This window comes from Letharia lupina (genome assembly GCF_014066315.1).
Source record: "Letharia lupina isolate WasteWater1 chromosome Unknown contig_4, whole genome shotgun sequence".
In the NCBI taxonomy this organism is placed as follows: Eukaryota; Fungi; Ascomycota; class Lecanoromycetes; order Lecanorales; family Parmeliaceae; genus Letharia; species Letharia lupina.
Genome location: NW_023502973.1, coordinates 1,851,299 through 1,912,246, shown reverse-complemented (window position 1 = coordinate 1,912,246; position 60,948 = coordinate 1,851,299). Strand labels below are relative to the sequence as shown.

At 32.8% G+C, this 60,948-nt stretch overlaps 13 protein-coding genes across 13 annotated transcripts; 8 read left to right on the top strand and 5 right to left on the bottom strand.

Moving 5' to 3' along the window:
- Nucleotides 1-603: 603 nt before the first annotated feature.
- On the top strand, nt 604-1,458 carry HO133_008083 (uncharacterized protein; the record flags this gene model as incomplete). The annotated part of the gene is made up of 4 exons (XM_037298951.1): nt 604-669; nt 726-1,193; nt 1,252-1,376; nt 1,425-1,458. The coding sequence occupies 4 exons, from the start codon at nt 604-606 to the stop codon at nt 1,456-1,458; spliced, it is 693 nt and encodes a 230-aa protein (XP_037156287.1).
- A 138-nt stretch (nt 1,459-1,596) lies between these two features.
- HO133_008082 (uncharacterized protein) lies at nt 1,597-2,269 on the bottom strand (the record flags this gene model as incomplete). Its single annotated transcript, XM_037298950.1, has 2 exons — nt 1,597-2,207; nt 2,263-2,269. The coding sequence occupies 2 exons, from the start codon at nt 2,267-2,269 to the stop codon at nt 1,597-1,599; spliced, it is 618 nt and encodes a 205-aa protein (XP_037156286.1).
- A 1,824-nt stretch (nt 2,270-4,093) lies between these two features.
- Nucleotides 4,094-5,309, top strand: HO133_008081 (uncharacterized protein; the record flags this gene model as incomplete). Its single annotated transcript, XM_037298949.1, has 4 exons — nt 4,094-4,440; nt 4,597-4,780; nt 4,873-5,030; nt 5,084-5,309. 4 exons carry the CDS (start codon nt 4,094-4,096, stop codon nt 5,307-5,309), a joined length of 915 nt encoding a protein of 304 aa, XP_037156285.1.
- A 438-nt stretch (nt 5,310-5,747) lies between these two features.
- HO133_008080 (uncharacterized protein) lies at nt 5,748-8,032 on the bottom strand (the record flags this gene model as incomplete). The annotated part of the gene is made up of 3 exons (XM_037298948.1): nt 5,748-6,100; nt 6,155-7,720; nt 7,777-8,032. 3 exons carry the CDS (start codon nt 8,030-8,032, stop codon nt 5,748-5,750), a joined length of 2,175 nt encoding a protein of 724 aa, XP_037156284.1.
- Nucleotides 8,033-9,141: 1,109 nt separating this feature from the next.
- On the bottom strand, nt 9,142-11,568 carry HO133_008079 (uncharacterized protein; the record flags this gene model as incomplete). Its single annotated transcript, XM_037298947.1, has 1 exon — nt 9,142-11,568. One exon carries the CDS (start codon nt 11,566-11,568, stop codon nt 9,142-9,144), a length of 2,427 nt encoding a protein of 808 aa, XP_037156283.1.
- Nucleotides 11,569-11,907: 339 nt separating this feature from the next.
- On the top strand, nt 11,908-13,421 carry HO133_008078 (uncharacterized protein; the record flags this gene model as incomplete). Its single annotated transcript, XM_037298946.1, has 2 exons — nt 11,908-13,032; nt 13,092-13,421. 2 exons carry the CDS (start codon nt 11,908-11,910, stop codon nt 13,419-13,421), a joined length of 1,455 nt encoding a protein of 484 aa, XP_037156282.1.
- A 389-nt stretch (nt 13,422-13,810) lies between these two features.
- Nucleotides 13,811-14,551, bottom strand: HO133_008077 (uncharacterized protein; the record flags this gene model as incomplete). The annotated part of the gene is made up of 1 exon (XM_037298945.1): nt 13,811-14,551. The coding sequence occupies one exon, from the start codon at nt 14,549-14,551 to the stop codon at nt 13,811-13,813; it is 741 nt and encodes a 246-aa protein (XP_037156281.1).
- Nucleotides 14,552-30,798: 16,247 nt separating this feature from the next.
- Nucleotides 30,799-31,711, top strand: HO133_008076 (uncharacterized protein; the record flags this gene model as incomplete). Its single annotated transcript, XM_037298944.1, has 2 exons — nt 30,799-30,897; nt 31,187-31,711. The coding sequence occupies 2 exons, from the start codon at nt 30,799-30,801 to the stop codon at nt 31,709-31,711; spliced, it is 624 nt and encodes a 207-aa protein (XP_037156280.1).
- A 476-nt stretch (nt 31,712-32,187) lies between these two features.
- On the bottom strand, nt 32,188-34,597 carry HO133_008075 (uncharacterized protein; the record flags this gene model as incomplete). Its single annotated transcript, XM_037298943.1, has 5 exons — nt 32,188-32,274; nt 32,322-32,684; nt 32,740-33,204; nt 33,268-33,412; nt 33,468-34,597. 5 exons carry the CDS (start codon nt 34,595-34,597, stop codon nt 32,188-32,190), a joined length of 2,190 nt encoding a protein of 729 aa, XP_037156279.1.
- A 300-nt stretch (nt 34,598-34,897) lies between these two features.
- On the top strand, nt 34,898-36,196 carry HO133_008074 (uncharacterized protein; the record flags this gene model as incomplete). Its single annotated transcript, XM_037298942.1, has 7 exons — nt 34,898-34,919; nt 34,976-35,276; nt 35,328-35,689; nt 35,738-35,870; nt 35,924-36,011; nt 36,066-36,116; nt 36,167-36,196. The coding sequence occupies 7 exons, from the start codon at nt 34,898-34,900 to the stop codon at nt 36,194-36,196; spliced, it is 987 nt and encodes a 328-aa protein (XP_037156278.1).
- A 21-nt stretch (nt 36,197-36,217) lies between these two features.
- Nucleotides 36,218-36,489, top strand: HO133_008073 (uncharacterized protein; the record flags this gene model as incomplete). Its single annotated transcript, XM_037298941.1, has 2 exons — nt 36,218-36,272; nt 36,323-36,489. 2 exons carry the CDS (start codon nt 36,218-36,220, stop codon nt 36,487-36,489), a joined length of 222 nt encoding a protein of 73 aa, XP_037156277.1.
- A 501-nt stretch (nt 36,490-36,990) lies between these two features.
- HO133_008072 (uncharacterized protein) lies at nt 36,991-38,779 on the top strand (the record flags this gene model as incomplete). Its single annotated transcript, XM_037298940.1, has 4 exons — nt 36,991-37,113; nt 37,197-38,565; nt 38,617-38,639; nt 38,690-38,779. The coding sequence occupies 4 exons, from the start codon at nt 36,991-36,993 to the stop codon at nt 38,777-38,779; spliced, it is 1,605 nt and encodes a 534-aa protein (XP_037156276.1).
- Nucleotides 38,780-41,672: 2,893 nt separating this feature from the next.
- HO133_008071 (uncharacterized protein) lies at nt 41,673-43,666 on the top strand (the record flags this gene model as incomplete). Its single annotated transcript, XM_037298939.1, has 3 exons — nt 41,673-41,844; nt 41,917-42,205; nt 42,265-43,666. 3 exons carry the CDS (start codon nt 41,673-41,675, stop codon nt 43,664-43,666), a joined length of 1,863 nt encoding a protein of 620 aa, XP_037156275.1.
- Nucleotides 43,667-60,948: the final 17,282 nt, after the last annotated feature.

Here is a 60,948-nt window from a genome sequence, read left to right as displayed (position 1 = left end):
ATTACATGAAGAGGCGAGTAGATTAGAAGGCCGTGGTAGAGATTCTGGGGCATGAAAGTACCAGCTTCCAAGGTATTAAAAAAGGTCTCAAGAATAGTAGACAAATGGTCCGCGAGTACTTTGCGAATTTGAGGTCGCCTTAAGTGCTGCAATCGGTTCAGGCCGCGAAATCGGTGTACCCCTGAGGTGGTACATGCAGGACATTCGCGCATTCGCATGATTTGCGCCGGTAGTATTGGTCAAAATTTCCAGAAACTTACCTCTATCATTTGTTACTGTCTTTCGCGCCCTCGAAACGTAACACGTTATGGTTCCGATTGCGTGCCATGGAGATGGCGATTGTGTATCATGCTATGTCAATGAGATTCTTGATTGCTACTACGAGCTGTCTCGGTCTCCTGATCTAAAACCCTCACCGAGTATCAACTGTCTATTTGAAAGGCTTGTTGGATTATGTAGTAGGATACCCGATGAGGCTACCACAGCACAGGTCTGTCACACTGGGTACACCGCCAACAACAGTACCTTACATGAATCAAAAACAGATTCTGTCAGACCCCAAAGTCGTTGACATAGCTCCTCATTTGCGAAAGCTTTGCTCGGATGGCGAATATCAACTCGAAGCTCATTGGGCGCGAAAGGTGTGTTGCTGCAAAACACACGAAGAAGGTGGGTATCTTGCCTTTCACATCTTTTCCTTCCGTGCAACGCTAGCTGACCTGAAGGTTGTAGCGAATGAGATGTTGCTCACATTTCCCTATCATGGAAACTACGTCGACCTCGTCCGTATGGAAATGAACGCCATTGCATCCGTGAAGCCGGATTTCGCCACGCGAACTTTTGCTTTCCTTGGCTCAGGTCCACTTCCTTTGACCTCTCTTTGCATCAGTCATCATCTTCAAAGCGAGTGCGTATCCTGCCATAATGTCGATCAAGATGCGACGGCCATTACGACGGCCGTTACATTGTGCCGCGCCTTGGGTCACTCTCCGGAAACTATGTGCTTCCAGTGTGCAAGCGCCGGTAGTCCAGATATCGACTTGGGATGCTTTGATATTGTCTATTTGGCCGCTCTAGTGGGCGGTTGCAGCACGCATAAACACGAGATTATGGCCGACGTCGTCAAGCGGATGAAGCCAGGAGCACTGGTTGTGATGCGCAGCGCGCACTCGTTGAGACGCCTGTTATACCCGGTCTGACGACCTCGCACGCCTCCGATTACCAGGCAAAATCTACTGACACTACTCATAGGTAGTCGAAGTCACGGAGGACATGGCATCAATCGGGCTAAGACCCTTATTGGTCGTACATCCTTACAATCATATTGTCAACTCGTGTGTCATAGCTGTCGTCGAGTCCCCATGTGGCTGCGGTCCGTGAGATCTGCCACTTTTTGAAGCAGATGTTGCAGATTCGTTATGCAGAGATGGCACAGGTGACGAAGGCTCATTTGCTTGACACTCATGCCGTCTGATACGCGGTTCCAAGAGATGATGGCGGGCGAATACTTCTGAATTGGTAGGGCGCTTTAGGAGAGATTGTGCCTAACATTGAAAAAGCAATCCACTGTGCAAGCCACTCGTGTCACAGATAGGTTCATATCGCTCTTGCAGCCACGACCTCCCAGTCCCTCAGCTCTTTCCAGGTCTCGACCAGTGCAATGCGGCCCCCAGTCCATCCACTGTAGTCGCCTTTCCCGTCCTCGAGCAACACGTTTTGTTTCTCTATTCGTATTCCCGCCTCCGCGACCACCTGCAGGATCTCCTGACGTTTCTCGGCGGTGACTTCGATATCGGCGTACATCAAGCTGACATGCGGTGCCCAGGTCTCCTTCACCCAGCTTGTCGCCGCAGTCATACCACCATTCTCCACGGCAGTAGAACGCACGTGTGCCCCGAAAGTCTCTAGGGGTCCCTTGCTCACACTTAATATAAGTTTCTTGAAGTATTGAGCCCCCACATCGAGTGACTCAAGGCAAACGTCGACATTGACTTTCTTCGGCAGCGGTAGATCGTCGAGCCATCTTTGGGCTCGCTTGTTGCCGCTAATGTCCGGAGGAAGCGTTATCTCGGAGGTCAGTGTCATATGTGGCTCGAACACAACATTGTGGAGTTCGGGGAAGAGGGAGGGGATCTTCGTAGTTACGAGGTCAGAGAGTACGAGTTGGATTGGTGAGTCGCTGGGTGGCAGGAGCCATAAAGAGCACCCTAAGGAGTGTATATCAGTGGGCTAACTCGCTTCGACGGTTGCTGAAGTACATACCTGGCATAGTTGCATCCGCAGCGTCTCGCGCTGTACGACTATTATTCGTTTTGGGTCATATGTAATAAACCGTTCTGGACGTGCTTTCAATGGTCTCTGCAGGCTAGGACAGGAAATAGAGTGAAGCAAAAGTCGTGAATTGAGGAAACCATGGGATGAACATCAGACGACCTCAGCCTTGGAAATTCTAAAGTAAATTCGCCGGTCGAACAGAGGGACGAGGATATCCTCGACGTTCTCCCCCGAGGGACTTCGGGTCTCTAAGGATTCCGCCCAGCAAATTTTCCTCCTTTTCACGACTATTGCTACGTCTTTATGCGTGCGTTGCTCAAAGTAACAATGAAACGCGTTAGCGCGCGGCTGTTCCCCGGATCATCGGCCACGATCCTTCGGCTTATGTTTATGAGAGCAGAAGGTACTACTCCTAGGAGAGCCAGTACTTGTTCCGGCACCGAGGGTTGCACAAGGACATGGCGAGGCTATGCGGTTGGAAAGAGTAGCAACCTCTTCGTCTTACTGATCAACTTGATGTTACCACCTTTCTTGGAACCTCTGCTGACTATACAAAATGGAAAGGGGAGTATTACGCGCGTGTTGTTGCTTCTGGTGCCTCTTTGAATACGATACATTGAGTTTGAGGTTCTGTCTTTTACGCTGCTCACGTCTCTCTTACAAACCTCCGTCTTACACCAGAACTCTACTTAGCAGCTCGTATCTGAGCACTCCAGATCAATGCTTCTAGAGAAGTAATCTCCAGGGCGTGAAGAAAGAACTGATATAAGATTCCACTGCTTTTGCACTCATACATGCTAGCCCAGCTCTTGCGTCGGTGTTCCAAGTCATGGCTTTGGTTCTGAGTGTACTCCCGAAAGCTACGTTTGTACTTCTTGGTGTAGCTAGTGGACTACAGCGCATTTCGGAGATCATACCAGAGTCTAGATGAGCATGGAGAGTTAATACCAATTCGATTTCCGTCCGGCGTTGATTGATAGCTCCACTCGTACGTTCACCAAAGACTCATCCGACCTTCCAGGCCGCATTCAAGCTGCACAGCAGACCCGGGACCTTGTGGTCTCATGATGTTTTCCAACAAGTCAGCAGTAACGGTCGCACAAACTATGCACGTAGGGGCTGTGCCTACACCCTTGTTACGGGCACGGAGGCCAGAGCAGATGACCCAAGAATGCTGGCAAGGTGTCACTTCCTTTTCAATGACCGATGGCAACCATGACATGTGACATGGTTTGAAATTCCGTTCACCAGTAGAGAAGAATGTCGCTTTCCATCCTGAAATGAGGCGAATACTTGAATGAAATGCATCAATACTTACGGATGAAGCCATGAGCAGTTGAGGCGGACTCAATGGGAACTCGGCATCTCGGATCTCTCGGTTGTGGCTTTTGGGCTAGGCTTCCCGCAAAGGAAAGTCCCAATGTGGCCTGCGCTAACACTCATCCTGGAAGCGTTCTCGCGTTTATCCTGGTCCAATAAGCGTTTCAGGAAGATGGAAGGAGCTATTGCTACTTTACGCCTAGGCTATTATTATGTTATTAAAGTAGTAAGGTAAGTAAGTTCATATATGTATTGGCAGCTCGTCTTCCATTCAAGATTGTTACTGTTTGGCTTTGCTTTGGCTTTGCTATCTCATCATACTTCTCTTTCCTCCTTTCCTCCTCTCCTCCTTTCTCCATCCCATCTCAGCTGTGCGTCTCTTAAATCTCCCTCCTCCTCCTCTGTCTCGACCTCCAAACTTCTAGTCACCCTTTCCTCTCCTTTTGTACTATCATATCGTCAAATTCGCGTGGATCCTGGCCTCTAGAACGCAGAAACCATGGGACTCGGGCATTTCCTGACTGCACTGACAGTCCTACCTTCTATCGTGTACTGCCAAAGCCCGCTTACATCCTCGAAAAGAGGCCTTGTTTACGTACCAAGTGAGAAATATCCCCAAGACGATGCCAATTGGGACTCCCCAACTTCCGACCTCACTTGGTATTACAACTATGGTTCCAAGCCTTCTCCCGCCTTCGCAAATTTTCCCAAACTTCAATTCGTCCCTATGCTTTGGGGAACGGGCAATTCGTCCACTTTCCTCAGCGACGTACAGTCCCAGATCAAGTCTGGAGCCAACATCACATATGTTCTCGGATTCAACGAACCTGATGGGGATTCCAGCACGTACGTATATCCAGAACGATTTCTTCCTCTTTGGGACCAAACTTCCATCGCAAGACATGTCTCGGGAGCCAAAGGCTTCTTTCAACCCTAGAGACTAGTCTCAAGAGTTGAATCTCTTGCTTGATGAAGGGATGCTGACTCCGAAAACTTATCTAGCGGGGGCAGTGATATTCCAGCAGAGACGGCAGCCCAGATTTGGATGCAGCAGATTGAACCCTTGGCCAAGCAGGGTGTCAAAATTGGAGCCCCCGCATGTACAGGGGCTGAAACTGGCCGTCAATGGACTCAGGAGTTCTTCACAGCTTGCAGTAATTGCACAATAGATTTCATTCCAGTGCATGTAAGTAACTTTCCTAGCCCTTTGTTCCTAACGCATACCCTGATTTGCAATTTTGATCTTGAACATTCAATTGCTGACTGTAGGACTTGCAGTGGTATGGCGATTTCCAAGGCTTAGCAAGCCATATTGGTGAATATGTCGGCACGTTCAACAAAACCATATGGGTGACCGAGTTTGCGGATGCCCATGTTAATCTCCAGGAATCGCAGACGTTCTACAATCAAAGTTCCAGTTACTTGGACCGCACCGAGTAAATGTTTCTTACATCACCAATTCTAGTCAGACCACTAATCACCACTGCAGAAATGTCACCCACTACTCATATTTCGGCGCTTTCCGTTCAGACGTGTCCAACGTTGGTGCGAATTCAGCCATGCTCACGCAGGATGGGAAGCTCACAGACATTGGGAGCTGGTATCTCGGTGGAGGCGAGACGGGCAGCGTGCCCAAAAGCGCTGCGTATCGGAAGACTGCGTTCATTCGTTCTAGCCTCCTCGTGGGCTTGACCACCATGTGGTGCGTACTGTGAGAGAGATGACTATCTTTGAGCCAAATAGAATCGATACTTAGAGGCCTTGTTGGTCAAATAGAAGGATCATGGGAAACGGAGTCGTGGCAGAAAAAGCGTGGGTGGGCTCGAGCCCTTCATTGTCTCGCATGGGCTCCAAGCCGCACAAAATCAGCCAACGTGGACATGAATTGAATGTTCGGAAGTGGAACAATCATTGATGGTGCATGAAGACATCAACGATTGCACACCGGATTATAGTTCTTGAATCTTCATTCGTAATGTGCACGCATAAACCATCCAATAAGGACAGTATGGATGACAGACGTCAAGGAATCAACTATATCTCGTAGGCAATATGTGCAAATCATCTTGACGCCCCTGGCCATGGTCTTACATGCAAAACCGCTGAAACCCAAAAATCCCCATCTAATGCTTCAACCTTGACCTCCATCATGACTAATATGCTTGCCCACGATAACCCATGTGTGGTACGGTCGGTTGCCGCCTTGCAGATGGCGAAGTGGCGCCGTCACTTTCTCGGCTGACTCTCCGGTCATGCCCGTATCCCATATCTGCAGCAGAGCTGACTAAGAATTCCGAGCTCTCATCGGCACCTCGAGGTCGCCGAGGTGGCGGCGTCTCGTCTCGATAGGGTTGGACCGTATCGTAGCTTCCCCGGCTAGAATAAGTACTCAATGGGTAGCTTTTCGCCTGTGGATCCTTGACGTCTTTGTAATCCGTTGGGTCGATGAGAAGGGAATTGCGAGCGTCAAGGGGAGTCAGATCGTCGAGATCGCGGTTGATCCGCTCTGAATAATGGTCAGTGACATAACATAAAGAATTTTGAGGTCTAGCAAACTTACCAGCCTGTTTCCTCTGCTTTCGGTGAGGATTCTCCCTAATGCACACAATTATCGCGTTCACCGCAATCAAAATAGCCAGGACCGCAGTCAGGACGGACTGTACAGCGATCAAAACCACGCCGGTGATTGTCTTGGTGGATTGCGCGATTCCAAGCTGTTCCACGAATACCATAATGCAAACGACGGAGAGCATTCGTACAACCTGGATTACAACGTTGATCCAATTTCCAGCGGTAGTCGCGAAAGGTCTAGTGAATAGTACCAGAGCGAGCATGACAGACTCGATGATCAACTGCCCAGCTGTTTGCACCAATCCGTGGCCATTGCCGGCGGCAATAACGCATCCTTTAGCGAACATGTACAAGATTGCAGGCATGAAGAGCCACCAATAGCCTCGCTTGTAGTTGTCGTAGAACAAGCTGTACTTCCGCCACGTTTCCTTGTCTTCGAAAAGGATCGCAGTGTCGCCCTCCATTTTCTTAAATTTTTGAGCGATCTGCCAGATTCGAATGGTGAAGAAAGCGAGGACCGCAGTGAACAATGCGAGTGTGACACCCGCAAGAACTTTGGCAGCCCAGGAGTCACCGTTAGTGAACTGATAGATGCAATAAAGGGTCCAGACACCGTAAAGAAGGAGGATCAAGTTGGTGATCGTCCTAGCCAATAGGCCCCAATACCGCTTGCGGAAGTTGGTGAGTTTTTTAGGAAATGAGCCAAATAAGGCCCATGTCTCAAGAATGACCTTCAGGAGAAGAATACCGACGGCGATAGCGGCGATGACAATGGCAAATATCAGAAGGACAGTCATGAACGTATTGGCCTGAGGGATGGTGAGCTGCTCAACATAGCCCTGGATACCATGCACGATGTGAGTGACCTTCGAATTGCCAGAGCTTGTGCCATTACCAGCAGCAGCGGCAGCAGTGCCTGACTGAGTGCCATTGATGGTGGTCGATGTATCTCTTGAAAATAGTTGAGGTTCAAAGAGAAAATCGTTTGCGCGTCTCGACACGATTCCTGAGTCTGACGTCGGTCCAGTAGTGTAAACCAAACTGGCATTTTTTAAGTACTGGACATTGTCATCTGTTAGGTTGCCGCCGGTCGCCCGCCTGAAATTGTCAATTGATGTCTGCATCGAGTTCCATGGGATAAGACCCCCAGAAAAGGCAAAGTTTTTGGAGAAGCTTCGATAGATTGGTGGATATTGGGCGCTCAACATTCCGTTCATGGCTATTGATTGAAACCAGCCAACGACGTCTCCAAAATTAGGGCTTGGGGCGTGGCCACCGGCTGTACCTGCACTGCCGATGGCTGAGATGCCGGTGAGTACAAGTGCGGCCCCCGCAACCCCTACCGCGATATAAGAGACTGCAGGAGATTCCACGGTCTTGCCATTGGTCACGTCTGACTCTATGCATGCTAGATCTTGTCCGCCATCAAGCGCCGTCAATTCCAATTTGGCTCCTCCTTCGAGATCAGGGACATTGAAGGCTATCGAGGGTATCTCACTCGCGTAAGACGGAGGAACGTCTTGCACACCCTGAGCTGCGAATGATCCCGCTGGGACTAGAACAGGATATCAGCACCGGAGAAGTCATGATATGCCTGTCTCAGAAGCTCACCAGGACACAGTTGATCAACTTTGTTGCCTTCGTCACATGGATTGAAGGTTTTTTGGTACACCTGCTTGCCATAGGCAGTGACGTACAAGGCAGCAGTGACATTCTCGACTTTTGAACTGGTACCTGCTACGTCGAAAGTTATCTGCTGAGTGGTGCGGTCATATTGGATATTGAGGACTGTGACTGTAATGTCGGAACCGGCCATGCACGTCGTGAAGCCTGTCGTTGTTAGGACATCGTTGGCTGATACAATCATTGTCAGAGCCGCAAGAAGTGCTATTGCAACCAGCCATTGCGAGGAAAGTTGGGGCGACTTCATCCTCAAAAGGAATTGCGAGAAATATGGCCCAAAAAATTTGTTATATGCAGCGCGAGATGCTCAATAGGAGGCCGTAAGGTTATATATGCGGGAGGATATTAAAGGGTGTTGTATATGGCGAGGGTGACCGGGGAAGTTTGGAGGCGAACTGTTGCTATCACCACTGCAGGGTATGGACTCGCTCGATCCAGATGAGAGTACACACAAAGCACGAAATAACACGGAGGCTTTGGATCAACCAGAGCGTCCCGTTAAATGCAGTTACCAGCAGAAGAAAGGGCGTCGGCGTAGATATTCAGGGGCGAACAAAGAACGAAGTATAGGCTGAAAGAACAATGATAGACAAGACCGAGGACATTCAGAAAGAGTGTGAGGAAAGAGTGTGGAATACGGAAGGACAAGCGCAATCTAGAGTAATGAGTGATGGATGGGAAGAGGAGAATGGAGGAGTCGTAAGCAGAAGACTCGAAACTTCAGCCTGTCTCCTGTCCAACTACTCATGGGCACTGACGGGTCGGCAAATGCTGACTGGCAGCCAATCAACTTGTACCACCGGCGGGACCTCGGGGAGATGCGACTTTTGTAGTGGATGAAAAAAAAGGCATCCCGGAAGTTACTCACATGTAAGGGTGAATATTAAATATACGATCATCAACCTAGATTCTATCAGGCTGTGTGTCTACGAGTAGCATATTTAGCAAGTGGTGCCTTGGTCATATCTAACCTATGGCACTCAACAGCTTCCACCGTCTGTAGGACCACCTTTAGCCAATGAGCTTCTTATCGGCTGGCGCATGCAGTCGAAAGATTAGGAGATTCCAGTGTGCAGAGAGGTACAAGTCCTTGGCTTGATGACTGCCTTTTTGCACTGACATGGGTCCTTTTCCCGGGGTTTGGCATGGCCATGGCCTTCGAGTCCTTCAGACTTTGGTACTCATTTATGAACCCAAAAGGCGACTGCGGCGAATGTACCGAGCAGCAATCGTTTTTGGAATTAGGCATCGCTCGCCTTAACGCAGGGAGTCATTTATCGTATTATTCCCATCTCAAAATCTCATCTCTCTCGTCCTGCCTCTTCTCGTTCTCGCATCATATTCCATCCACTGAGCGACTCCCTTTCTGCCATTGAGGGTAAGTGGACCAGGGTTCATGACATGGCAGCCTTCGTATGTGACTGCGAATGGCGGCGCTTCTGGGTCCATTAGCACCAAAGCCGTAGGTAATGGGTACAATTGTAATGCCCCTGCATAATCCCACAGCACAGGACGATCGGAGGGTGGAAATGGTGACAAGTATCCCTGGTCTAGTATGGTTTTCACAATCTTACGTGCTGTTTGTAGGTCCGATGAGACTATTGATTTTGCGGATTCTCTAGCTTTAGAGATCGGGATGTGAGATTCTGCTGTCTCAACCGCAATGTCGACTTCTGTACCCTCGCTCGACTCCTGCCCTTCCTCCATTGTTGTTGCGTCTCCATTCCCCATTTGATCTGGCACAATGTTCGACTCAGGTTGTGTCTTCGCCTGAAGGGGCCGAAATCTCACTGCATTGCGACGAAGTCTGCCAGACATGTCATCACGGAAAAAGACGATCTCTTGCGCGGGTCCAAACAAAGTCAAACGTGTTGGATTTGTAGACCAAACGGCCTCTCCATCCGTCTTCTTGCCTGTCGCTTTTTCTGCCTCACTCCGTGCTGTGGCAAATGCGCGTTTGATCCTGGTAGTGAAAATATCCGGCACACTGTTCCTAGGGAGTGCTGTGGCAGCCCCAGCGGAGAAAGCAGAAGCCCAGGGGTCGTTGTCTCCAGGCACGAATACAAAGGTGGTGTTTTGAAGCATGGTCGGATAGTCTGAAACGGCCGCGGCGAGGGAATCGAAATACTCCTTATATTCGATACTCCCACCACTAGTACCTCCTGTCATAACCGCATTTTGAACGAAGTTGCCCATGAGCACCACGACCATCGGAGTCTGATCGGCTTGCTCCGCGGCGTATGAACCGAGAACTCGTTTCAGCGCCTGCAGTGTTTTTGCACTGTCGAGCACAACCTCGCCGCAGATCACCATTCTTGCCCTGCCCTCCGCTAGATCTTCTGATGAAGCTCTTTTCAGTACGTTTGTTTCCAATCTTCGCATCGCTGAGCCAGCAGCTCTCTCGCTTCCAACACCGAGGAAGTCAACCCAGCCGAAGCCTCCTCCTGCATTCGTATGGCCGTCTTTACCGGCACCGCTGACGCCAACTGTGACCTCACGGCGTTCGCAGGGTGGCCCCCCAACAGAGAAGGCAATGAACTTTCCACCAACAGTACCACCCACTCCACGATTGCCGTCTAACCCAGGTCCAGTGCTTGAACCTTCTTCCTCATACACTCCGTCCACCAACACTATCATTCCGGGAGTAAACCAAGCGCCATCCTCTGGGACTGGCCTGGCATGTTGGATGTCAACGGCGATACTCCCTGTAAGGTCATTTATAGTCAACACGCCGGTAGGAGATATCGTTAACAGTCCGAGCAGGAGGTGACTGCTACCGCTGCGGCCCAGAAGATTGGCAATGGGTGTAATTTTATACGCTTGCTGGGTCGTCGCTATGGTTGACGAAAACCGTTGCAGGGAGCTTGTGCGCGCAGACGCCACTGACGACGATTGAAAAGACTCATTGCGCAGCAACCGCTGATAAATGAGATTGTAACGATGGCGGAAAAGATGGGTCTTGTGTGAGGGATCTGGCAATAACGAAGGCGCAGTCGAGGCTGCTTCGAAGTGCTTTTGGTTGACATTATATGTCAGTCTTGGCTGTTCGAATGCTCCAACGATCTTCAGCCACCGTCTAGGATCTTCGGAGCTGGTGGTACCTCCATCGTCGTCAACGCCCAGAGCAGACATCCCAAGGCGTGCTCCGCTGTCCTCCCTACTCCATGCCCAAGGCCTTGAATTTGAGTCTGTAGTATCTCCGTCAGTTTTTTCGAACGCAAAGCTTCCTTGACGGCTGGGTCCCCCCTGTTGGGAAGGCTCTCCCCCGCTCATAGAGCGCTCCATGTTTCGCAGGATGCTCTTCAACTCGTCTCCCTCGCCTGGTACAATTACACCACCACCATTCTTTTTCCAGCTTTTGGCAGCCTCGTCCAAGACTTTTTCTGCCAGACCCTCCTCCCGCCATCCTGAACCGCAATGCTTGCCTATGAAGGTGGCAAACGCTTGTAGCGCTGACGATGTGAGTGTGAGACTGTGCTTCTTTGTGAATGTGCGGAAAGCCAAAGGTCTTAGAGTAGCTGGTGGTAAAAGTATGGACAATATTGATGGCTTCGAGGGCTCCGGAGGTTTGGAGCTTCGGATAGGATGAACGGGCGTGCTGAAGGCTGGCGATGATGAGGGAATGAGACTTGGGTATGCAGCTTTTTGAGTGGCGCGGAATAGAGATGCTGTGCGAGTCCTTGAAGCATGGGTTCCTCTATCCATAGCTTCTGTATTCATCGTTTGTGTGCTGCCCTCTCATGAAAGAAATCGCTGCAATGCGGGGGGCAATGGAGCCCGACGCGTCTCACACCGGACGCGCCCCCCAAAGTGATCGCGGAACGATCCCGCGAGCGAACCTCTCATTCAGTTCACTTTCGGGCCTGATTGACAACAAGATCAAGCAACTAACGCGCCTTGAAGTTAACACTACATTTTAATTCTTCACTCTTTTCCACAATCATAAGTACTTTTAGGCCTCTACCTCTACGTCAGCTCCAGCCAAGCCCGACTTTCACTGTAACTACGTTTTCCACATCTTATCCGGCTTCAGATCGTGCAACTCTTCACCACGGCACCATGGCAGAAAACTCAGAAGTCCACTCAGATCTTGCAATTGTCGACACTGGTGTCGATATGAATGGCGACGGCAAAAGTCAGCTCCGAAATATCACAGCGCAGGCGACCCTTAAGTATTCAGTCAAAGATTACAATGCTGCTGCAGAGCTCTATTCCCAAGCAACCGAGCTACAAGCTGAGATCAACAGCGAACTATCGTCAGAAAACGCCGACCTACTTTATGCGTACGGGCGATGCCTCTATCATGTCGCGGTAAAAAACAGCGACGTGTTGGGCTCCAAGGTTGGCGGTGAGAGACGCGAAGAGGGCCACAAGACGCCGGGCAGCAAGAAGCAGAAAAGGCAAGAAGCGATCGACGAAGCCGATGGGCAGCAAAAGAGGATCGCCGAAGAGGTCGTGACAAAGGTTGTTGGAAAAAAAGATGCCTCGATTCAGCCAGGCGAAGAAGCAGAGAGAAGCAAACCATACTTCCAGTTCACAGGCGACGAAAACTTTGATATAGCGGATGAGGAGGAGGAAGAAGTTGCAGAAGCAGACGCAGATGACGCCGAAGACGCTGACGAGGAAGATGACTTCGTCAATGCCTATGAGGTACTCGATCTAGCGCGCGTGCTGTTGTTAAAAAAGCTCGAGGAAATTGAGAACAGCAGTGGCAAGGGAAATGAGAAAGGCGAGTTGCAACGAGTCCAGCAGCTCAAGGAACGTCTCGCAGATACCTACGACCTCCAAGCTGAGATATCACTTGAAGGAGAAAGATTCCCCAATGCGGTCGTGGACCTCAAATCTGCGCTGGAACTGAAAAAGGGACTCTTCCCACAAGAATCAAGCCTTGTAGCAGAGGCCCATTTCAAGCTATCTTTGGCTCTAGAATTTTCGTCTGTAACGCAGCAGAAAAACGAAAACGGAGAAGTGGAATCAAACATTGACGCACATGTTGATGAATCAATGAGAGAGGAAGCAGCTCAAGAGATGGAGGAAGCCATTGCCAGTTGTCGGCTGAGGATCGAGAAAGAGGAAGCGATGCTTTTTGATCCACCCGAAGCTGGTGAAGATTTTGGAAATCCTAAAGTCACGAAGGGAGACATCTCTGACGTGAAAGAAATGATCGAGGAGATGGAACAGCGGGTGAGTGACACGGTTAGATTCGATTGTAAAAGATTCCATGCTCACATCGTCTATTTTAGCTCGTCGAACTTCGCCAACCCCCCGTATCTATCAACGATCCAACCGGTATGGGAACGATTGATGGCTCAAATCCCCTCAGCGGCATTCTAGGATCCATCCTCGGCGAGTCTCCAGCAGCTCAGAAGGCGAGGTTAGAGGAGGCGTCGAAAGGTGCAAAAGACTTGACTAACCTTATCAAGCGGAAGAAGCCAGCGGAAAGCGAAGCGTCCAAGGCTTCTGAATCTCGTAGCATTCAGAGCAATGGTAAGAGGAAGGTTGATTTCAGAGACGAACTCGAAGAGGTGAGCATTGGAAAGAAAGCGAAGATCTCCGGCGACGCCGAGGATTGAGGGTCCAAGTCTTTGAACTTCACGAGAGGTTTTCCCCCGTCCAAGGCGGATAGGAGGATAGGCCGTCCGCGATGATCTTGCCTTCACTTGCGAGATACCATTGTCGTGGCTGTACATAGCATAGTCTTCATGGGGTGAGAGTTAAGTGGGGAGACAAGTTACCCACATACCAATGTACAGCATCATTATAGCATTCTTACAAGTCATTTGTTGAAAAGGTATTGAAACTTAGAGGAGGGGTATTGTAATATCGAATCGTCAGCGCCAACTCCTATAGCCCAAATCAAGACTAGCCAGCCGGTCCATCGTCCACTCCATACTCCATACTCCACTGATGGATCTGAATTTCGTAAAGGTCGTCAATCAATCGTTATCTTCCATCTTGAAGGTCAGCGCTGCCTTGAGTCCATCTCGGTTGAGCCCCCAGCCATTAGCTTTCTGAACGACTTCCCCTGCCTTCTCTTCACTGCCAACGACGGACTCCACACGCCCGCAAAAAGATCCTCGCACTCGTCCTCATCTTGACTGTCAAAGTCGACTGCATCCTGGGAGCTAGCATCAATCCCCTCGTGTTGCAAGCTCGTGGGAGGCAGCTCCAGCTCATCGTTCTCCCAATTCGAGGAGGAGCATATCATCTTCGTCTCGAGGATGTATTTCCCGACTTTATACCTCTGCGACTCTTCCTCCGCTCCATCGTACTTCCAACCTAGCATAGAGTTGCAAAAAGCGCACCGCACATCGCTGACCGTGTGCACTCCTGTAACGAGCTGCCGTGATGAAGGGGCGTCGGTCTTTGTGTTTTGCAAGCACAGATCAATCGCAGCTTTGGAGACCTGGCTGGATCCTGACAGCGCCAGGGAGGGAGAAACTAGATAGGCTCTTCCGTGACGGCCGGTGAACCCTTTGCTGATGATTTGGGAGGTCAGGCAGACGTCAGTTGAGCATTTGGCGCAGCGAATGTGAGAGGTATGGCCATTCAGATAGTTTCCGACAAACCCGCTGGCAGGATCTGTCGATTGAGTTGAGTCCGTAGAGCTAGTCGAGTCTGTGCTCTCTTTGCGCCGGCGGAAAGGGATAGAGGGAAGGAGATAGATTGGGAAAAGTGACATTGGAGAGGAACGAGTAAACATCTTGAATTTGAGGCTTCCAGAAACGGCTCGTGAGGTATGAGCTTGCGTCTTTTGAAGGTGATGAGAAGAGATTAGGTCAGGCGCAAAATGAATACTAGCGGTCAAAAAACCTCATGTGTCATCCGCGTGATCAACTTGACAGCCATAGTGATAAAGTTACAGACAGCTCAAGAGATAGAAGGAGCAATGCGAGAAGTGGATGTAGAGTTGGGGTTACAAATCATAGCCATCGATTATCACATGGGACGAGTGGAGCTCTTATTTGGACGCCCCTTTTAGCAACATAAACAGTATAGGAGAAGCGGGACGAGTTTTGCTAACAGTTACGACTAGACCAAAAGATGATTACTAGTGATCCGTCAGTAATTAGTAACTTATACTACCTTAGCGAGTAGCAGCGGCCTTCTTTTACTGTATATGTACGGTAAATATACGATTGTTTTATTGAGACGTGTTAGTAGGCCACCTCCGTCTTTAGACGATAAAGAATGAAAAACGAACTAAATAATTAACGATTATATATCTTAGTACGTATTAGTAAAAAATCGTATCGAGTTAAAATAACTGTAATATTTTTAATACGTTTTATATATTAAAACCGTTGCAATACCGTTACGATATCGTTCTAGAATCGAGAAACTATTATAAGATCTAAAACTATTTTAAAAAGAATAAAAAATTAAGAATTCTATAATAATAGTTAAGGTATACTAAGAAGAGTTAGATATTTATAATAATATTTAATTATATAAAGTAATTTATATAAATCTATTATTATTAAGATATTTATATAAATATTATTATTCTATTAATTTATAAGTTTAAATCTATAAATTAAATTTATAAAAAGTAATTAATCTTTAAATCTAATTTCGAGATTAAATTTAACTCTCGAAGAGTAAAAATATTTTAATTTAAGATTTACTTAGAATTATAAGATTAAATTTTATTATTCTTATATTATTTAAAAGCGTAAATTATATTCTATAATTTAAAAAAAAAATTAAAGATTTTAATAGAAAAAAGAGAAGTTATATTAATAATATTACGGTTTTAATAATCTTACTTATATTATAACCCAATTAGACTTAGCGTACTAAGGCCTTTCGGCCTTTCTATCTTACTATAAAACTTATACTTATAATAATTCTATATAGATAGTATTCTCTTTATACTATAATATAGAGTTATTATATATATTATTAAGTCTCTAATATAATACTATCTATCTTTCTTCTAGAGCGATAGCGATTTACTTACTAGTTATATTAAATATATAATTAAAAAGAGAGTATATTATTAAGAAGTTAGTAGTTATAGCTAAAGAAGCTTACTACTTAAAAGATTATTTAAAAGAAAATCTTTTATTTATATAAAGGCTAATCTAGCTAGATTAAATAAAAACTTAAAAAAAAAATATCTTTAATATACTAAAAGAAATAGATCTTAGATTAAATCTTCTTTATATATCTACTAGTTTAATATTAGCTATATATCCCTTAACTTTAAATTTTAATAATACTTAAAGTTAAATCATTATAAGTAAGTTATAGATATATTATCGTTTAGAAGAATTTGAGAATTTTAATAAGAAGGTTCTAAATATTAGTAAAGCTAAATTATTCACATAATGTAAGAGAAAGCGTTCTATCTTTAGAAGATATATTATTAAATTTAATTTAAGTTATATCGAAGTATAACTTATAAATATTATCGAAGAAGAGTTAATTATAATCTTTATCTCTATTTCTAACTCGCAGAATTTTATAGAAAGCGCTATTAAAACTTTTAATACTTAATATAATAAATTAAAGATATTAATAGAAAGCTTTCGAATTATTAATTATAATATTAAGATACTTTAATAATAAAATAAAGAACTCGATTATAATATCGCTTAAGCTAAGATAAAGATATTAATAATTAACACTTAGCTAAGTAATAGTAATAATTAATTATTTTATAAGCGAGAAATTAATAATAGACTTCGAGGTTTATATAATAGATATCGTATTAATATTATAAAACTTATTAAAGAAAATAAGAAACTTAAGTAAGATTTAAGATGTAAAGAGTAATAGCTGAAGAAGTAATAACCTTATATATTAGCTAATTTAAAAAACTCCGATAAGAAAGATATAGAGATTATATCTCGTTAGTCGAGTATTTTTATTAGTAATATTCTCATTAATAGCATTTATTAAAACTTACGCTATACTTCTACTACGGATTATATAGAGGATATAGAATTAAATAAACGATATTTCGATATTTCGAATTTTTATAATATTAACGATCGAGATAAATAGAATAGCTAGCGTTAATATCTTAAAGCGAAATTTAAATAAAGTATTATAATCTTTCTTATTAAACTTAAGAAAATCGATTATATATAGAATTATTATAAGTTTACTATATATAATATTATTAAAATAAGAGTAAATAAAGATATCTTAGACTTATATTAAATTATCTAAGAAATAATCGACGAATTAGATAATATATTCGAAATATATAATAAGATTACTAAATCGAATACTAAGATATTCGATTTTAAATTTAATATAAGAGTAATAGATAAGAAGAAATCGTTTAAGAATTTCTACGCACGATTCTCTATAGCTATCACTTTCTTAAGATTCACTAATATTTATAAGATATTTAATCTAAAACGATTAATCTCTATACGTCTAAGATATCGAATTTTAAGATAGCCTTTTAATACTTTTCGAGAATTAGTTATTTTTCTATAAGTATTAAATATAAATCTTCGAGCTATTAATAACGCGTTAGACTTAAAAAGTAAGAAAGAGATTAATAAAACTAGTAATAGTTGTAAAAATTCTATTCTCTCGAATAATTAGCGTAATCCTTCCTTTACTAGAAGAAATAATAGTATTATTATCGAGAATTCCCGTATATAAGAATATAAGTATCTTAAGCTATTAATAGATAGAATCTAAAAAGAAGATAGATATTTTAAATACTTAAAAATTAAATATCGTTTTAGCGATAATAGTATTTTATATAAAAACGCAGAGCTATTAACAAAAGAATAGGTCGATATAATTTTAAAAATTATCGACATAGAGAAGAACGTCCTCATCGAATTATTATAAGAATCGAAAAATTAAATGTCTCTAGCTAAATCGCCGCTAGAGATCTAAAAGCTTTATATATAAGAATTAAAGAGTTAGAAATAGAAAGGATACTCGCTTTCGTCTCTCTATCCGCGTATACTATTATTACTAAAGCCTCTTTATAGAATAGATATTAATTAGACTTTTATAGAAAAATTATTATATTAATAAAATAGATTAAGATTAATTATCTCTCGAATATTAAAGCTTTAATATTAAACTTTATAGATATATCTTTTATTAAAGTAAATAAGCTATTTAAAATAGTATTAATATAATCTTATAAATTACGACTAGTCGATAATAAATCTATCTCTATTTTTAATATTATATATATAATCTTAATAAAACTTATTTTAGAAGATTATATAGAAGAACTTTAATACTTAATTATCTTACTAGAATAATTTAATATTATTTTAGAAATATTATAATTAAAATAGTATAACTCTTATATATTCTTTAGATCTAAAACTATTATATTTAATTTAGATTATTATATATTTAACTATTTATTATATAGTAAACCTATTACTATTTAGAGTAATAATAAGTTTTTAAAAAAGAATTTAAATTATATAATAAAGATTATATTTAAAGAAAAGAATATAATAAAGATCTTTATCTATATCTTTACTAAGATAGTTAAAAAATTAGAGAATTAAATTATTACTATATAGTCTAAAGACTTTAAATAATTTTTTAACTTTATTAATAAGAAAGCGAAGTTTATTATTAATATCGCCGCTATTATAATAGAAGATTATAAGAAATTCTTTTATAAGTTAAGAAAAAAATCTTTAATTATAGAATAGCTATAAGAATAAGTTTTTATAATATATTACGAATAACTAGATATTTAGAATTTTATTAAAGTTAATAAACTTTCTCTTTATCGCTCTATTAATTATAAAATATATCTTAAAAAAGAAGCTATTTCACTATCGAAAAGGGCTTATAGACTCTTTAGAGACTAAATATTAGTTATAAAGGAATATATCGATAAGATATTAGAGAAAGACTATATTAGATTAAGCACTTCTCTCTACGCAGTATTTATTCTAATTATAAAAAAATTTAATAAAGGATTTAGATTATGCGTAGACTATAGAGCTCTTAACGTACTTACTATCTCTAATCAAAATACTTTTCTATTAATTAAAAAGACTCTTACTAAACTATACGCGACGAGGATATATAATAAATTCGATATTATAGCCGCTTTTAACGAAATTAGAGTAAAAAAAGATTATAAGAAAAAAATCGTATTTCTTACTCGATATAGCCTATTCGAATATATAATAATACCTTTCGAGTTATATAATACCCTTACCACTTTTTAGATATTTATTAATAACACCTTACGCGAATATCTAAATATATTTTATACTATCTATTTAGATGATATTCTTATTTATAGTAATATTAAAGATAAGTATATTTAGTATATAGAAAAGATATTAAAGAAACTTTAATAAGCTAGTCTCTATCTTAATATTAATAAATACGATTTTTATATTATTAGAGTTAAATATCTAGAATTAATTATTATAACGAAAGAAGTAGAAATAGATATAAAGAAAATTAAGATTATTACTTAATAAAAGAAATTTAGATATATTAAAAATATATAAGTATTTCTAGAATTCGCTAATTTCTATTAAAAGTTTATTATAAGATACTCTAAAATCGTTATATTTCTAATGAATTTTACTTATACTTAATAGAAGAAAGACTTTATCTACTTATAGATTTAAGAATATTTTAAATAACTCGCTTTTAAAATACTTAAGAAAGCTTTTATTATTATCTCTATATTTACTTATTTCGACTCGAATAAAAAGACTTAGCTAGAAATAAACGTATCTAATTTTATAATTATTATTATTTTATCGTAAGAAGATAAAGACGAAGTATTTAGATTTATAATATTTCTCTCTAAAAAGATATCTTTTATAGAGTATAACTACGATATCTATAATAAGAAACTTATAGCTATAATATAAGCCTTCGAGAAATAATATTCTAAACTAGTTAATACCTCTATCGAGGATTTTATTAAAGTTATTTTAGACTATAAGAACTTATAATACTTTATATTCTTTAAATAACTTAACTCTCGTTAAGTAAGATAAGCGAAGTTTCTTTTTAAATTTAACTTTTATATTATCTATCGTTTAAGAAAATAAAGTATTAAATCTAATAGTCTTACTTGACGAGTAGAAGATCTATTTAAAAATAAGAATAACGATTATACTCGTTATTAATATTATATAATTCTTAAAGATAATAATCTTAATAAAGATATTAAAAACGTTATATATCTTACTATTATACTTCTAAATAATATAAAAGAAAATATTATCTCTCTAATTATAATACTATATAAATTTAGTAAATAAGACGATATTAATAATAAGAAGTCTAATAAAGAATTATTATTAAGGGTCTTAATAGAGATTTCTTAAGAGAAGTTTATAGAAGAATCGAGAGAAGTCTCTACTACTAATACTTCTTAATTATTATATTAAATAAAGAACGCTTATAATTATAATAATATCGCTTAAAAAATTATTTAATTAAAGATATTTAGATAGAGAAAACTATTACTTAAAATAATTAAAAATAATCTTAAGCTGAAATTAAGTAATTATTATTTTTATAACGAGTTACTATATATTAATAATAGATTATATATATCAGATATTTCCGAATTATAAATTAAGATCATTAGAGATATTTATGACTTTTTACCTAAAGGCTACGCTAATAGATTATTAACCTACGATAGATTAAGTAAGTACTACTATTAGCTAAGAATAACGAATTTCGTTACCCGCTATATCAAGAGCTATCATATCTATAAGAGATCTAAAACTTATAAAAAGAGCAAATAAGGTCTTCTTAAACCTCTACCCATTCTCGAATAATATTAGTAAAACATTTTTATTAACTTTATTATATTATTACCTATCTATCTTAAATATAAGCGCTTCTATTAATATATTATAATAATTATAAATAAGCTTAATAAAAAGAAGAAATTCGTTTTTTTAGACTTCTTAGAAGTAAAGGTAATAATTTAAACCTTTATCGAATTCATATAGCGAGAGAAAGAATACTTATTTACTATTATCTCGAACCGAGGTACTTAATTTATAATATATTTCTAGAGAAGACTATATAAAAGAATTAAGATTAAACTTAAACTCTCTATTACGTTTTATCTCGAAATTAATAAATAAATAAAGAACGCTAACGCTATTCTAAAGTAATATCTTAAAGCTTATATTAATTATAATTAAGATAACTAAGTAAATTTATTACTAATAGTAGAATTTAAAGCTAACTTCGATAAGAACGCCTTATCAAGCGTATTATTATTTCTTCTTACTAAAGAATATATTCTTCGCTTAAAAATAGAATTTTTTATTTCTTAAAATTAATTCGCTAATTAAAGAGTAAAGAAAGATATTAAATTAGCTAATAGATTTATTAAAAAGATAAATATTATAAGAAATTATCTAAGAAGTTAGCTTAAATAATTATAAGCTTTATAGAAGAAGTAAACTAATTATTATTAGCTTTTAATATTAAAATTTAGAGTTAAAAATATAATTATACTTAATAGAAGAAATATTAAAATTATATACTTTAGTAAATTACTAAATTATAAAAATTTCGAATTATTTAAAATTATTAAAGCTTTAAATAATTTCGCTTACGAGTTAGAACTCTCTACTTCTATAAATAATATTTACTCTATCTTTTATTTATAACTACTATATCTTAATAATAGCGATCTACTATCAGACTAGATTAAACCTTTATTATCTTCTATCAATATTAACAAAGAAGATAAAATTTATAATATTAAAGAAATAGTTTAATTTAAACTAAATAAATAAAAAAATGATTTCTTAACTAGTAAGAGGGGATATCTAATATATAAAATTAGATATAAAAATCCTAAAACCGAGGAAAATCTATTCTGATAATTATTTATAAATATAGCAAGATATTCGAATCTAATAGCAGATTTTCATTATTATTACCCCGAGGCCGTTAGCCCTTATTTATTATTTAAAAGACCTTCGAAATAGTCTTCTTTATTAGCGCTACTAATTCATAATAGCTATATCGACTTATAAGAAAATTCTAAACCCGTTATAAAATACTAAGTTAATATATCTAAGAATATTACTTCGTATATATCTAGATATACTTTCTATAAGATCGATATCTACTATATAGTAATTATCGCCGAAGTTTCAAATTAAAGAAGAAGATAATATTACGATTTTAATAATCTTATTTATATTATAGCCCAATTAGGCTTAGCGTGCTAAGGCCTTTCGGCCTTTCTATCTTACTATAAAATCTATACTTATAATAATTCTATATAGATAGTATTCTCTTCATACTATAATATAGAGTTATTATATATATCATTAAGTCTCTAATAAATAATAAGTTTATAGAGAGTTAATTAACTTTAAATTAATTTAAATTTAATTAATAAGAAGTTATTTTCAATATCTATTATAGTTTATATTTATTATTTTCTTTTATTTTTATTTTTATAATTTATAGAATTTTTATTAATTTTACGATTTTTACGATTTTACGATTTCTATAATTTTACGATTTTTATAGTTTTACGATTTTTTAGCGAGGGAGATTAATAAATTCGAATTAAGAACGAAGTAGAGTAGTTTCGAATTTTATTAAAATTATTACTACTCGACTATCTAAGCTTAGATAAAATAATATTCTTAATAGAATAAATAAGTTTTTAATAAGCGATATTCAAATTCTCTGCCTTTAAATATTCATAAGATTAAATTTAATAATTTATTCTTTTTCTAAAAGCGTATATTACGTTCTATAATTTAAAAAAAGAATTAAAAAAATTTAATAGAAAAAGAATTAAAAATTCTAAAATTAAATAATATATTTCTATTTTTTAATTAGAGCTGTCGAGCGAACTTTAATAAGCGATATTTAAATTCTTTACTTTTAAATATTTATAATATTAAATTTAATAATTTTTTTTGTTTAAAAGTTTATATTACGTTCTATAATTTAAAAAAAGAACTAAAAAATTCTAATAGAAAATAAAAAAGTTATTCTAAAATTAAATAACATATCTCTATTTTTTAATTAGAGCTGTCGAGCGAACTTTAATAAGCGATATTTAAATTCTTTACTCTTAAATATTTATAAGACTAAATTTAAGAATTCTTTTTTTATTTAAAAGTCTAACCTACGTTCTATAATTTAAAAAAAAGATTTTTAAAATTTTAATAGAAAATAAAAAAGTTATTCTAAAATTAAATAATGTATATCTATTTTTTAATTAGAGCTATCGACTATCGAGTAAATTTAATAAGCGAACTTTTAATATACGATATTTAAATTCCTTACCTTTAAATATTTATAAGATTAAACTTTAATATTTTTTCGATAATGAGAAGCGTAAATCGCGCTCTATAAAAAAATCTTAAAAATTTAATAGAAAATAAAAAAGTTATTTTATTTATAAATAACGTATATTTATTTTTTTAATAAGAAAGATATAAAAGGGCTAGCGAGCTAACTTAGTCGATTTAATTAAAGAGCGTAGTAATTCTAAATTTATAATTAATTATATATATAAATTTAAGATTTTATAGCTTAGCTCTATCTTATTCTTTTATATATACTAATTATTAATATAACTTCTCTTTTTTCTATTAAAATCTTTATTTTTTTTTTAAATTATAGAATATAATTTATACTTTTAAATAATATAAGAATTATAAAATTTAATCTTATAGTTCTAAGTAAATCTTAAATTAAAATATTTTCACTCTTCGAAAGTCGAATTTAATCTCGAAATTAGATTTAAAAAATAATTACTTATTATAAATTTAATTTATAAATTTAAACTTATTAGATATAGATTATTAAGAAAGTAATTTAATTAAAAAATCTATTTAATTAGCTTCTTTATCTCGATAATATAAATTTTAAAGCTATTACTATTTTCGATAATAACTAAAGCGTAATCGCTCTTATAAAGAATATTTAGTTTTATACTTATATTAAGTATATTAATATTACTTATTATTTTATATAGAAAAAGAATAATAATATTATTATAGATATATAATATATCTCTATTAATAAATAGATAACTAATAAGCTTATTAAAATTCTTTACTTTAATAAATTTAATACTTTTTATAACGCTCTCGAGATAAAAATTATATTTATTTATTTCTTAAATTATTATTATTTTTATTATTATTTTAATATAGTCTTAATTTAATAATATTTAATAAAGAAGCTATTCTACTATATCTATATCTAAATATAAAAAAGTTATTTATTATTAGAGAAGCTATTTTATTAGTTTTTATATTATAAATAATCTACTCGAGTTACTTATCGAGTCGCTATATTAAACTTAATACTCTATAAACTTACTATTTTATATTAAAACAGCTATTTCTTTAACGCTATTATCGCTATTATTATTAAACTTTTAAAACTCTTTTAAAAAAACTTATATCTATTTATTATTAATATCTTAAGTATTATATCTTTAATTTATTATTATAAACTATTATTACTAAGAATTAAATATTTAAAATAATCTTTATAGAGATTCTATAGTCGACGATATATAGTTAAAAGAATTTCTTTTAATTATTTTATTTAATTACTCTTATATATATTCTTTAATTTTAAATTAATTAATTTTTAATATATATTAAATAATCTAAAAATAAAATTTCGAAAAAATCGTTTTTTAATAAAAAGTAAAACTTAGATTATATTTAATAAGAGCTATAATTTAATATAGTCGTTTTTAGATTTCGACTTTTTACTTTATCTACTCTATTTTAAATATTATAAACTTTAAATCTCGTATTTTTTTAATTTTATTTATATTAAAAAGTAGAAATATAGAGAGTATAAAGAATATATTTTTACGCTAGCTATTCGATATTAACTTATCTTAATTACTTAATATTAATTTTACTTTTACTACTCGATATTAACTTACTTCGATTATTTAACTTAAACTTTACTTTAATTATTTAACGCTAATCTTACTTTAATAACTTAATAAAAATCGATTAAATTATTTTATTCTATTTACTCGATTTTAATACTATTAATATTAAACTTTTATAATTTTTTAATTTTCGCTTATAAGAGAATATATATAAAGAGAAGTATTAAAATTTAAATTATATAACTCTTAGCGATTACGTAACGTAATTACGTAATACGCCTTAGCGTATTTATACTAAGTCGCTCTTTTCTCTATAGTAACTTTATAGTTAATATAATTAAGTATCTTATCTTATATTTTTATAATAACTAGATATTAATAAGTATATAAATCTTATTCGAGAATCGAGATAAAAGTAATATACTTAATATATACTAGTATCTTATCGAGAATAGAGAAAATTAAGTTTAATTTAATAATATTAATTTACGCGAGATAATTTATTTAATAGTATATACTTAATATATATCTTATCTCTATTAAATAATATTAATTTCTAAATCTTTATCTATAATCTTTCGATTTTAATAGTTTTAAAACTTATTAAGTAAAAGATATAAATTAGGATATATACCTAGTATATACGTTACCCCCTCTAAAATATCGATATTATTTTAGACTCGGCCCGAGTTCATCCGGGGTGAAACGGATACATTCAGCATATGCTATGGCCCTATGCTTATCCGAGGTGAAGCGAGCATATACCGAAGCTTCACCCCTGCCGAATTTTTTTTCACCCCTGCCGAGCTGTAACCCGATTATGTCCAGCAGTAATTAGACCAAAAATATGTGCTGGGGCGCGGGCTACCCAGTACTGAAAAGCTAGCCAAGCATTGTGGGAACACTGAGAACATCGCTATAATTGAATATGTTTACGATACTACATTTAATTAATTCTCTAGATCCTCTCTATAACGATATCTAAGAAATAGATTATATCGTCAATTAATCTTAGAATATATAAGATTCTCTATAATTTTATAATTATCGTAATAAATTATAGTAGATATTATCGAGTAAATATATATATTATAATTAAATATTAATTATTCTAAAAAGACTAAGCGAGACTCGCTCTATATTTAAAAGTATATATTCTCGAGAGCGTTAAGTAACTACTTATAACGTATCTTATTATCGTTATTATTCTTATTCTTATTATTCTTATTCTTATTATTCTTATTCTTATCATTTTTATCTTTATTTATAATAATGATATCGATAATATCGTTATATAGCTTTAGAATAATATTATATTTATAGAGAATTCGAGTATCTTTTAACTATTCTATTATATCTCGAAGCTCTTTATCTCACTCTACTTATTAATGTTACGAGCGTACCCTTGACACACCACTCAGCCCTATGGCTAGCGGGCCTTGGCGGAGGCATCTCCTACTATATTATGCCTCCTTCCCACCTATATAGTTCGATAGCCTTATTATTCTATCTACCTCACCTATACTAATATCGCATCTATGCTGGTCCTGACAATTAAATATAAATAGAATTCTTCGAATAATAAATATTATAGTCTTATTAAATAGAAAGATTATAATCTTAATATAAATTCTATATATTAAAGATTAAATATTATATAAAATCTTAATAGTAAAATTTAAGATTATTATATCGATAAAAAAAATTAAAAAGAAATCTAGTAGATAATTTATTAAAGCTTTTAAATATATATTAAAAAGATTTATAAGATATTATAAGTTAAGATTAATAGTATATTATTATATTATAGAGTATAAAATCTCGATATTACTATAAATTTTATTAATTTCTCTAAAATTATAATTAATTTTAAAAATGTAATTATAAAAGAGTATATTTATTTTTCTATTATTAACGCTTTTTTTAATAATAATTTATAATATATATAATAGTAGAAGAAGAGATATTATAATTGAAAAAAATTAATTAAAATATAATTTATAGAGATAGAATTTTTTTAAAGAAGAAATAAAGAGAGACGAAGATAAAGTTAAGATTATTAATAAAATTTAATATTCGTAATTAAGAAATTTAGTTACTTCTCGAATAGATATCTAGCTTTCTTAATTTAGATCTTAGTAATACTTTTTAAAATTTATTAATAGAAAGAAAGCTAGCTTTTCAATTAACCGAGCTTAACTAAGATATATACTTATGCTATAAGGAAGTTCTTTAATAGGGCGGGGACATGGGATCCTTGCAGCTTAGGACGAATATCGGTTAATCTATTGATGTCCTCGCTCTATCAAAGAACTCGGACTTCTGGACAGTCGAAGCGGTGGCTTACAAAGCGGTGGAGGTGAACGAAAGTTCGAGCAAGAGACAAAGGATGGAGGATGGACTTCCGATGGCAAGAGCATGGGAGACACAAGGCAAATGTACAGTGAATCAGGCCAGGCTCAACAGGTGTGAAGAAAATTATAATTCAGTGCATCGAGTTTTTACGTCAGTGCGACCGATGGAAATCTTGATGGAAGAGCATGGGATAATAGCAAATATACAGGATGCTCCAGGCTTAGGCTATGCCAGATTTATTAAATAGTATATTTATTAATATAATTATTAATAATAATAAGTTACTATCTTAATATATATTAAGATATAGATTACTTAATAATAAAAAGCTAGCTAAGTAATATTACTGAAAATACTAAGGATATCGCTATAATTAAATATATTTATGATACTATATTTAATTAATTCTTCAAGATTCCTTCTATAGCGATATCTAAGAAATAGATTATATCGTTAATTAATCTTAGAATATATAAGATTCTCTATAGTTTTATAATTATTATATTAAATTATAGTAAATATCGTTAAGTAAATATATATATTATAATTAAATATTAATCGTTTTAAAAAGACGATTAGGGGAGACTCGCTTTATATTTAAGAGTATATATTCTCGAGAGCGTTAAGTGCCATTGCTCTAATATATATCTTATTATCGTTCTTATTATTCTTATCCTCATCGTTCTTATTCTCATTATCTTTATCTTTATTATTCTTATCTTTACTTATAGTAATGATATTAATAATATCATTATATAGTTTTAGAATAGTATTATATTTATAGAGAATTTAGGTATCTTTTATCTATTCTATTATATCCCTTTTTTCCCCCCCCTTCTTTTTTTCCCCACTTATACTAATATCGCAACTCTATACTAATCCTATACATATTAAATATAAATAGAATTCTTCGAATAATAAATATTATAGTCTTATTAAATAGAAAGATTATAATCTTAATATAAATTCTATATATTAAAGATTAAATATTATATAAAATCTTAATAGTAAAATTTAAGATTATTATATCGATAAAAAAAATTAAAAAGAAATCTAGTAGATAATTTATTAAAGCTTTTAAATATATATTAAAAAGATTTATAAGATATTATAAGTTAAGATTAATAGTATATTATTATATTATAGAGTATAAAATCTCGATATTACTATAAATTTTATTAATTTCTCTAAAATTATAATTAATTTTAAAAATGTAATTATAAAAGAGTATATTTATTTTTCTATTATTAACGCTTTTTTTAATAATAATTTATAATATATATAATAGTAGAAGAAGAGATATTATAATTGAAAAAAATTAATTAAAATATAATTTATAGAGATAGAATTTTTTTAAAGAAGAAATAAAGAGAGACGAAGATAAAGTTAAGATTATTAATAAAATTTAATATTCGTAATTAAGAAATTTAGTTACTTCTCGAATAGATATCTAGCTTTCTTAATTTAGATCTTAGTAATACTTTTTAAAATTTATTAATAGAAAGAAAGCTAGCTTTTCAATTAACCGAGCTTAACTAAGATATATACTTATGCTATTCAGAAGTAAGTTCTTTAATAGAGCGAGGACACTAATAAATCCTTTCACTTAGCCGAATATCGGTTAATCTATTGATGTCCTCGCTCTATCAAAGAACTCACTTCTGGACAGTACTCGTGGGGCTTACAGCTCGGTAGGGGTGAAAAAAAGTTCGGCAGAGGTGAGTAGATGCTAAGTATATGCACCTCGTCCGAGGTAAAAGGAATACACTCAGCATATGTCAGCACCTCATCGGGGGTGAAGAAAATTAAATTCAGTCCAGCGATTTTTACGTATGCGAGATATGGAAATCCTTAGAGTATATATAGAATATACGGTGCTGATGCTTAGTATATGCAGATTTATTAAATAGTATATTTATTAATATAATTATTAATAATAATAAGTTACTTACTTAATATATACTAAGATATAGATTACTTAATAATAAAAAGCTAGCTAAGTAATATTATGAAAATACTAAGAATATCGCTATAATTAAATATATTTATAATACTATATTTAATTAATTCTTCAAATTCTTTCTATAGCGATATCTAAGAAATAGATTATATCGTTAATTAATCTTAAAATATATAAGATTCTCTATAATTTTATAATTATTATATCGAATTATAGTAGATATCGTCGAGTAAATATATATATTATAATTAAATATTAATCGTTCTAAGAAGATTAAGCGAGACTCGCTTTATATTTAAGAGTATATATTCTCGAGAGCGTTAAGTAATTACTCGTAATATATTCTATTATCGTTCTTATTATTCTTATCCTCATTATTCTTATTCTTATTATTCTTATATTTATTATTCTTATCTTTACTTATAGTAATAATATTAATAATATTATTATATAGTTTTAAAATAATATTATATTTATAGAGAATTTAAGTATCTTTTATCTATTCTATTATATTTCGAAACTCTTTATTTTACTCTACTTATTAAATATAAATAGATTTCTTTAAATAATAAATATTATAATCTTATTAAGTAGAAAAATTATAATTTTAATATAAATCTTATATATTAAAGATTAAATATTATATAGAATCTTAATAGCGAAATTAAAAATTATTATATTAAAAAGAAAAATTAAAAAGAAGTTTAATAAACGATTTATTAAAGTCTTTAAATATATATTAAAAAAATCTATAAGATATTATAGATTAAGATTAATAGTATATTATAATATTATAAAGTATAGAATCTTAATATTATTATAGATTTTATTAATTTCTTTAAAATTATAACTAATTTTAAAAGTATAATTAAGAAAGAATATATTTATTTTTCTATTATTAATACTTTTTTTAATAATAATTTATAATATATATAATAGTAGAAAAAGAGATATTATAATTAAAAAGAGTTAATTAAGATATAATTTATAGAGATAAAATTCTTTTAAAGAAGAAATAAAGAGAGACGAAGATAAAGTTAAGATTATTAATAAAATTTAATATTTATAGCTAAGAAATTTAGTTACTTCTCGAATAAATATCTAACTTTCTCGATTTAGATCTTAATAATACTTTTTAAAATTATCGATAGAAAGAAAGCTAGCTTTCTAATTATATTAATTAAATAAATAAAATTATAGCATATACATAGTATATACCTCTATCCCCCTCTAAAGTGACGATATTATTTTCGACCCTGTCAAGGAAATGGATGACTGGGTCATGAATTCATGTGTGGTGTAAAAGATCTTGATTATTCTATGTGCCTGCAGGGCAGATATGTGTGGTGCCAAGCCACGCTAGGCCCAAATGGGTGGTGGCTCTGGAGGAGGCCTTGGCGTACCGTGACAGACCCGGCCCGAGTTGATCGGGGGTGAAACGGATACGTTCAGCATATGCTATGAGTTCATCCGGGGTGAAGCGAGCATATGCCGAAGCTTCACCCCTGCCGAACTTTTTTTCACCCCTACCGAGCTGTAACCCGGAGTAGGTTGACACCAGAAGTTCTGCACTCGCGCTAGTAGCAGACCTAACCCTTGGCGGGTGCAGGACCCCATTCTCCGTACTCTTAGCAGTCATGGCCATTTGTTGAGTTCATGTTTCGTAGAAGGCCAAAAAGTGGCTCCAAATACAGAGATCTATTCCAACCTACATTGACTTGTACCTGCGTCCAAACAAATTGTCAGGCTCGCTGGGCGCTGGGAGGACGTTTGCTGGTCCAACAGGATGGCTTGCCTATCCAACAATACTCTTCCTCAGCCTCCTCCAAACGATGGCAGACACGACAAGTCAAAGACAAATATGCCGTCAATGCAAAAGTACAAGGTCTGAAAAGCCGCGCTGCATTCAAGCTCTTAGAGGTCAGCTCTAGCCCGCCGTCCATTTCATGACCTTCTTGGGCGAGTCCTGTCTGCTGAACATACTGATCAGATCAATGAGAGATACAAGATATTCCGTGGAGGTCAGACAGTTGTGGATTTGGTACACATGCTCTCTAAAATCCAACACCGAGCGCTGACAAGTATAGGGGTACGCTCCTGGATCCTGGTCGCAAGTTGGTCATCACTACGTCTTTACTTTCAGCGCAGCATTTAATGTGTCTTATCCGCTTTAGGTTGCAGTAGACCGTACTTTTCCCAACGGAAGAGTGCTGGGTATTGACATTATCCCCGCTCAACCACCCAAAGGTGTCTCGACCATTCAAGGAAATTTCCTCTCACCAGCTATACAGGAGGAAGTAAAGAGGTTTCTGCGCGAATCTGATCGAGGACGGATCAAACAGGAGCCATCCTTTATCGCAGAGGAGGGAGAAGACCAGATGACGGAGGAAGATCTTGAACAGAGCTCGAGGAGCTACCTCGAGCTTGAGAAGAGAGCCGACGTGGAAACCTCGAGCCATGCTGTTTCAGCCGCGCAAAAAACAAGGGGAGGCAGGTCTGGGACTGGCAAGGTGGACAGCGGAATGGTGGATGTTGTGCTCAGCGATATGTCCGAACCCTGGGAGCAGACAGAAGGCTTTTGGAAGAGGAGTCTGAGTGACCCGTATTATAGGATGATGAATACGAGCGGCGTGAGCTTCAGAGATCATGCCGGTAGTATGGTAAAAGCAATACCGACCTTGTACACTCTAGAAAGCTAATTGGAGGGCATCATAGGATCTATGTGACGCTGCACTACGCTTTACTTTCGACACGTTGCGAACTGGCGGACATTTCGTCTGCAAATTCTATCAAGGTTCAGAGGACAAGGCTCTAGAGCTCCGATTGAAGACCCTTTTTTCAAGGGTCCATAGAGAGAAGCCAGAATCTTCACGCAGCGTGAGAGATCAAAACCTTGTTAATAACGGTGAGGCTGACGTATTGAACAGGAATCAAAGGAAGCTTACTTTGTCGCACTGAGAAGAAGAGCTGGCTCGTAGCATCACTAGAGGAACAGAGGCTTCGAATATAAGTGGTATATATTACCGCAATAGTGATACACGTCTCAGCGCTGAAACCCCAACAACGTGGATCCAAGACATTATTCAAACTCCACTAAATGCCAGCTTCAATGTCAATGCAGGTCAACCAATCACAACACCTTGAGGCCGGAAAATGCAGACTGTGCAACCATTCTTCAGATTATCTCGCCTTCACCTTCCTCGTTCTCTCCTTCGTCGCTCCATTCCATCTCGGCCAGTGCTTTCTCTGCTGATCGCTGGACCTGCGGTGCGTCAGTCTTGTGATGTTGGGTACTGACAATGTTCTCACCTCTGCTAATCCGCTGAGATCCTCGACGAAGCCTTTCTCATTGAGTGCTTTCCTTACAAATTGCCAACCCTCAGATTTGAAAGCCCCAGTGATGTTGTCCGAGCAAGCGCTGCAGCAGTCGTAGCTTTTGCCCTTTATCATGATGTTCTGGAAATTTGATAGATAGCCACGAATCTGATGAGGCACGAGACCTAGAGGATGATCTCCACGGTCCTCCGTTGTATCGGATGACGCTGGAGCGGAGGCTCCTAATGGATGTTGTATTAAGGACACAAGGATCTCGACGAGCATTGCAGAAGCTATCGCTGCAATCCCGGGACGGGTAACTGTGCACTGCTGGTCAAGAGTTCGATCTGTCACCGACTGCGAGAGAAGGTGATCAGCCTCTTGGAATTTATTAGCTCGATGGTCGACCTACATCTGCCGGAGCTACAACATCATTACAGAAGTAACAACCCAACTCTTGCCCCGGGCTGGAGCTGCTCATACCATGCCGCATGACAACGAAGGAGTCGAAACCCAACGCCGCGTTCATGACTATTTTATTTGCTGCTTTGCCCATAACCGTCGGCAGCCATCGACTTTCACGGGTGTCCATGAGCAAAAAGATGGCGTCATGTTCTTCGATGAGCTGCTGTAAGGTCTCAAACTCTGACTTGACAACCGCTTCGTCCATGATAGGGTGGCCCGCCATAGGAACTGACATCACGTAGCCGCTCGAATCGACCCCGGGGTATATCTCCTTCAGCGCTTGTGATGCTCGGACTGCCTTTTTTGCTCCGCCACCAAGACAATCCTCGAAATCAAAGAGCGGTTGGCGAACAGGGTTGGAGAATGACACGGAACCATTATCAACGAAAGTGATCTTTCGAACGCCCCAACCCTAGGATCGGAACAGCCGCTCAGTAACAATAAAGCCAGTAGCTAGCGAAAACCATATACGCACCATAAGATTGCGCGCAACATAGCTGCCCAATGTCCCTGCCCCTAGAAGTAAACATTTCGTGTCTTTGATTTTGTCCAGGTCCAGCCCCGGTGCAATGCGCCATTTGATAAGCTTTAAGTTCAGATCAACAGCTTGATCGGCCAATCTAGGAATAGCAGTCAGATGTTGCTCTCTGGTTCGAACTCCAACTTCGAGAATACCTTTGAGGGTCCATGTATTCCCCTAGATTTGCAATCCGACTCATCACTTTACCTGCGCTGTTACGCTCCCAGCCTGTTACTTTTGGCATCTTGTCTGAAAGTGAAGAGTTCTGAGCGGATGAGGTAGATGCATCACTGGCTTCCAGCACCAATGGAAGTATGATACTTTTTGCTTCGTCCCGGCGCGCTTGGACATCTCTATAACATATGATCTGGACCCTGTCCGTCTTCCATCGCCTGCGTATTAGAATCAGTAGATTTCGTAGCATCCAGCCCGGATACGTTGGGTACGTAGAGGGATCCGTGAAACCGACGAATCGATCCTCTTCGGGTATGTCTTCAAAGAACTCGCGCTCATAATCTATCAGCGACCCGACAGCCCAAGTGAATCCCAGTTTGTCCCCGGGTGTCCCAGGGGTTGTTGGCCTATAACCAGTCTCATCGTCCAGGCCACTACCATCTTCAGTTGCTTCACCTTTACGAGTGTACCCGACGAACGAGCTTGGCCGTCGTTTCTTGGCAAGAAAGAAGCCGTGCTGCCGCGCATCAACTCTATATCGCCAGGTCTGTACGGAGTCCACTAGTGCTGCCGTCTCTTCACCTGTCATGTGAATAATCGCATCGCCTTCTCCATGACTACCTTCATCCAATCCCAGACGCGATCCCACATTGGGTACTAGTCTCCAAGGGGAGTCTGAGTGGAGAGCTGGAAAAGCGAAGAGGTAGGTGAACTTGTATTTCTTGAGGTCTGCAAAGCAGATCGCAGTGAAGGAGGCGAGTAGCGAAGGGCATGAGTATATCGTGCCATCATTAATCGCATCCCAGATGGTGCAAGCTGCCTGCGATAATACCGCTCCCTTGTCTAGACTTCTATAATCTTCGATTGTGTTGAAATTTTTGATCATGCCTTCAGCTCGACAAAAGCCCGCCGGGACAGCATCACTCGTTAGCGCGTTGCCATGAATCTGCAGGCGACATGAAGCCTCTGGCGAATCGCTCGATCTAATCTCATATAGTCCAAGAAGCCTTCTAGCCGAGTCGTCGAGCTTATCATGATTGATCTTATGAGAAGCGAGAGACGTGTAGAAGGGCAGTTCGATGTCTGAGGTGAAGGTCGCGAACTTCAACATTGCGTGTTGCGTAAGAGTCACACTGATGTCGTTCACGTCAAGAGCGGGGCCGATATGTACAAGTACTTCGTCTGTACAGTCAGTAAACAATGCTGCCGACTGAGGCAGGTGCCCCAGGTCCTAGATCCCAGGTCCGGGTCGGGTGACGCACACTACATACAGGTAGGGCTCCCTCGGGTCGGGCCGGGCCTCGACGCCGATCACACGCGTGTACCTGGCTTCGACACTTTCGAGCATGTCGATCGCTTTATGAATCTCTGTCCTTTTAATCGTAGCATTGCCATTTAGTGAAATATCACAATGCTTGTTGGTTTATGTGGAGGCAAGTCATCACTTTACACGTATTCCCTTGCCTGAGAGGCTCATAACATGCTATAGGGATCTGCGCGGGGAAGAACTCAGTTGCCGAATATCTGACAGAAAATGTTGGGTTTGTAAGGCTGCATCTGGCTCTACAACCATCTCCACTACTGGAAGTCGAGCAACACGATGCCAAAGAGAACTCTTTTGCCTGTGTGCAATCTCTATTGGATTTCGTTACAAAACAATGGCAGCAACGCTGGGTAATGACGGATGTGTGGGATGAAAACATATTAGAGAACCTGTTAAGGCGGCCATCTTTCATTCTCGTTAGTGTGGATGCCCCCGTGAGCATGCGGTGGAAACGTCTCAAGAATCGGTAAATTTGGCAAAGACCAATAGCCCCAGACCTAGGAGACTGACAATCAAGATGTGAACAGCAAAACATGGCCTCGCCAACCCTGGAAGAATTCGTATTTCGCAATGATGACCATTTGTACAATTCGAAGATCGGTCTGGCTTGCCTCATTGATCGCGCAGAAGTTCGCCTAGTAAACCAGACGCAGTCCATTGATACTTTACATGAGACCTTACGGGATCTAGACTTGGCGAATGAGCAACGCCTACGACCAAATTGGGATCAGTACTTCATGCAACTAGCGTCCCTTGCTGCGCAAAGGAGTAATTGCATGAAACGGCGAGTAGGATGTGTCCTTGTCCGCGAAAAAAGAGTGATTAGTACAGGCTACAATGGTACGCCTAGAAATCTGAAAAATTGTAACGAAGGCGGCTGTTAGTGTCCCCAAGAAAGCGTGGAAGATGTATCGCTGAACTTGCCAGGTGCACGATGCAATGCTGGACATAAAGCTGGTGTCAGTCTCTCAACGTGCAGGTGCATTCACGCGGAAGAGAATGCGCTACTTGAAGCAGGTCGAGAACGGATCAGAGAAGGCTCTATTCTCTATTGCAATACGTAGGTCCCGCGGCAAGCCTCTTGATCTGTGTGAGCTAACGCTTTGCGTGTAGCTGTCCTTGCTTGACTTGCAGCATCAAAATCACTCAGGTTGGGATATCCGAAGTTGTCTACTCACAAGGTTATGGCATGGACAATGAAGTTAGCACATCCCTTCGCACATCAGGTAACCACAGTCCTAATCAAAATGAGCAGACAGCGGCTGTATTTGTCGAGGGCGGTGTCAAGCTACGCCAATTTTCTCCAGTAAAGCTTGTTCTCGCATTAATCCTTTTGACCTGCTAACTGGATTGCAGCCTCGCAAAGGGTTAGTCCATCTCGCATAGACGTGGCAGAAAATGTGCTGGATGGGCGTGGACTGCGCTGAATTCTGGTCTGGTCTCCGCCTTCGTGACGTCGAGGGTAAGCTACAACAAACGGAGCAAAGAGGAATTCCATCTCACTTTTCTTAGCATCCGTCATATGGCAGATAATTCGACTTATCGTAATAGCTCTGCCACCCCCAGAAAGCGACGCCAAAAGCAATGCAGACCTGGCTCCAATATGTGGTTTCACCACATACACCCTCAAGAGCGCGGCTGCCCAAGATCGGGGTTCGGATGTTACGTCTCCGGGTTGATCTACGCTCTTGATAAGAGGACTATACTCTTACGGCTTTCAGTGCCTGTATCTGCCCAGACTGACTTCTCGAAAACTTAGCCAATCCACGCGTTGAGGTTGCAGACCAGAGTCTCTGTTTTGGGCTACAAACTTCATAAGCCATTAACGAGGCGTAATGGAGTAAGGTCCTGTGGTGGAAAGGGAAATATAAGCGCTCCGTTTAGCGGTAGCTGGACTTTCTGCGTTTCCAGGAGAGCCTTTCCATAGATGACTTCGTCTTTGTGGAGCTTGGGCGTATGAGTATTCCGTGGCATGAACTTCAAATCTGAGTACCTAGACGAATTTGCCGCGCTTCCCGGAAGACTGCCGCCAAACTTAGTATAAAGTATCCACCTTAGTGTACTTGAAGATGTCGAGATTTTCTGAGAAAGTGCAAAGATGACTCATAAGTTCTGTTCTTAATTTCGTTGCGATTAGTCTATACGTTCTTGAATAGGTCATCAAGTGAGCATGATAAATTATGTCTACCGTACATCTCCTAGATTACGTTGCTGGCAATGTGCGCTCTCTAGCGAATGCGATCGAAAAACTGGGTTTTCAGATAGAATGGATCAAAGAACCTAAAGATATTGAAAAGGCCGAGGTTCGTGGACAGCATTCAAACCGATAACGGAAAGAATGCTGAGATAAGGATCAGCAGTGAAGTTGCTGATAACATGAAAATAGTCACTAATATTACCGGGTGTGGGTCATTTTGGACATTGTCTCACTCAATTTTCCCGCAGTGGCTATCTCGAACCCATTCGTAAGCACATCGAGTCGGGAAAAAATTTCATGGGAATATGTGTCGGTCTTCAAGCATTGTTCGATGGATCTGCGGAGAACCCGAACGTTCCAGGTCTTGGCATCGTCCCAGGAAGCCTGACCAAGTTTGATAATGTGGACAAAAGTGTCCCGCACATTGGTTGGAACTCGGCCAGAGTGTCTGAGAACGGTGCCTCGCAGCATGAAAGCTTTTATGGGCTACGAGATAGCAGCAAGTACTACTACGTCCACTCGTACGCAGTTCCGTACCGGCTAGGACTACTTGAGCACAATGGTTGGACCGTTGCAATTGCAAAGTACGGCGAGGAGCAGTTTGTAGGCGCCATCGGCCGAGGTAATGTCTTCGCAACCCAGTTTCATCCGGAAAAGAGTGGGGTTGCTGGCTTGAGGGTCCTCAAAGCCTTCCTTGAAGGCAAAAGGTGGGAGTCTTTAGGAGGAGTATCACAGAACGACACCAGTCAAGGCCTCACCCGCAGAGTCATTGCGTGCCTTGATGTACGCACGAATGACCAAGGTGATCTGGTGGTTACGAAGGGAGATCAGTATGACGTCCGGGAAAAAGGCAGTGCTGTGAGCGGAGGGCAAGTCCGAAATCTGGGTAAACCGGTAGACATGGCCCGAAGATACTACGAGCAAGGCTCTGACGAGATAACCTTTCTCAATATCACGTCTTTCCGCAATTGTCCCTTAGCAGACTTGCCTATGCTCGAAATATTGCGGCGAACGTCAGAGAACGTCTTTGTACCATTGACGATAGGCGGAGGGATCAGGGACACGATTGATATCGACGGTACGAAAGTATCAGCTCTCGAAGTCGCCACGCTGTACTTCAAGTCTGGTGCTGACAAGGTCAGCATTGGATCCGATGCTGTTGTGGCTGCTGAGGAGTACTTTGAGAACGGGAAACGCCTATCTAGGACAACGGCAATTGAGACGATCTCTGCTGCGTATGGAAACCAAGCGGTTGTGGTCAGCGTCGATCCCAAGCGGGTCTACACGAAGTCGCCTAACGAGACGGGTCACCACGCAATCAAAACGCAATATCCTGGCCCTTCAGGTGAGGAATATTGCTGGTACCAGTGCACCATCAAAGGTGGGCGCGAAGGACGAGATATTGACGTCCATCAATTGGTCATAGCAGTTGAGGCTATGGGCGCCGGCGAAATTCTACTCAATTGTATAGACAAGGACGGCAGCAGCAGCGGGTTCGATCTGGAGTTGATTAACGATGTGAAAAGCTCGGTCAAGATTCCGGTCATATCATCGAGTGGTGCCGGCAGTCCCGCACATTTTGAACAAGTCTTTGAGCTAACACCGACAGATGCTGCTTTGGGAGCTGGCATGGTATGTCTTTACACTAATCTGTCATCGCTACTTGCTAAAGCCCTCAATAGTTCCACCGTGCCGAGTATACAGTGAAGGAAGTCAAAGATTACTTGGCGGAGAAGGGCTTCTTGGTGAGACGATTTGAAGACCGAATGTGAACGGTCATTAAATATCCAAGCACGGGAAACATTTATATCGGATTTTTTCAGACAACTAGATAGACTCAAGAAAGCTACAAGTAACATACAGTCTCGCCACCAATTCAGGTTGAGCAACAATGTAAGCCGGAAATCCCGCATTGCAAAGCCTTCATTCTCGAACATCGATCCATCAACACCACCAGGTGTCGACAGATTTCTCCACCCCGAGGTTTACCCGGCTACTGCACGCATTTGAAGAAAACTAAGAATCTACCATATATATTCCTTCTGAATATCACCATAAATCAGATTTAATACGTCTACCACCAATTTCTACTAGTTGACGATATCGCCAAGGCATTTCAGCGATACGGGCCGGGACTTCGTACATAGAAATCCCCTCAAATTCCTCATGAATGACCCGTAGATTCTCGGCTGGATTGACCATTTTTCGAAGAATTTCTGTAGAAATTTTGGGAGTACGTCCAGGGCGATTTTTGCTGGTATATCTTGTGCTAGAAGACCCCTTAATTCTACGCCTTCGTAGTCAATACTTACCCATATCATAAAGGATTTCTTTCTCATTATATATATCTCGAATCGATTGATCGAGGCCCGTAAGTCAATAGCCTCAAAAATTTGGCTTTGCGGCGAGTAGTAGCCTCGTAATTAGCTAGAGGAGGGTTACGCGTAGAAGTATAAGGTGGATCCATAGTGTGGTTATGTAGATATTCAAGAGTATGAATATTGTTTTTGATGGGGGAAGGAAGCCGGCAGTAGCCGGGTAAACCTCGGGGTGGAGAAATCTGTCGACACCTGGTGCACATTAAAAAGCTATAACTAAGACAGCTCAAGCTGTACTCGTGTTGAAAACACCAAAGATTCAAGCACTAACTGGTGCTAGAGGTGTTGAATTGCCCAGTCCCTCAGACGTGCCAAGAATCGCTAAGCCCTTTCAGCTTAGTGGCCCTCACCAAGCCCCTTTAGATTAGCTCTCTAACTTCGCACTTAAAAAATTCACGCTTTCAAAATCTAACTTTAAAAATAATTAGTTTAGATAATTTTCTTATAAGAGTAATTTATCTAAGTAATAGAAATAGATAGTAAAGATTAATTATAACTATAATAGAGCTTATAAATCGAATATATTATTAAGTTTTATTAAATCTAGATTTTACGCTAGTTAAAATATTATAGATAATAAATCGAGATTCGAAAGATATATTAAGAATTTTAATCGTAACTTTTTAAAAATATATTAAAATCTTTATTATCTAAAGGCGAAGATAACGTACTAATACGATTTTTTAAGAAATTATTCTAGAACTATAAATTTACTATTAAATAAAGTTATAGTAAATCGCTAAGATATTCGCTAAGATAAATAGATTATATTATTCGTATATATTTAAAAGTATTTAATATCTAGTAATATTTGATTTAAAATTCGATAAGTTTAACGTAATATTAAAATATCTATCTTTTATTAAAATTCTATAATAACTCGATATAATTATAAAGAATAATATTAAACTTTTATTACTAGTAATATTAATATATCTCAGAATTTAATTTAACGTTTTTTAGATCTTATTAATCTATCGATTTATGAAAAAATCGTCGCTATCTCTTCTTCTATTATATTTTCTTTTACTATCTCTTCTTCTATTATATCTTCTTTAACTATCTTATTATCTCTTTTATCTTTTTTATCTCTTCTATTTCTTTTATCTCTTCTATCTCTTTTATCTCGCTATTATTACTATAATAAAGCCTTTAATAAAGTCTATAATAAAGCTTATATTTAAATTTATCTATTAGCGAAGCTAGTAATTAGCTATAAATAAGTAAACTATTCTTTATAGTATTTTACTATATTATAGAGCCTCGATATAGTATAATATCTTATTCAGATAGTATATATAGTAAAATCAAAGACAATGCCCATATTTTGGTGTTGCGCCGGACTTATCGGATTTGAAATCGGGCATTACCAGGTATCGGGCACTTCCGGGTATATACGAATAACCCGAAGAAACTTAGCTGAGGGACGGAGGCAAAAATTGAAAGGCGGCAAGGCCATGCTGAGTCATGCAAACTTGCCACTTGACATAGCGCCAAGCCATCCACGCCTTGCCGCCTTCCATTCTCTTTCTTCAAGTTTTCCAACTCATTTCTTCCTTTCCTTTCATCCATCAATCCACAATCAATCTTCACCAACAGCAGCGTACATCACGCTGATTTGACACCCATCTCAGACACATCTTGACCTTCGCCTCTTTCTCCACTGTTCAGTCCAGATCGACTCTACGTTGGCGTCGTTCTGCTCACCCGCTCACCCGCTCCCTGCTCGATATCGACTCGCGACTGAGTCATCTAGCACATACTATCATACTCACATCAATCCAAACACAAGAAGGTCAAGGCCTATTAATATCCTGGTCTTGGTTGAGGACATTGGAGGAGGGGAATACTGCTGGCATTGGGTTCGTGCCTGGGGTTTTTGATGCTGTTAGGGACTGCTGTCCACTGTTTAACATTCAAATTCTTTCTTTTTCGGAGTTTCTGCTGTGTATACGAGTCAGAGGGTTCTGTAATCAGGCATACTGCGAACTCTGTGCTTGTGCTCATCCAGCGCTCAAAATCCAAGAAAACGATTTGTGCTAGCAAGAACAGACTGCTTTAGGATATTGCAAGACACAATTAATCTCTTGTTCAGAATACTAATCTTGAATCTTGCCGTTCGACGTCCTAAGATCGTTCTTGAGTGGGTCTACGACCTCACCAACTGCTGTTGAGCCTCCACGACCTAGACCCTTGCAGACGACACCCGGTTTCGCTTTCCTCGGACGCTATTATCGCTCAACAAGCCTCCCTATCTGAACTATCTGTGAATTAGATCCTAAGCATCATGTCCTCTTCCGTGTTCTTCCGCTTCAAATCTCAAAGGGAGCCATCTAGGGTAGCCTTTGATGGGACTGGCATCTCGGTCTTCGAATTGAAACGAGAGATCATAACCATGAATCGACTTGGTGATGGTACAGACTTTGAATTGATCATAACTTCTGAAGACACCAACGAAGGTAAGTTTGCCAACGGCGCAGACTATGCTCCCCGTGGAATTTGTCGTGTCCGAGAATCTAAAATGGCTGCAGAGTACGATGACGATACCTCAATAATACCCCGATCGACTACCGTCATCGCGAAGAGACTTCCTGCTGTGAAAGCAGGACGAGGAGGGGCTGCACGATATGTATCTGGCAAGATACCTCAAAATGCGAAGAATTTTCATCGAATGGAAGCCCCCGCAACTAAACCCTCGTCTTCCAACGCATCCAATGGGGCAACAGCGATGAACGGAGCCCAGAACGAAGAGGAAAGGATCGCGGCAATGTTCAAAATGGGCGCAGATCAGTGGGCGCAGCAACAACAAGAAATGGCCAGGTAAGTTTCGAGTCTCCACGGAATGAAGGAGTTTGACTACTAAAATGAATCAATGAAAGTGCTACACCAGTGCACCGCGCTGGCCCCAATAAAGGCAAACCGGCGAACCTGCCAGATCATCCTCCTCCTCCTGGATATATTTGCTACCGATGTGGCGAAAAGGGCCATTGGATTATGGTGTGTCCCACGAACGACGACCCTGCATACGACGGTCGACCTCGTGTAAAGCGCACAACAGGAATCCCTCGCTCATTCCTAAAAACGATTCAGAAGCCGACGTCGCTCGTCAACGACGGTACCATGGATGACACAAAACAACCGGCGGGAATCATGGTCAATGCTGAGGGAGAATGGGTCATCGCAGAACCTGACAAAGCAGCATGGGCGCAGTTTCAGGCGAAGGCTAAGGTTGCTGCCGTGGCCCAGGAAGCTGCTGCGCGTGGTAGTAAAGAGCTTCATGACAGAGGATTAGAATGCTCGATCGACAAGCATCTGTTTGTAGATCCTACAAAGACACCATGCTGTCAATCAACGTTTTGCCGTGATTGCATCACTAATACATTACTCGAAAACGACTTGCGCTGCCCCGAGTGTTCTACTGAGAACGTTCCGATTGACGATCTAGTGCCTGATGAGCAAATGATGACCAAGGTTCGAAGCTATGAGGAAGAAAAGGCTGCCGATCAGGTTCGAAAAGAGAGCTCGAAGAGCCCGGTCAAAGGTGGGCCACAGAAAGGTGTTGACTCGCCACCTAACAACGACTCAGTCAAGACAACGCCGCCGCAGAAATCTCAGGCCATTAGTGCCACTTCACGGAAACGGCCTGCCGAGTCAGAGCTTGCCAACGAGCGTAAGGCACCTGCTCCCGCTGTTGGAGTTCCAGAGCATAAATCTGTCAACGGTACCAAGTCAGAATTCCACCAGCAGAAGACAGGCGTAGCATCCAACATGCCTGCTAATCAACAACCTTCGCTCTCGAATGGGAATTTCACAATGCCGCAAGCGATGAATTCCATGGCCTTTCCCAACATGAATGGCTTCATGGGCGTGCCGATGAGCATGGCGCCTGTAATGAACATGAATGGTGCGATGCCGAACCCTATGCTGATGGCAAATGGATCATTCACGGGGAACGACTGGAATAACGTGTGGGGAGGCGGCTTTCCACAGCAAATCATGAACATGGCGGGGGGTGGCTTCCAGAACAGTATGATGCCAAATGGTGGCTACAATCAATATAATGCGCCGGGCAATAGCTTCATGAACATGAATGGCATTGGAATGAATGGCCAGAGCATGAATGGCCAAGGAATGGGTTCATTTGCTAATCAACAGCGGACGACTTTCAGCGCTCCGACGACCAACGAGGAAGACAGCGCGTACTTTCGCAAGCCGGTTAATCCACATCGCCATCAAGCCAGACGGAATGTGCAAAGGCCGGCAGACTACCGCGAGATCTAGACCGAGCAGGGATCAATGAACGTATCTGCCCGGACTTGGAAGGTCGGACATATATCAACATCAGTACGCATGGAATATGGGAGTCACGGAAAAGGGTTATTGGCATGGTCAAAGGAGTGAGCATGGCGTCTCTGGATCGATACCCCTAACTTTCAAGTGTTTTCTGCGTTTGGCGTCGGGGAAGAAACATCAACGCGTTGACGAGACATTTTGCGATTGCATGACGTTTGACTGGTTGGGAAGAGAGCTCCCGCACCAGTCTATGTATATGCTACAAAAGAATTATCGATGTACCCTATCAGTTCGTGTGCAAGTATTCGTGTGTGTATCATTGACCTTATAACCTGTTAAGCTTTACGTTTGAGGAAGCCCTTATCTGAATGTTGAAGGCTACTCGAAAGGGATGCATCATGGGATGTATTATTCGGACACCCCTATTCTATACATCGACACACCCCATAGATGTGTGCGCGAAAGTGGTTGTACGCTTTCAAGCCTACAACTAGTATAAGTTACTATTTGGTAACAAACTACTAGTAATAGCCTCTTAATCTAGTCGTAATAATTAACAAAACTTATCTCGCTTCTAGCGATTATAATATAATTACGCTTTTTAAGACTTTAATAATAAAAGATAGAGAGTTCGATTCTTATATAATAAATTTCTATTAATAAATTTTTACTCTTATTTACGAAATTATGATATCTTTTTTTCTAGATTAATATATATATATATAGAAAAGCGATTATACGCTTTTAAGCTTATAACTAATATAAGTTATTAAAATATAAAGATAGAATACTTAGTTATATTTATTATTAAGTTTTATAAAAGAAAAGAGTAACTTAATACGAGCGCGTTAAGACGTATTACGTAATTATATTATATAATTATTAAGACGTTAAGAGTTACGTAATTCGAATTTAATATTTTTCTTCGTATATATTCTTTTATAAGCGAAATTTAATAAATATAAAGTTTAATATTAATAGTATTAAAATTAAGTAAATAGAGTTAAATAACTTAATTAATTTTTATCGAGTTATTAAAGTAAGACTAATACTAGATAATTAAAATAAAATTTAAATTAAATAATTAAAGTAAGTTAGCGTCGAATAATAAGAGTAAATTAATATCGAATAATTAAGATAAGTTAATATTATATTAGTAATTTAAGAAATCTAGCCTTAATAGTATAGAAGAGTCTAGAGTATATAGAGGCGATATATACTAGTTATAGTACTCGTACTATTTATATATATTCGAGTAACTCTAATTACTATTAAGCTCTCGAGATTTAATAAATAACTCTTAAAGTTATCGAGATACGAAATAATATTCTTTAAGACTTCGAAATAATATTCTTCGAGACTTCGAAATATTAAGAATTATTAATATATCGATATTCTTAGTTATTAATAATAATATATATAATATCTCGAGATCGCTATCGATAATATCTCTATAAGAAAATTATCTAAATTACTTAATTTCGAGATTAAATTTAAAATAATATTAAGAAATATATCTTTAAAGTTCTTCTATTATAGCTAAGATCTTAAGCTTTAAAATTTTTTAATAATAAAATATATCTAATATCGAATATAGTATCCGAGTAGTATAGAGTAGCACTCGAAATTAAAAAGTTATAAAATCGATCTAAGATAGTCTCGAATAGTCTCGGGTACAAGTAGCGTACTCGGTAAATTCAAAATCTCGGGCTAGTTTTTCGAATTGTAGATGTAAATAGTTAGTATAAAAATATATTTCTTATATTTCTATTTTCTTATATAAATAAAAATAATATTTAAAATATTTAAAATTTATAATATTTAGAATAGAATAGATAAAGTAAAAAGTCGAAATTTGAAAATAGTTATATTAAATTATAGCCCTTATTTAAAATTTTACTTTTTATTAAAAAACGATTTTTCGAAAATTTTATTTTTAATTTATCTAATATATATTAAAAATCGATTAATTTAAAACTAGAGAATATTTATAAAAATAATAAAAATAATTAAAAGAAATTCTTCTAGCTATATATCGTCGACTATAAGATCTCTATAGAAGTTATTTTAAATAATTAATTCTTAATAATAGTAATTATAATAGCGATAATTTAAAGATATAATACTCGAGATATTAATAATAAATAGATATAGATTCTTTAAAAGACTTTTAGAAGTTTTAGTAATAATAGCGATAATAGCGCTAAAGAATTAGCTATTTTAATATAAAATAATAAGTTTATAAACTATTAAGTTTAATATAGCGACTTAATAAGCGATTTAAATCGACTTTTTATAATATAAAAATTAATAAAATAGCTTCTCTAAAATAGATAACTTTTTTATATTAAGGTTATTAAATTATAATAAAATTATAAGTAATATTCTAGTCTAATAAGTTAATAAAATCTCTTAAACTTATTCTTATAAAGAGTTTTAATAAAATCGTTAATTATTTATTAATTAATAAAAATATAATTTAGAGTAATATCTCTAATAATAATTTATTCTTATATATAGTAATATTAAATATTAATATATTTAATATAAATATAGAATTAAAGATTTTTAGCTATTATTATAATATTTTAATTATTATAAAAGATTATTATTATTTACGCTTATTTATTATTAAAATTAAATTAATTTTATATATTAAATTATTAAATTATTTTCTTAATAGTTTATATTTAATTAATATATTTAATTAATATATTTAATTTATATATTTAATTAATATATTTAATTAATATATTTAATTTTATAAATTAAAAGTATTATAATAAATTATCGCTTTAATAATTAATTAATAATCTTATTATTAATATTAAATATATATCTAGAAGTAAAATAATAAATATCTTAATTATCGATTTAATCGATATTAATATAATTATTTAAAGATTTCAAATCTTTTTTAAAAATAAGTTAATTAGTATATATAAAAGAATAAGATAGAGCTAAGCTTGAAAATCTTGAATTTGTATATACAGCTAATTATAAATTCGAGTTCGCTACGCTCTTTAATTAGATCGACTAACTTACCGCGGATAAATAAAATAGTATCCGCAATTATTAAAAAAATAGATATACGTTATTAACATATAGAATAACTTTTTTGTTTTCTATTAAATTTTTGAGATTTTTTTTTAAATTGTAGAACGAAATATAGGCTTTTTAAAAGAAAGAATTTCTAAATTTAGTCTTATAATTATTAAAGCGCAAGGAATTCAAATATCGCTCATCAAAGTTCGCTTATCAAACTTCGCTCGATAGCCCTAAAAAAAAAATAGGTGCACATTATTTAATTTTAGAATAATTTTTTTGTTTTCTATTAAAAATTTGAGATTTTTCTTTTAAATTATAGAACGTAATGTGGGCTTTCAGATAAAAAAAGAATTTCTAAATTTAGTCTGATAAATATTTAAAGGCAAGGAGTTTAAATATCTCTTATTAAAGATCGCTTATTAAATTTACTCGACAGCCCTAATCTAAAAAAATGGTTATGAATTTAATTCATAGGCCTTTACTCGTAGTTAATAATTTATTTAAGATAGCGAAAGATTTACTTAATCGCTTTTTAATAGATTTTATTAGAGTTTAAGTTATATTAAGATATTATTAAAATCGCGAGTATAATATCTAATCTTATATTAAGTATTATATATATTAATAACTCTATTATTAACTAATACTTAATATAAGAAATTACGAAGATTTAAAAGTTCTCTTTAAATATTTAATATCTTTCGATATTTATAAAAGTAGATATTTTTTTTCTCTTATATATTATATTTAATAAGAAACTTTTTAATATATTTTATTTAATTAAATTAAATAATATAATTAATATAATTTTTAATAATACTTATATTTAGATAGTAGATATATAAGCTTAAATTAATTATTTTAAAATAACTATTAAGCTTATTCTTAATATTCTAAATTTCTATTTTATTAAGATTAATTAAGAGAATATTATTTATAGAAATTATAATAATTATAATATTATTAGTAAAGATTAAGAAATTAGTTATAATAGATTTAAAGTCTAATTTTTTTAAATATATAAAGAGAGTATTATATTAGATTTTTAAGAATTACTTTAAATTATATAGCGTTTTCTTTAATTTATATATTTTATATTTATTATTAATCTTAAAATCTATAGATTATATTATATAGATAATTTTCTTTATATTATTATAAAGAAAAATATTTTTAATATTTATTAATTTTAATTTTTAATCGAGAGCTATTATTAAAGTAAAGATTACTTTATAATTTATTAATTTAATTATAAAGATAAAAGTCTTATTAAAGTCTACGCCTTCGCGCTATTTAAAATTATAAATTACTTATTAGATTTTATATTATATAATCTTCTTTATAAGATCTCGCTTAAATTTATAAATTTATTTATTATTTAGAGTATATATATTTAAGAGTAAATTTATTAAGATTTAAATATTATTAGCTATAAGAGAGTTAACTTCTTTTTATATAATAAGTTTTTATTTTATTTTTTAATAAATTTAAGATTTAAATAGTTTAAAAGTATTAACTTTAATTAAAAGAGTAAGTAAATTTAATAAAAGATTGCGATAGATTCTAAAAACTTTATATCGTTTAAATTACTTTAAGAGAGATTATTAATTAATTATAGATCTAATTACAAATTTTATTAAAACTTATATTAAAGATATTAATACTATTAGAATATATTTTATAAATATATTTTCATTTAAGATTTTAAGTAATTCTAACTTTATTTCTTTTAAATATATTTATAAAGATATTTATAATAATATTTATATTAGGATTTACGAAGATACTTACTATAAAGATATTTATAAAGGTACTTTTCTAATAGAAATTTATATAATAATAATGAATTCTCTTTTAATAGCTCTAGTTAAGATAGTAATTAAGACACTTATTACTTTAATAAATATTTTCTATCTTATTCCTTTTAAGATTTTTTTCTTTAAAATTAATATTAAAGAAGCGATTAATAGCTTATATATAAATTTTTATAGCGTATTTATATAACGCTTATTTCTATTCTTAAATAGATTTTAATTATTAATTTTTTCTCTCTAGCGAGATTAAGCTTAAATAGAATAAGTTTAAAAGAGATATTATTAATTTAAATTATATTTAAATAAATCTAAATTTTATTATTTATTATTAATATATAATAAAATTAATTAACTTTATAATTAATTAAATATCTTTTATAAATATAATTTTTATATTTAATTTAATTAATATTTAGTAGATATATTTAATAGAAACTAGTTTATTTAATAATTTAAAGATATAAAATATTAGATAAATTATTTATAAAGATTTTATAAAAGATAATTTTTTTGATATTAATTATAAATTATATAGATAATTAGAAATCTATATAAATTTTAATTAATCAGTATATATAATAGAATAAGATAGGGCTGAGCTTGAAAACCTTGAATTTGTATGTGCAGCCAATCATAGTTTCGGGTTCGCTACGCTCTTTGGTTAGACCGGCTGACTCATCGCGGGTAAATAAATTAGCGTCCGCAACCATCAAAATCTCGCCCTCCCGCGCCGAGCCGCGCCTCCCTTATCAAAAAAATAGATGTACATTATTGACACATAGAATAACTTTTTTGTTTTCTATTAAAATTTTGGGATTTTTTTTTTAAATTATAGAACGAAATATGGGCTTTTAGATAAAGAAGGAATTTTTAAATTTAGTCTTATAATTATTAAAGCGCAAGGAATTCAAATATCGCTCACCAAAGTTCGCTCGACAGCCCTGATCAAAAAACAGGTGCACATTATTTGATTTTGGAATAACTTTTTTGTTTTCTATTAAAATTTTGAGATGTTTCTTTTAAATTATAGAACGTAATGTGGGCTTTCAGATAAAAAAAGAATTACTAAATTTAGTCTTATAGATATTTAAAGGCAAGGAATTCAAATATCGCTCACCAAAGATCGCTCACCAAAGACCGCTCATCAAATTTACTCGATAGCCCTAATCAAAAAAATGATTATGAATTTAATTCATAGGCCTTTACTCGTACTTTTATAATAGTTTACTCTCTTTAAATATAATACTAATTTTATATTATATCATTTAATTAAAATATTTAAATTTGTTATTTATTTAAGAATTATTAGATATAATATTATATTATAAGTATAAGTATAAGATTTTAATAATAAAAGTTATAATAATTCTATTGAAAGTAGTAGGTGAAATACTTGATTTGAAAGTTCTTTATTTTATTCGGCTGTTTAGCTGAGATAGCCGCCTTAACGAAGGTGCCCCATCTAAAAATCTATAGAAACTCGAATCTATAAACTACTCTCGCTTAAGTATATATAGAGTATTACGCGAAGACCTTTATAGAGGGAGACTATATTAAGTAATTTTATTAAATTAATACTAAATCAAAATAAATTAGAAATAAAAGAGTATAAATAAATAAAAATTAGAAAACTATTTAAATAATAGATTTAGGCTTGTTAATTTATCTTAATCACTAATATCGCTAATATCTATATTCTTATTCTTTATAATATTATTTAACTTCTTAATTATCTCTATTACTCTACGCTTAATCTAATTTATTATTACGAAGAAGTTAGATATTAAGTAGATAGAGCTTTTATAAATCTTTATTCGATTAAAAAACTCGTCTTAAAGATTTTTAAATATTTATACGTTATATTTCTTGATTTAATATCTCTTATAGAGATATAAAACTTAATTTATAAGGATTTACTTTTAAATTAGAGTTTGATAATAACTTTAAGTAATATTTAAGAATTAATATATAACTAGATCGCTAAAATTATATAAGAGATAATACTTTTATAAGGTCTAAATAATAGTCTAATAAAGAATATTCTATTATCTTCTATTAATATCTTTTAAATTAGAATTAAGTATTATAAAAGCGATTATCTCGTTAATAGTTTTTATTTTAGATATTAGATTAGAAATTAATCGATTTAAAATAATAACGAATTCTTCTTATATCGCTTTCGATATTATATACTTAATTTATATATAAAATAAGAATTAATTAATATTATAAATAGGATATAGTTATTATTATATTAATATTTAAATAAAATAAAATTTTAATTAAATTTTCTTATAAAGTAATTATTAAAGAAGGTTCTCTATATATAATATCTTAAATTTATTATAAATCGTAATTTATATTCTATTTATTAGAATTCTTAATTTATAGCGACGCTAATAGATAAAAATAGGACTTTTAATTCTATCGCTAAAATTAATAGTTTTTAATCTCTTATTTAAGATTATAAGATAGATTTATTAAAAGCTAATCTCTAATAAAGGAATAAGACGATTATTAATCTCTATAAAATATTTTTATCGAAGTATATTTAATCTTTATATATATAGAATTAAAAGTAATAAACGCTAATTTAATAAAATAGCGTTAGAAATTAATTTATTAATAATATAGTTAATTTAAGAAAGATATTTATTATATACTATTCTAGTTAAAACTATAAAGACTATATATATTAAGTTCTATATATCTTCTAAGATTCTAATATTCTTATTTTATAAAGCTTACTAAATCTCGAAGTCAAATTTTTCTATATTCTTTAAATTAATTTAGTTATATACTTTTTTCTAGTTAAAAAAAAGAATAGCGATTTTCTTTTACTTCTACGATGACTTCTTAATAGATTTATATTTAACTATTAGATATTAAATTATTTTAATATTATTATTAATAAGTCTCTTCGATAAGAAGATTAATTATTATTTGCTAATTATCTCGTCTAAAGTCTTTATTAAACATTATATTAGAATATTTATAAAGATTTTATAATTTATATTTATAATAAATAAAGAATAATAATTCTTAATATTAGTTTATTTCTCTTTATTTTTAAAAAGAATAATAAGAATTCTATTCGTTTAATATTTTAAAAGCTTCTACTTTCACTATATCTAGTTATAGAAAAAAATTAATTAAATAATAATAATTAAAATTTTCTCTTTTTTCTTCTTTTCTTACTCTATAATAGTCTTATAAAACTCGCTTAAAAGACTATCTTTATTTAGCGAGGTTTTTAAGAACGTCTAGCGAATAATAACTTATATTTTATAAGCTTTAATAAGACTCTTTATTTTACTAGTATTTATTAGACTTACTCGATTTATTATATATTATAAAATTTTATTTTAAACTTTCTTATTTAAAGGTTTTATATTATAAAGATTTTAGTAATAGTCTATTATTATTTTAAGAATACTCTTTAAGTCTATATATATCTCTTTTTAATTATTCTTAAGAGTCTTAATAAAGCTATAATTTATATACTTAGTTTTTATAAAAAATTATCTTATTAACTTCTTATTAAGAATAAGATATTTAGTTATAATATTATAGAAATAGAATTAATTATATATATCTATAAGCTATTTCTCGCGCGTTTTAATAATCGCTATTCTTTTTTCTAATTTAAAGTTTAATAATTTAAGATATCTTTTCTTTTATAGTTATAGACGATTACGCTATAGATTATATTTAAGTTTCTAATTTATTTTATAATTATTCTTTATAATTCATTTTATAAATCATACTATTAATATTTTATAAATTATTTATTCTTTTATTAAATTTTTCTCTAAAAATATCTATAATATTTTTAAATATAAGACTTATATCTAATTTCTTTATAGAAATAAGAGTAATAATCTTTATCGCTTAAATTTTTAAATAATTATAGAAATTATTTTTATTATAGCTATCGTGGTTTTATAATTAATAAATAATTTATTAAACGCTATTTTTTAATCCTTTAACTTTTCTATCTAATTATCTCGAATATAAATTTAATTAATTTTAAAAACTAAGGTTTTATCTTTTAAGAAATATATAAAGATTTTAAGATTTGGGTTTAAATCCTCTAATCGTTTATTAGATATTATATATTATTTTTATTAAGATTTAATAATAATTTGAATAGCGCTTATAACTATAAGAGAGATAAGAGAATTATAAAGACTTTATTTATAGCGATTAGCGTAAGATTTTAATCTCTCTCTACTATATTATAAGGCGTTTATAGCGATATTTATTTAAATATCTTTATATTTACTTTTAGCTATAATAGCCTTTTATCTTCTTTAATTAAGATATATATTAATATTATTATAAGTATATATCTTTTATATTTAATCTCGCAGACTAGAATTCTTCTATTATCTTCTTTATAAATAATATAATTTAAGTCTTTATCTCTCTACTACTTTATAAATTTAGTATTTATAATAATAATAACTCTATTTTTTTCGATTTGATAAATTATAATAACTATTTATAAAAATAGTTTTTTATAATATTTCGTAATCTTATTAAATAGATTTATCTTTTAAAGTAGTAGAATATTAATTCTATAACTCTATATTATATTATATATTTTTCTAAAATAATTTAAATTTAGAATTAAACGAATATTAAGTAAGATTATTTATATTTTATATATAGTTATAATTATAATATAGTAAGTTTATTCTTTATAAGAAAGAATTTTATAGTATCTATAGATTTTAGTATTTATAATTCCTCGCATTTAATTATTAAATACGCTTCTTTATAAATATTATATATCTTAATTAAATTTATTAATCTAAATCTAATATTAAACGCTTTATTATATCTCGATTTTAGTTATTTAATTATAAACTTGAAACTATATATTTTAAAGCTTTTTTTAAAAATAATTACAATTTTACTACTTATAACGCCTTTAAACTTTTAATATCTTATTTAGAATTTTAGATTTTTAAAGTTCTTTATCTCTATTATCTATATAGCTAGAAGATAAAAATCTATAATATTAAATAAATTTTTATTTATTATATATATTTAGAGCTCTCTTATATAATAAATAATAATATATATAATCGCTAAATCGATATAAAAGCTTCGATTTTTAGCTTTTTTAATAATTATAGAAGAGTAATAATAAATTATTTAGTTTTTAACGTTATAGAGTTTTATAGATATTATATTTTTAAGCTTTATAATTTCTTTTAATCTTTTTATAATTTATTTTAAAATTAATTTATTTTACTTTTTTTATAATTTAAATAGTATTTTTAAGTAAAGCTATCTATTATTTTTAAAAGTCGATATTACTAAAGCGATAATATCTTTCTCTTTTTTATTATAATAGATAAGTATTATCTTATTTTTTTATATCGATATATATAAAGATTATAATCTAGATTTAGACTTTAATTTAATATAACTTAATAGAGTTACTTCTCTTAATATCTCGCTTTTTATTATTAAAGATAAAGCGCGAATCGAACTCGTCTTCTATAGCTAAGTCTTCTTTATCTTTTTCTTTATTAATAATTAGAGAAAATTAAGAGTATTAGCTTACTCTTATTTAAAGATTAATATTTTAAGCGATAAAGATAGAGAGATTATTTTTTTTATTAATTTATTATAGTTTTATAATTAATAGTTTTATTTATAGAATTTATAAAGCTAAAAAAAGTCTTCGCCTCTTAATCTTACCTCCTCTACTACTTTTTATTTTTTCTTATACTACTTATTCTTCTTAACTCTCTTTCACTTTCTTCTCTTTTTCTTTTTAAGTATATATTAATTAATATTCTCTTTTTTAATAGTTTATTTTTTTAGAAAATCTAGATTAAAATATTTTTTATAGCGAAAGAGAGAAGATTAATAAGATTTAATAGATATTAAAATTACTTTATTATTAAATTATAGCTTATTTAAAGATAGATTACGTCTTAATAATATATTATTTTCTTAAATTATTTTATTACTTAATTAATTCTTAATAAATTAATTATTAATAATTTTAAGTTATTAATCTAAAGAAGACTCTTTTATAATAATTTTAATAGAGTTAGATATTAATATTATAGCGTTATATTAATAATCGATATAATATATTAATTATATATCTTCTAATAAGACTTTTAGTCTTTAGATTTTAATTATTATTTCTTTTAGCTACTTTATTTTAATAGAAAAGTTTTTCGCATTATAATATATATATATTTTAGAGAGTAATATAGTAATAGTAAGATGTTAAGTAAAGTAATCTATTAGAGTAATAAGAAGACTTCGTTTATTATATAGTTTTTTTTTTTTTTTTAGATATTCAGTAAAGATATAGAGGCACTCTATTAGAAAATAGTTAAGAGTTTATAATTAAATTCTTTAGATATTAAGCTTTTAGAGTTATCACGTTAAGATATTATATATAAACTCGAGTATTATTAGTAAGACGCCGCTGCTAGCGCCCTCAGAACGTGTTACCGTCGCCGGCGATACCCCTGAAAGGAGTAGGTGAAATACTTGGTTGATTAGATCTAACTGCAGAGAGCATCACGAATACATGTGTCGCCAAGCCTCGGCAAACCTTCCTCGCCTCGGCAAACCTTCCAATTCAGTCAGGTGACACATTTCGACACTCCCACATGCTCGAAATGTAGCTCGAATCAAACAAGTAGAAAAACGAAAAAACACCCCCACCCCCCTACTTAGTTTTATGAGGAAACGCATAATACTAGGAAATGCGGAATCTTAAATTCGATAAGTCCGATCCAACAGTTAAATGTCTACTTCTCACTAAAATTCTATAGTAACTTCGCATAATAGGGATTAATAACTCTAGTTCTTTCTTGCTATCAAGGCTTCTATATCGAGGAACCTAAATTATTATTTTTTAGATCTTATCGATCTATCAACGCGTAAAAATCGTACCTCTTTTATCTTACTAGGTATATTACTACGAAGAAATTATAGTAAAGACTACGACGGAGTTCTTAGTGAAGCGGACGATAGTAATCTTAGTAGGCCTGACGTAGAAGAGATAGTAGCTATTTGAATAAGTGGTAGTGGTAGCTATGATAGTAGTAGCCAGCTATGTCGAATTTATCGAATTTAAAAATTCCGCATTTCCTAGTATTATGCGTTTTCTTATGAAACTAAGTACCCTCCCCATTCGAGTAAATGGCTATGTCCGAACGCCGGGTAACAAAGGTGAAGAGGGTATGTGCATGGGAAAAATTCCATCTACCCCATATAAAAATTCCATTTTTTATTAAAAAGCGGTTTTTTGAAAATTTTATTTCCAGTTTACTTGATATATCTTAAAGATCGATTAATTAAAGATTAAAAGTTTATAATATTTATAATGAAATAAGTAAAGTAAAGAGTCGAAATCTGAAAACGACTATATTAGACTATACCCTTACTATCAAAATTTCACTTTTATCAAAAAGCGGTTTTTTAAAAATTTTATTTCTAAGTCATCTAATGTATATCAAAAATCGATCGATTTAAGATTAGAGAATATTTGTAGAAATAGAATAAATTTAATTAGAAGAAATTATTTATTTTATATATACGCGCTTAACTATAAATTTTTTATAAAGATTATTTTAGATATTTAATCTTTAGCGATAATAATTAATAATAATATACGCTCTATATATAATATATTAATAAAATAAAATATAAATAAAGATATTTTAAAAGAGCTTTAAAGATTAAATAATAGTAATAATAATAGTATTAAAGAAATAGCTATTTCGATATAAAATAATAAGTTTATAGAGTATTAAGCTTAATATAATAGCTTAATAGATAATTTAAATAAATTATTTAAAATATAGAGATTAATTAGAAGCTAGTTTTTATATAAATAATAAAATCGAAAGACTTAATTTATTCGAAATTTATCTATCTTTTAAAATATTAAAATTAACTCTTTCTTAATAATAATCTATCTATCTCTTAAGATACTAGAGTTAACTCTTTCTTAATAATAATTTATTTATCTCTTAAAGTGCTAAAGTTAACTCTTTTTTAATAATAATTTATTTACCTTTTAAGATATTATAGTTAACTCTTTCTTAATAATAAGTATATCGCTAAGATATAAAAAATAGTTATTCTATAGACGAGGTTCTAGATTAATAAATTTTCGAAAGAGTTTAAATTTATCTCTATATAAAGTCTTAATAAATTTATTAACTATTTATTTATTAATAGAAATATATTTAAGATTTATATTATTATTAATAATTTAATTATATATCTAATAATATTAAATATTAATATACTTAATATAATTATAATATTAAGAGTTTTTTATTAAAGCGATTATATTTTAATTATTATTAAAAATAATAATTATTTAGAGTAATTTATTAAAGTAAATTTAATTAAGTAATTTTTAAAGTTAAATAGCTTTCTTTATAATCTAAATTTAATTAATATATTTAATTTTATAAATAGATAATATAATAATAGCTTATCGCTTAAAAGATTAATTAATTATTTTACTTTCTAAATTATAAATATAATTTAAAATTAATTTATAAATATTATAATTATTAATTTAATCGAAATTAATATAGTTAATTAGATCTTAAAATAAATCTTTATAAATAAGATATTAATAAATAATTATTTTAAGATATTAAAAGATACGCTTAATAGCTGTATAATAAGCTTCGATAGAGTTTAAAAAATATTATAAAATTATTAATATAGTAAATATAATATTTAGTCTTATATTCAATATAGTATATATAAGAAATTTAATAGCTAATTAATAAATTTTTAATAATTTAGTAAATATTATATAATTATTCTCGACGAAAAATAATTATATATTAATCTCTATAAAAGTAAATTATAATTTAAACTTCTATATTTTATAATATTTAAGAAATTATTTAATATAAATTAATTAATTTAAATATAATATTTAATTAATATAATTATAAATTATAATTATACTTAAATAGTAATTATAGAGATTTAAATTATTTATTTTAAACTTAATATTAAGCGTATTCTTAATTCGCTAAATATTAAATTAAAAAGAATTAATAATAAAAATATTATTTATATAAAGAGTAATAATAATATTAATATTAAAATTAATAAATATATTATAATTAATATTAATAGAAATAAGATTAATTTCTTATATATAATTAGTAAAGATATTATATTATATATATAAGAACTACTTTAAATTATAGAGTATCTTATTAAACTTATAGATTTATCGAGAATATTTCTTCGAGATAAAACTAGTAAATTATTTTATATAGATTTTCTCTTTAATATTCTTATAGAGAAAAATAATTTTAATATCTATTTATTTTAAATCTTAATTTTTAATAATAATTAAGATAAAGATAATTTTATAAAATATAGACTTAATTATTAAAGCGAAGATTTTATTATAATTTAAATCTTCGCGTTATTTAAAATTATATATTATTTAATAAGCTTTATAATAAATAACTTTATTATTAAATCTATATTTTAAAATATAAATCTATTTATTATAAAGTATAATACGCTTATAAAGTAAATTAATAAGAATCTAGATATTATTCTCTTTTAGCGACTCGAATTCTTTAATTATATCACCTTTTTATTACTTATAAAAAGAATTATTTATTATAATCTCTTTATAGATCTTCGATTTATATAATTCTATATTTATAATTTAAGTAATTATAATATAGAGTATAAGAGAGTTTAAAGAGATTTTAAGAAATTAAGTAAGGATAATTAGAATATAAGAGCGTATTATCTTATATTATTAAGATAGACTAAGACGTAATAATAGAAGTATTAAAGTTAAAAGAAGTTATTACGAACTTTAAAGGTTTTAAAATAAATCTAAATAATTAAATAAGTTTATTTATATCTATTATATTTATAAAAAGAAAATTTCTAATTAAAAAAGACGCTATAGATTTAGATATATTCTCTTTTATAATTAGATTATTTAGCGATTAAGAAGATATTAGATTAAATAAAAGTTTATTCTTTTTTTTACTCTATATAACTTTTAATAAGCGTATAATATTATTATTTAATAATAATATTTAATAGATATAATCGCTATTATAGTTTATAAAAATATCTTCTTAAATATAATATTATTCTTTTTTCTATTTAATAGTTAATCTTTTTATTATAGCGAAACTCTTAATTTTGATATATTTAATATATATTAAGCGAGATTTATATTTAATATAAATCTTATATAAAGTAAAGTTATAATTTATAATAGAGTTATAATTATAAAAAGAGTTTATTATTATTATAAGCTTTAACTAAAAATTTTAATTAATATTAATATCCTCTATAATAATATTAATAATATTAAAAAAAAATTAATTAAATTAATTAATAATTTTATTTTATTCGAGATTCCCTAATTAAACTAGCTTTTAAATAATATTATAATTAATATAATAAATATCGAAATTATAATTCTTATACTCGCCTTTATAATTACTTTATAAATATTTAATAATATAATTATTATATTCGTTATAAAGCTAAAAGCGCTTAAAAGCGATAAAGATATTACTCTTTTATTCGATAATCTTAATTTTAAAATATTTATTATAATTATCTAAAAAAGTAATAAAGTATTTCTCTTTATCGAAGTCGCGCGAGGTAATAAAGCTATAGATATCGATATAAATTAAATTATTTAATCTTTCCTCGAGGCGAATATAGAATTTATATAATATATTCTTTATTTTTTTAATAGTATATAAAGCGTAAAACTTCGTTTTTATAATCTTTTTAATAAGATTTATACTCTTAAATAATTTAGCGAGCTTTCGAATATTTTAATATCCTAAATAATCTATATAGATATATTAAAGATTAAGAGTTTCTTTATTAATTTTATAAGATATTTTATTAAAATTAGAATTAGAGTTAGAAGTATTAGATTTGGCGAGAATAGAAATACTTCTATTTATTAAATTAATCTTCTTCTTATATTTCGAAGTGATCTAAAGTATAACAAATTTTATATTATACTATTTAGATATTAGTATAAATATTAATTTAACTTTAAATAATATTAATATAAATTTTAACTTTTATATATAAAAGATATATAAATTATTTTTCTATAATTAAGTAATAATATTATAATAATTAATTTTAATATTATTTAAAACGAATTTTATAGATAAGCTATTATATATTAATTATTTTTAAAAAATTAGATTAAAAGATAGCTTGAGAAGATAAAGAATATTAATAAGAATTAACTCCTTCTTTTTATTATTAATAATAATATTAAAATATACTTTACTAATATTGATAGAGATAAGAAAATTTACGATATTCTTAATTAAATAAATATTATTAATTTTAAAATTAAGAGAATAATATTTAATAAAGATATCTTGATAAAAAGTAGAGTACTATAAATAGATATAATTTAGAGTCTATTATATAAATAAGCTATCGAATTTAGCTATATATACGATATAAGTTTTTTTTTTAATATTAATAAAAATATAATAACGCTTTTTATTAAATTTATAGTCTTTATTCTTATTCTTTTTATTATTAGATTTAAAATTATTATCTTAAATATTACTCTTATTATTATTATTATTAATATCTTTCTTTTAACTTTTTTTATTAAATTAATTATATTTTATTTTAATATAATAATACTTCTTATAATAAATATAGTATTTAACTCGCTTTTAAATTATATAACTATTAAAATTAAATATAACTTATTTCTATAATTTAATAATAATAATAAAATCTAAATTATTTAAAATAGAATAATAAGAATATTAAATAATAAAGATATAGCTAAATTTAATATATTTAGAAGATAAATTAATAATTATCTAAATAAAGTAAATAGTAATATACTCTAGCGAGAAGATAAATTCTATATTTATCTTATTTATTAATTTATAATTTTAAATATAATAAGTAAAATAGATATTATAAATTTTATTTAATTCGATATAGAAGAGAAAAATAAGAAAGTTAATTTCTAATTTTAATTTAAATAATATATTAATAATATCGATATAAATATTTTTAAGGCGAGCCGCGAAATCTAATATATCTTTATATTAATTAAAATTTAATTTAAATAACTAATAATAGAGATTATTAAGAGTATTAAAATCTTTAAACTTATTATTAATAATAATAGCTTTCTATAAAAAATAAATATTAATTTTATTTTCTAAATTTAATAATAGATTATTATTAAGATAATTCTAAATAATATTAATAATTAATTTATATTTTAACTTCTATTTAGCAATTTTATCTTCGATAATATTAATAAGCTTTATAATTTTAACGTTAAATATATCTTTAACTAAAATAAAAATAATAAAATAATTTTTTTATTTAATT